The 72,089-nt window shown below is 50.5% G+C and overlaps 1 protein-coding gene across 1 annotated transcript; it reads left to right on the forward strand.

Moving 5' to 3' along the window:
* The first annotated feature begins 12,065 nt into the window (after positions 1 to 12,065).
* Positions 12,066 to 39,273, forward strand: C1QL2 (complement C1q like 2). Its single transcript, XM_082261411.1, has 2 exons — positions 12,066 to 12,651; positions 38,783 to 39,273. The coding sequence occupies exons 1-2, from the start codon at positions 12,112 to 12,114 to the stop codon at positions 38,960 to 38,962; spliced, it is 720 nt and encodes a 239-aa protein (XP_082117537.1). The 5' UTR covers positions 12,066 to 12,111; the 3' UTR covers positions 38,963 to 39,273.
* Positions 39,274 to 72,089: the final 32,816 nt, after the last annotated feature.

Here is a 72,089-nt window from a genome sequence, read left to right on the forward strand (position 1 = left end):
GTTGGGAATAGGGTGAGGTGTGAGTGCAGGAGGTGGCAGTTGTTAGGAATAGGGTGAGGTGTGAGTGCAGGAGGTGGCAGTTGTTGGGAATACGGTGGGGTGTGAGTGAAGGAGGAGGCAGTTGTTGGGAATGGGGTGGGGTGTGAGTGCAGGAGGTGGCAGTTGTTGGGAATACGGTGGGGTGTGAGTGCAGGAGGTGGCAGTTGTTGGGAAACGGGTGGGATGTGAGTGCAGGAGGTGGCAGTAGTTTGAATAGGGTGGGGTGTGAGTGCAGGAGGTGGCAGTTGTTAGGAATAGGGTGAGGTGTGAGTCAGTGTAGGAGGTGGCAATTGTTGGGAATGGGGTGGAATGTAAGTGCAGGAGGTGGCAGTTGTTGGGAATAGGGTGGGGTGTAAGTGCAGGAGGTGGCAGTTGTTGGGAATGGGGTGAGGTGTGAGTGCAGGAGGTGGCAGTTGTTGGGAATGGGGTGTTAGTGAAGAAGGTGGCAGTTGTTGGGAATGGGGTGGGTGTGAGTGCAGGAGGTGGCAGTTGTTGGGAATGGGGTGGGGTGGGAGTGCAGGAGGAGGCAGTTGTTGGGAATGGGGTGGGGTGTGAGTGCAGGAGGTGGCAGTTGTTAGGAATAGGGTGGGTGTGAGTGCAGGAGGTGGCAGTTGTTGGGAATGGGGTGTGAGTGAAGGAGGTGGCAGTTGTTGGTAATGGGGTGGGATGTGAGTGCAGGAGGTGGCAGTTGTTAGGAAAAGGGTGAGGTGTGAGTGCAGGAGGTAGCAGTTGTTGGGAATACGGTGGGGTGTTAGTGCAGGAGGTGGCAGTTGTTTGGAATGGGGTGGGGTGTGAGTGCAGGAGGTGGCAGTTGTTGGGAAATGGGTGGGGTGTGAGTGAAGGAGGTGGCAGTAGTTTGAATAGGGTGGGGTGTGAGTGCAGGAGGTGGCAGTTGTTAGGAATAGGGTGAGGTGTGAGTGTAGGAGGTGGCAGTTGTTGGGAATGGGGTGGGGTGTGAGTGCCAGAGGTGGCAGTTGTTGGGAAGGGGGTGGGGTGTGAGTGCAGGAGGTGGCAGTTGTTGGGAAGGGGGTGGGGTGTGAGTGCAGGAGGTGGCAGTTGTTGGGAATGGGAAGGGATGTGAGTGAAGGAGGAGGCAGTTGTTGGGAATGGGGTGAGGTTTGAGTGCAGGAGGTGGCAGTTGTTGGGAATAGGGTGAGGTGTGAGTGCAGGAGGTGGCAGTTGTTGGGAATGGGGTGGGATGTGAGTGAAGGAGGAGGCAGTTGTTGGGAATGGGGTGGGGTGTGAGTGCAGGAGGTGGCAGTTGTTGGGAATAGGGTGAGGTGTGAGTGCAGGAGGTGGCAGTTGTTGGGAATGGGGTGGGATGTGAGTGAAGGAGGAGGCAGTTGTTGGGAATGGGGTGAGGTGTGAGTGCAGGAGGTGGCAGTTGTTGGGAATGGGATGGGGTGTGAGTGCAGGAGGTGGCAGTTGTTAGGAATAGGGTGAGGTGTGAGTGCAGGAGGTGGCAGTTGTTGGGAATGGGGTGAGGTGTGAGTGCAGGAGGTGGCAGTTGTTAGGAATAGGGTGAGGTGTGAGTGCAGGAGGTGGCAGTTGTTGGGAATATGGTGGGGTGTGAGTGCAGGAGGTGGCATTTGTTGGGAATGGGGTGAGGTGTGAGTGCAGGAGGTGGCAGTTTTTGGGAATACAGTGGGGTGTGAGTGCAGGAGGTAGCAGTTGTTGGGAAGGGGGTGGGGTGTGAGTGCAGGAGGTGGCAGTTGTTAGGAATAGGGTGAGGTGTGAGTGCAGGAGGTGGCAGTTGTTGGGAATAGGGTGAGGTGTGAGTGCAGGAGGTGGCAGTTGTTAGGAATAGGGTGAGGTGTGAGTGCAGGAGGTGGCAGTTGTTGGGAATACGGTGGGGTGTGAGTGAAGGAGGAGGCAGTTGTTGGGAATGGGGTGGGGTGTGAGTGCAGGAGGTGGCAGTTGTTGGGAATACGGTGGGGTGTAAGTGCAGGAGGTGGCAGTTGTTGGGAATGGGGTGAGGTGTGAGTGCAGGAGGTGGCAGTTGTTGGGAATGGGGTGTTAGTGAAGAAGGTGGCAGTTGTTGGGAATGGGGTGGGTGTGAGTGCAGGAGGTGGCAGTTGTTGGGAATGGGGTGGGGTGGGAGTGCAGGAGGAGGCAGTTGTTGGGAATGGGGTGGGGTGTGAGTGCAGGAGGTGGCAGTTGTTAGGAATAGGGTGGGTGTGAGTGCAGGAGGTGGCAGTTGTTGGGAATGGGGTGTGAGTGAAGGAGGTGGCAGTTGTTGGTAATGGGGTGGGATGTGAGTGCAGGAGGTGGCAGTTGTTAGGAATAGGGTGAGGTGTGAGTGCAGGAGGTAGCAGTTGTTGGGAATACGGTGGGGTGTTAGTGCAGGAGGTGGCAGTTGTTTGGAATGGGGTGGGGTGTGAGTGCAGGAGGTGGCAGTTGTTGGGAAATGGGTGGGGTGTGAGTGCAGGAGGTGGCAGTAGTTTGAATAGGGTGGGGTGTGAGTGCAGGAGGTGGCAGTTGTTAGGAATAGGGTGAGGTGTGAGTGTAGGAGGTGGCAGTTGTTGGGAATGGGGTGGGGTGTGAGTGCCAGAGGTGGCAGTTGTTGGGAAGGGGGTGGGGTGTGAGTGCAGGAGGTGGCAGTTGTTGGGAAGGGGGTGGGGTGTGAGTGCAGGAGGTGGCAGTTGTTGGGAATGGGAAGGGATGTGAGTGAAGGAGGAGGCAGTTGTTGGGAATGGGGTGAGGTGTGAGTGCAGGAGGTGGCAGTTGTTGGGAATAGGGTGAGGTGTGAGTGCAGGAGGTGGCAGTTGTTGGGAATGGGGTGGGATGTGAGTGAAGGAGGAGGCAGTTGTTGGGAATGGGGTGGGGTGTGAGTGCAGGAGGTGGCAGTTGTTGGGAATAGGGTGAGGTGTGAGTGCAGGAGGTGGCAGTTGTTGGGAATGGGGTGGGATGTGAGTGAAGGAGGAGGCAGTTGTTGGGAATGGGGTGAGGTGTGAGTGCAGGAGGTGGCAGTTGTTGGGAATGGGATGGGGTGTGAGTGCAGGAGGTGGCAGTTGTTAGGAATAGGGTGAGGTGTGAGTGCAGGAGGTGGCAGTTGTTGGGAATGGGGTGAGGTGTGAGTGCAGGAGGTGGCAGTTGTTAGGAATAGGGTGAGGTGTGAGTGCAGGAGGTGGCAGTTGTTGGGAATATGGTGGGGTGTGAGTGCAGGAGGTGGCATTTGTTGGGAATGGGGTGAGGTGTGAGTGCAGGAGGTGGCAGTTGTTGGGAATACAGTGGGGTGTGAGTGCAGGAGGTAGCAGTTGTTGGGAAGGGGGTGGGGTGTGAGTGCAGGAGGTGGCAGTTGTTAGGAATAGGGTGAGGTGTGAGTGCAGGAGGTGGCAGTTGTTGGGAATAGGGTGAGGTGTGAGTGCAGGAGGTGGCAGTTGTTAGGAATAGGGTGAGGTGTGAGTGCAGGAGGTGGCAGTTGTTGGGAATGGGGTGGGATGTGAGTGAAGGAGGAGGCAGTTGTTGGGAATGGGGTGGGGTGTGAGTGCAGGAGGTGGCAGTTGTTGGGAATACGGTGGGGTGTGAGTGCAGGAGGTGGCAGTTGTTGGGAAACGGGTGGGATGTGAGTGCAGGAGGTGGCAGTAGTTTGAATAGGGTGGGGTGTGAGTGCAGGAGGTGGCAGTTGTTAGGAATAGGGTGAGGTGTGAGTCAGTGTAGGAGGTGGCAATTGTTGGGAATGGGGTGGAATGTAAGTGCAGGAGGTGGCAGTTGTTGGGAATAGGGTGGGGTGTAAGTGCAGGAGGTGGCAGTTGTTGGGAATGGGGTGAGGTGTGAGTGCAGGAGATGGCAGTTGTTGGGAATGGGGTGTTAGTGAAGAAGGTGGCAGTTGTTGGGAATGGGGTGGGTGTGAGTGCAGGAGGTGGCAGTTGTTGGGAATGGGGTGGGGTGGGAGTGCAGGAGGAGGCAGTTGTTGGGAATGGGGTGGGATGTGAGTGCAGGAGGTGGCAGTTGTTAGGAATAGGGTGGGTGTGAGTGCAGGAGGTGGCAGTTGTTGGGAATGGGGTGTGAGTGAAGGAGGTGGCAGTTGTTGGTAATGGGGTGGGATGTGAGTGCAGGAGGTGGCAGTTGTTAGGAATAGGGTGAGGTGTGAGTGCAGGAGGTAGCAGTTGTTGGGAATACGGTGGGGTGTTAGTGCAGGAGGTGGCAGTTGTTTGGAATGGGGTGGGGTGTGAGTGCAGGAGGTGGCAGTTGTTGGGAAATGGGTGGGGTGTGAGTGCAGGAGGTGGCAGTAGTTTGAATAGGGTGGGGTGTGAGTGCAGGAGGTGGCAGTTGTTAGGAATAGGGTGAGGTGTGAGTGTAGGAGGTGGCAGTTGTTGGCAATAGGGTGAGGTGTGAGTCAGTGTAGGAGGTGGCAATTGTTGGGAATGGGGTGGGGTGTGAGTGAAGGAGGTGGCAGTTGTTGGGAATGGGGTGGGGTGGGAGTGCAGGAGGAGGCAGTTGTTGGGAATGGGATGGGGTGTGAGTGAAGGAGGTGGCAGATGTTGGGAATGGGGTGGGGTGTGAGTGAAGGAGGTAGCAGTTGTTGGGAATGGGGTGGGGTGGGAGTGCAGGAGGTTGCAGTTGTTAGGAATAGGGTGAGGTGTGAGTGAAGGAGGTGGCAGATGTTGGGAATGGGGTGGGGTGTGAGTGCAGGAGGTGGCAGTTGTTGGGAATGGGGTGAGGTGTGAGTGCAGGAGGTGGCAGTTGTTGGGAATGGGATGAGGTTTGAGTGCAGGAGGTGGCAGTTGCTGGGAATGATGTGGGGTGTGAATGCAGGAGGTGGTAGTTGTGGGGTCATTATTTGGGGGTGGCAGAAAGGAAACTATTTTTCAGAGGGGTTGCAGTTGTTGGGAAGTGTTGTATATGGGGTGGCAGTTGTAGGGATGCATTACACAAGGGTGGCAGTTGGAGATGTAGAGAAGTGTTATATAGAGGGATGGCAGTTATTAGTAGGCATAGGGAGGGGGTGAGAGGGGGCTGGCAGCTGTGGAGAAGTGTTATATAGAGGGGTGGCAGTTGTCCACAAGTATTATATTAGGGGGTGGCAGTTGTTAGGCATGGAGGGGGGGGGGGTGTTCCAGTTGTGGGAGAGTGATATCTAGAGGAGTGGCAGTTGTAAGGCATGGGGTGGAAGAGGGGTGGGGGGGGGGGTGTGAGGGGGACTGGCAGTTGTGGGAAAGTGTTATATAGAGGGGTGGCATTTGTTAGGCATGGGTGGGGGGGGGGGTCTGAAGGTATGGAATTTCAGCTGTGGGGAGAGGATATATAGAGGGATGGTGGTTGTAGAGAGGTATTATATTAGGGAGTGGCAGTTGGTAGGCATGTGACCAGAGTGAGGGCAAGTGTGGCAGTTTTGGGGTCGCCATGCTAGAGCTGGGGTGTTTTTTATGGTAAAGGGATCACATGGGGGGGTGGTAGTTGGGGACATATTTTACAGAGGGGTGACAATTGACAGGAGGGGTAATGCAGAGGTGGCAGTTGTGGAGGGGTATTATATTAGGGGGTGGTAGTTGTAGAGGGGGTATTATTTTAGGGGGTGGCAGTTGTAGAGGGGTATTATATTAGGGGTGACAGTCGTAGAGTGGTATTATATTAAGGGATGACAGTTGTAGGGTGGTATTATATTAGGGGTGACATTTGTGGAGGGGGTATTATAATAGGGGGTGGAAGTTGTAAAGGGGGTATCATATTAGGGGGTGGCAGATGTAGAGAGGTATCTTATTAGAGGGTGGCAGTTTTAGAGGGGGTATTATATTAGGGGGTGGCAGTTGTAGAGGGGGTATTATTTTAGGTGGTGACAGTTGTAGAGAGGTATTATATTAGGGGGTGACAGTTCTAGAGGGGGTATTATTTTAGGTGGTGACAGTTGTAGAGGGGGTATTATATTAGGGGGTGACAGTTGTAGAGGGATATTATATAAGGGGGTGGCAGTTGTAGAGACGTATTATTTTAGGGGGTGGCAGTTGTAGAGGGGTATTATATTAGGGGGTGGCAGTTGTAGAGGGGTATTATAATAGGGGGTGACAGTCTTAGAGGGGGTATAATTTTAGGGGGCGGCAGCTGTAGAGTGGTATTATATTAGGGGGTGACAGTTGTAGAGGGGGTAATATATTAGGGGGTGACAGTTGTAGAGGGGTATTATATTAGGGGGTGGCAGTTGTAGAGGGGTATTATATTAGGGGGTGACAGTTGTAGAGGGGGTATTATATTAGGGGGTGACAGTTGTAGAGGGGTATTATATTAGGGGGTGACAGTTGTAGAGGGGGTATTATATTAGGGGGTGAAAGTTGTAGAGGGGTATTATATTAGGGGGTGGCAGTTGTAGAGGGGGTGTTATATTAGGGGGTGACAGTTGTAGAGGGGTATTTTATTAGGGGGTGACAGTTGTAGAGGGGGTATTATATTAGGGGGTGAAAGGTGTAGAAGGGGTGTTATATTAGGGGGTGACAGTTGTAGAGGGGTATTATATTAGGGGGTGGCAATTGTAGAGGGGTATTATAATAGGGGGTGACAGTTGTAGAGGGGGTATAATATTAGGGGGTGACAGTTGTAGAGGGGAATTATATTAGGGGGTGGCAGTTGTAGAGGGGGGTATTATTTAAGGGCGTGACAGTTGTAGAGGGGGTATTATATTAGGGGGTGACAGTTGTAGATAGGTATTATATTAGGGGGTGGCAGTTGTAGAGGGGTATTATATTAGGGTGTGACAGTTTTAGAGGGGGTATTATATTAGGGGGTGACAGTTGTAGAGTGGGTATTATATTAGGGGGTGACCGTTGTAGAAGGGTATTATATTAGGGGGTGACAGTTGTAGAGAGGTATTATAATAGGAGGTGACAGTTGTAGAGGGGGTATTATAATAGGGGGTGACAGTTGTAGAGGAGGTGTTATATTAGGGGGTGACAGTTGTAGAGGGGTATTATATTAGGGGGTGGCAGTTGTAGAGGGGTATTATATTAGGGGTTGACAGTTGTAGAGGGGCATTATATTAGGGGGTGGCAGTTGTAGAGGGGGTATTATAATTGGGGATGACAGTTGTAGAGGGGTATTATATTAGGGGTTTACAGTTGTAGAGGGGGGTGACAGTTGTAGAGGGGGTATTATATTAGGGGGTGACAGTTTTAAAGAGGTATTATATTAGGGGGTGACAGTTGTAGAGGGGGTATTATATTAGGGGGTGACAGTTGTAGAGGTGTATTATATTAGGGGGTGACAGTTGTAGAGAGGTATTATATTAGGGGGGTGACAGTTGTAGAGGGTTATTATATTAGGGGGTGACAGTTGTTGAGAGGTATTATATTAGGGGGTGACAGTTGTAGTGGGGGTATTATATTAGGGGGTGACAGTTGTAGAGGGGGTAATATATTAGGGGGTGGCAGTTGTAGAGAGGTATTATTTTAGGTGGTGACAGTTGAAGAGAGGTATTCTATTAGGGGGTGGCAGTTGTGGAGGGGGTATTATTTTAGGGGGTGACAGTTGTAGTAGGGTATTATATTAGGGGGAGACAGTTGTAGAGGGGGTATTATTTTAGGGGGTGACAGTTGTAGAGGGGTATTATATTAGGGGGTGACAGTTGTAGAGGGGGTATTATATTAGGGGGTGACAATTGTAGAGGGGTATTATATTAGGGGGTGGAAGTTTGAAGGGGGTATTATATTAGGGGGTGGCAGTTGTAGAGGGGGTATTATATTAGGGGGTGGCAGTTGTAGAGGGGTATTATATTAGGGGGTGGCAGTTTGAAGGGGGTATTATATAAGGGGGTGGCAGTTGCAGAGTGGGTATTATATTAGGGGGTGGCAGTTTGAAGGGGGTATTATATTAGGGGGTGACAGTTGTAGAGGGGGTATTATATTAGGGGTGACAGGTGTAGAGGGGGTATTATATTAGGGGGTGACAGTTTGAAGGGGGTATTATATTAGGGGGTGATAGTTGTAGAGGGGGTATTACATTAGGGGGTGACAGTTGTAGAAGGGTATTATATTAGGTATTATATTAGGTGGTGACAGTTGTAGAGGGGTACTATATTAGGGGTGACAGTCATAGAGGGGGTATTATTTTAGGGGGTAAAAGTTGTAGAGGGGTATTATATTAGGGGGTGACAGTTGTAGAGGGGGTATTATATAAGGGGGTGACAGGTGTAGAGGGGGTATTATATTAGGGGGTGACAGTTGTAGAGGGGGTATTATATTAGGGGGTTACAATTGTAGAGGGGTATTATATTAAGGGGTGATAGTTGTAGAGGGGTATTATATTAGGGGGTGACAGTTGTAGAGGGGGTATTAAATTAGGGGGTGACAGTTGTAGACGGGGTATTATATTAGGGGTGACAGTTGTAGAGGGGTATTATATTAGGGGGTGATAGTTGTAGAGGGGTATTATATTAGGGGGTGACAGTTGTAGAGGGGGTATTATATTAGGGGGTGACAGTTGTAGACGGGGTATTATATTAGGGGGTGGCAGTTGTAGAGGGGGTATTATATTAGAGGTGCCAGTTGTAGAGGGGTATTATATTAGGGGGTGGCAGTTGTAGAGGGGGTATTATAGTAGGGGTGACAGTTGTAGAGGGGTATTATATTAGGGGGTGGCAGTTGTAGAGGGGGTATTATATTAGGGGTGACAGTTGTAGAGGGGTATTATATTAGGGGTGACAGTCATAGAGGGGGTATTATTTTAGGGGGTGAGAGTTGTAGAGGGGTATTATATTAGGGGGTGACAGTTGTAGAGGGGTATTATATTAGGGGGTGACAGTTGTAGAGGGGGTATTATATTAGGGGGTGACAGTTGTAGAGGGGTATTATATTAAGGGGTGACAGTTGTAGAGGGGGTATTATATTAGGGGGTGACAGTTGTAGAAGGGGTATTATATTAGGGGGTGACAGTTGTAGAGGGGGTATTATATTAGGGGGTGACAGTTGTAGAGGGGGTATTATATTAGGGGGTGACAGTTGTAGAGGGGGTATTATATTAGGGGTGACAGTTGTAGAGGGGTATTATATTAGGGGGTGACAGTTGTAGAGGGGTTTTATATTAGGGGGTGACAGTTGTAGAGGGGGTATTATATTAGGGGGTGACAGTTGTAGAAGGGGTATTATATTAGGGGGTGACAGTTGTAGAGGGGGTATTATATTAGGGGGTGACAGTTGTAGAGGGGTATTATATTAAGGGGTGACAGTTGTATAGGGGGTATTATATTAGGGGGTGACAGTTGTAGAAGGGGTATTATATTAGGGGGTGACAGTTGTAGAGGTGGTATTATATAAGGGGGTGACAGGTGTAGTGGTGGTATTATATTAGGGGGTGACAGTTGTAGAGGGGGTATTATATTAGGGGGGTGACAGTTGTAGAGGGGTATTATATTAGGGGGTGGCAGTTGTAGAGGGGTATTATATTAGGGGGTGACAGTTGTAGAGAGGGTATTATATTAGGGGGTGACAGTTGTAGAGGGGTATTATATTAGGGGGTGACAGTTGTAGAGGGGGTATTATATTAGGGGGTGACAGTTGTAGAGGGGGTATTATATTAGGGGGTGATAGTTGTAGAGGGGTATTATATTAGGGGTTGACAGTTGTAGAGGGGTATTATATTAGGGGGTGACAGTTGTAGAGGGGGTATTATATTAGGGGGTGACAGTTGTAGAGGGGTATTATATTAGGGGGTGACAGTTGTAGAGGGGGTATTATATTAGGGGGTGACAGTTGTAGAGGGGTATTATATTAGGGGGTGACAGTTGTAGAGGGGGTATTATATTAGGGGGTGACAGTTGTAGAGGGGGTATTATATTAGGGGTGACAGTTGTAGAGGGGTATTATATTAGGGGGTGACAGTTGTAGAGGGGTATTATATTAGGGGGTGACAGTTGTAGAGGGGGTATTATATTAGGGGGTGACAGTTGTAGAGGGGGTATTATATTAGGGGGTGACAGTTGTAGAGGAGTATTATATTAGGGGTGACAGTTGTAGAGGGGGTATTATATTAGGGGTGACAGTTGTAGAGGGGGTATTATATTAGGGGGTGACAATTGTAGAGGGGGTATTATATTAGGGGTGACAGTTGTAGAGGGGGTATTATATTAGGGGTGACAGTTGCAGAGGGGGTATTATATTAGGGCGGACAGTTGTAGAGGGGTATTATATTAGGGGTGACAGTTGTAGAGGGGGTATTATATTAGGGGGTGACAGTTGTAGAGGGGGTATTATAATAGGAGGTGACAGTTGTAGAGGGGGTATTATATTAGGGGGTGACAGTTGTAGAGGGGGTATTATATTAGGGGGTGGCAGTTGTAGAGGGGGTATTATAATAGGAGGTGACAGGTGTAGAGGGGGTATTATATTAGGGGGTGACAGTTGTAGAGGGGGAATTATATTAGGGGGTGGCAGTTGTAGAAGGGGTATTATATTAGGGGTGACAGTCGTAGAGGGGGTATTATATTAGGGGGTGACAGTTGTAGAAGGGGTATTATATTAGGGGTGACAGTTGTAGAGGGGGTATTATATTAGGGGGTGACAGTTGTAGAGGGGTATTATATTAGGGCGTGACAGTTGTAGAGGGGTATTATATTAGGGGTGACAGTTGTAGAGGGGGTATTATATTATGGGGTGACAGTTGTAGAGGGGGAATTATATTAGGGGGTGGCAGTTGTAGAGGGGGAATTATATTAGGGGTGACAGTTGTAGAGGGGGTATTATATTAGGGGGTGACAGTTGTAGAGGGGGTATTATATTAGGGGGTGGCAGTTGTAGAGGGGGTATTATATTAGGGGGTGACAGTTGTAGAGGGGGTATTATATTAGGGGGTGACAGTTGTAGAGGGGTATTATATTAGGGGGTGACAGTTGTAGAGGGGGTATTATATTAGGGGTGACAGTTGTAGAGGGGGTATTATATTAATGGGTGACAGGTGTAGAGGGGTATTATATTAGGGGGTGACAGTTGTAGAGGGGTATTATATTAGGGGGTGACAGGTGTAGAGGGGGTATTATAATAGGAGGTGACAGGTGTAGAGGGGGTATTATATTAGGGGGTGACAGTTGTAGAGGGGTATTATATTAGGGGGTGGCAGTTGTAGAGGGGGTATTATAATAGGAGGTGACAGTTGTAGAGGGGGTATTATATTAGGGGGTGGCAGTTGTAGAGGGGGTATTATAATAGGAGGTGACAGTTGTAGAGGGGAATTATATTAGGGGGTGACAGTTGTAGAGGGGGAATTATAATAGGAGGTGACAGTTGTAGAGGGGGTATTATAATAGGAGGGACAGGTGTAGAGGGGGTATTATATTAGGGGGTGGCAGTTGTAGAGGGGTATTATATTAGGGGGTGGCAGTTGTAGAGGGGTATTATATTAGGGGGTGACAGTTGTAGAGGGGTATTATATTAGGGGGTGGCAGTTGTAGAGGGGGTATTATATTAGGGGGTGGCAGTTGTAGAGGGGTATTATATTAGGGGGTGGCAGTTGTAGAGGGGGTATTATAATAGGAGGTGACAGGTGTAGAGGGGGTATTATATTAGGGGGTGGCAGTTGTAGAGGGGTATTATATTAGGGGGTGACAGTTGTAGAGGGGTATTATATTAGGGGGTGACAGTTGTAGAGGGGGTATTATATTAGGGGGTGACAGTTGTAGAGGGGGTATTATATTAGGGGTGACAGTTGTAGAGGGGGTATTATATTAGGGGGTGGCAGTTGTAGAAGGGGTATTATATTAGGGGGTGACAGTTGTAGAGGGGGTATTATATTAGGGGTGACAGTTGTAGAGGGGGTATTATATTAGGGGGTGGCAGTTGTAGAGGGGGAATTATATTAGGGGGTGACAGTTGTAGAGGGGGTATTATAATAGGAGGTGACAGTTGTAGAGGGGGTATTATATTAGGGGGTGACAGTTGTTAGGCTTAGGGGTGTGTGAACGTAGGGGGCGTGTACTTCACCTGTCCCCCCCGCCCCCTCGCTCCTCCCCACCTTCTCCCGCCCCCTCGCTGGCTCTCAGTGTCTCTCCGGTCGGCGGAGGGATCGGTTCGGTGTCTCCGGTCGGTGTCGGTTGGTCGGTTGGTCACCCTGGTGCCCCGCAGGCGGCTCTTATTGGTGGCCCTGGGGGTGGCCATGCTGCTTCTTCTGGTGATTGTTATCCCCCTTCTTGCCCTCCTCCCCTCCCCCGCGGAGGGGCATTATGAGATGTTGGGCACTTGTCGGATGATTTGTGACCCGTATACCGGACACCCCCCGAGCCCCGCCGGGGAGGCTCTGCAGGATCTGAGCGGGGCCCCTCCTCCGCCCTTCATCCAGGGGCCCCGCGGGGAGCCGGGACGGCCAGGGAAGCCGGGAGCGCGGGGCCCCCCAGGAGAGCCGGGGCCCCCAGGAGCCAGGGGCCCCGCGGGGGAGAAGGGGGAGCCGGGAAGAGTGGGGGGATCGGCACCCCTCCAGGCTCCCCGCATCGCCTTCTATGTCGGTCTGAAGAGCCCCCATGAGGGCTACGAACTCCTGAAATTCGATGATGTTGTCACCAACCTGGGGAATCACTACGACCCCCAGAGCGGCAAATTCACCTGCCAGGTGCCCGGCATCTACTACTTCACCTATCATATCCTAATGAGGGGCGGGGACGGCACCAGCATGTGGGCGGACCTCTGCAAGAACGGACAGGTGAGGGGCAACAATGGGGGGGCAACTAGACTGTGCCAGCATGTGTGAGGACCTCTGCATGAAAGGACAGGTGAGGGGGTAACAATGGGGGGTAACTTGAGGGGGGCAGCAAGACTGCACCAGCATGTGGGAGGACCTCTCTAAGAACGAACAGGTGAGGGGGTAACTGGGGGGGGGGGCAACAATGGGGGGGTAACTGGAGGGCAACTAGACTGCACCAGCATGTGGGCGGACCTCTGCAAGAACAGACAGGTGAGGGGGTAACTGGAGGGGGGCAACAATGGGGGGTAACTGGAGGGCAACTAGACTGCACCAGCATGTGGGCAGACCTCGGCAAGAACGGACAGGTGAAGGGGTGACTGGGGGGGGGGGGCAGTAATGGGGGGCAACAATGGGGGGGTGACAACCAGACTGTACCTGCATGTGGGCGGACCTCTGCAAGAACTGACAGGTGAGGGGGTAACTGGAGGGCAACTAGACTGTGCCAGCATGTGGGCAGACCTCTGCAAGAACAGACAGGTGAAGGGGTAACTGGGGGGGGGGGGGGTAACTGCTGGGCAACTAGACTGCACCAGCATGTGGGCAGACCTCGGCAAGAACGGACAGGTGAAGGGGTGACTGGGGGGGCAGTAATGGGGGGCAACAATGGGGGGGTGACAACCAGACTGTACCTGCATGTGGGCGGACCTCTGCAAGAACTGACAGGTGAGGGGGTAACTGGGGGGCAACTAGACTGTGCCAGCATGTGGGAAGACCTCTGCAAGAACGGACAGGTGAGGGGGTAACTGGGGGGGCAGTAATGGGGGGCAACAATGGGGGGGGGGTTGGCAACTAGACTGTGCCAGCATGTGGGAAGACCTCTGCAAGAACGGACAGGTGAGGGGGTAACTGGGGGGGGCAGTAATGGGGGGCAACAATGGGGGGGTGGCAACTAGACTGTGCCAGCATGTGGGCGGACCTCTGCAAGAACAGACAGGTGAGGGGGTAACTGGGGGGCAACTAGACTGTACCAGCATGTGGGCAGACCTCTGCATAAACGGACAGGTGAGGGGGTAACTGGGGGGGGGGGGGTAACTGGGGGGCAACTAGACTGTACCAGCATGTGGGCAGACCTCTGCATGACAGTCAAAGGGGTAACTGGGGGGGCAGTAATGGGGGGTAACTGGGGGGGGAACAACTAGACTGCACCAGCATGTGGGAAGACCTCTGCAAGAACGGACAGGTGAGAGGCAACTGGGGGGGGCAAGAATAAGGGAGTAACTGGGGGGGGGGGGGGCAACTAGACTGTACCAGCATGTGTGAGGACCTCTGCATGAAAGGACAGGTGAGGGGGCAACAGTGGGGGGTAACTTGAGGGGGGCAGCTAGACTTCACCAGCATGTGGGAGGACCTCTCTAAGAAGGAACAGGTGAGGGGGTAACTGGGGGGGGGGCAACTAGACTGCACCAGCATGTGGGCAAACCTCTGCAGGAACGGACAGGTGAGGGGCGACAATGGGGGGGCAACTGAGGGGTGGGGGCAATTAGATTGCAACAGCTTGTGGGCAGACCTCTTCAGGAACAGACAAGTGAGGGGACAAATGGGGGTCAACAATGGGGGGGTAACTGGAGGGGGGCAACTAGACTGCACCAGCATGTAGGCGGACCTCTGTAAGAACGGACAGGGGAGGGGGCAACAAGTGTGTGTGTGTATGTGTGTATTGGGGGGCAACTAGAGAGGACTAGCATGGATATAGTAAGAATAAACCATAAAAGTAATTAGCAGGGTATCCGGGGTAAGGAGTTATTGGCAGGGTATCCAGGGTGAGGAATAATTGGTGGGGTATCCGGGGTAAGGAGTTATTGGCAGGGTATCCAGGGTGAGGAATAATTGGTGGGGTATCCGGGGTAAGGAGTTATTGGCGGGGTATCCAGGGTGAGGAATAATTGGTGGGGTATCCGGGGTAAGGAGTTATTGGCGGGGTATCCAGGGTGAGGAGTATTTAGTGGGGTATCCAGGGTGAGGAGTAATTGGTGGGGTATCTGGGGTGAGGAGTAATTAGTTGGGTATCCGGGGTGAGGAGTAATTGGTGGTGTATCCGGGGTGAGGAGTAATTGGTGGGGTATCTGGGGTGAGGAGTAATTAGTTGGGTATCCAGGGTGAGGAGTAATTGGTGGGTTATCTGGTGTGAGGGGTAATAAACAGGGTATCTGGGGTGAGGAGTAATAAGCGGGGTATCTGGGGTGAGGGGGAATTAGCAAATAATCCAGGGTGAGGGGTCCGAAGTGAACAGCAATTGGCAGGGTGAGGGGTAATTGGCGGGATATCCAGGTGAGGGGTAATTTGCAGGGTATCCGGGGTGAGGGGTAATTAGCTGGGTAACCAGGGTGAGGAGTAATTGGTGGGGTATCTGGGGTGAGGAGTAATTGGTGGGGTATCTGGGGTGAGGAGTAATTGGTGGGGTATCTGAGGTGAGGAGTAATTGGTGGGGTATCCGGGGTGAGGAGTAATTAGCCGGGTAACCAGGGTGAGGAGTAATTGGTGGGGTATCTGGGGTGAGGAGTAATTAGTGGGGTATCTGGGGTGAGGAGTAATTGGTGGGGTAGCCGGGGTGAGGAGTAATTGGTGGGGTGTCCTGGATGAGGGGTAATTGGTAGGGTATCCAGGGTGAGGGGTTATTGGTGTGATATCTGGGGTGAGGGGTAATTAGCGGGAAATTCGGGGTGAACAGTAATTGGCAGGTTATTATTATTATTATACAGGATTTATATAGCGCCAACAGTTTGCGCAGCGCTTAGGTTGAGGAATAATTAGTGGGGTATCCAGGGTGAGGGGTAATTGGTGGGTTATCCGGTGTGAGGGGGAATTAGCAGATAATCCAGGGTGAGGGGTAATTAGCGGGGAATCCGAAGTGAACAGTAATTGGCAGGGTGAGGGGTAATTGGCGGGATATCCAGCGTGAGGGGTAATTATCAGGGTATTTGGTTTGAGGAGTAATAAGTGGGGTATCTGGGGTGAGGGGGAAAAAGCGGGGTTTCCGAGGTGATGGGCAAATTGCGGTGTATCCAGGGTGAGGGGTAATTAGCAGTGTATCTGGGGTGAGGAGTAATTAGCCAGGTAACCAGGCTGAGGTAGGAATTAGCATTGTTTCCGAGGTTAGGGGTAATTGGCAGGGTATCCGGGTGAGGGGTAATTGGCCGGGTATCTGGGGTGAGGGGGAAATTAGAAAGGTTTCCGGGGTGAGGGGTAATTGGCGGGGTATCTAGGATGAGGGGGAATTACTGGGGTTTCCAAGGTGAGGGGTAATTGGCAGGGTATCCAGTGTGGGGGGTAATTGGTGGGGTATCCAGGGTGAGGGGTAATTGGTGGGGTATCCAGGGTGAGCGGGAATTAGCTTGGTTTTTGAGGTGAGGGGTAATTGGCAGGGTAAGCGGATGAGAGGTAATTGGTGGGATATCTGGGGTGGGGAGTAATTGGCGGGGTATCTGGGGTGAGGGTTAATTAGCGGGGTATCCAGGTGAGAGGTAATTGGTAGGGTATCCGGGATAAGGGGGAATCAGCAGGGTTTCCGAGGGGAGGGGTAATTGGTGGGTTATCTGGGTGAGGTGTAATTGGCGGGGTATCCAGGGTGAGGGGCAATTGGCGGGGTATCTGGGTGAGGTGTAAATGGTGGGGTATCCGGGGTGAGTAGTAATTGGCAGGGTACCTGGGGTGAGGGGTAATTAGCAGGGTATGCAGGGTGAGGGGGAATTAGCGGGATATCCAAGGTGAGGGTTAATTAGCGGGGTATCCAGGTGAGAGGTAATTGGTAGGGTAGCCAGGATAAGGTTGAATCAGCAGGGTTTCCGAGGGGAGGGGTAATTGGTGGGTTATCTGGGTGAGGAGTAATTAGCGAGTATCCGGATGAGGGGTAATTAGCGAGTATCCGGATGAGGGGAAATTGGTGTGGTCTACTGGGTGAGAAGTAATTGGCGGTGTATCCAGGTGAGGGATAATTGGCGGGGTTTCTGGGATGAGGGGTAATTGGTGGGGTATTCGGGTGAGGAGTAATAGGCCGGGTATCCGGGTGAGGAGTAATTGGTGGGGTATCCGGGTGAGGAGTAAATGGCGGGGTATCCGGGTGAGGGCTTATTGGCAGGGCATCCGGGTGAGGGTTAATTGGTGAGAAATCCATGTGAGGGGTATTTGGCAGGGTATCTGGGAGAGAAGTAAATGGCGGGGGGTCCAAGTGAGTAGTAATTGGCGGGGTCTCCGGTTGAGGGGTAATTGGCGGGGTATCTGGGTGAGGAGTAATTGGTGGGGTATCCGGGTGAGGAGTAAATAGTGGGGTATCCGGGTGAGGGGGTAATTGGCGGGGTATCTGTGTGAGGGGTATTTGGTGGGGTATCCGGGTGAGGGGTAATTGGCAGGGTATCCGGGTGAGGAGTAATTGGCTGAGTATCCAGGTGAGGGGTAATTAGTGGAGTATTGGGGTGAGGGGTAATTAGTGGAGTATTGGGGTGAGGGGTAATTTAATTAGTGGGGTATCGGGGTGAGGGATAATTGAAGGGGTATCCAGGTGAGGTTCAATTGATGGGGTATCCAGGTGAGGGGTAATTAGTGGGGTATTGGGGTAAAGGGTAACGAGTGGGGTATCCGGGTGAGGGGTAATTAGTGGGGTATCGGGGTGAGGGGTAGTTAGTGGGGTATCGGGGATGAGGGGTAATTGAGGGGGTATCCGGGTGAGGGATAATTAGTGGGGTGAGGGGTATGTGGTGGGGTGAGGGGTAATTGGTGGGGTGAGGGGTAATTGGTGGGGTGAGGGGTAATTAGTGGGGTGAGGGGTATGTGGTGGGGTGAGGGGTAATCGGTGGGGTGAGGGGTAATTGGTGGGGTATCTGAGTGAGGGGTAATTGGTGGGGTGAGGGGTAATTAGTGGGGTGAGGGGTAATCGGTGGAGTGAGGGGTAATTGGTGGTGTATCGGGGTGAGGGGTAATTAGTGGGGTGGGGGGTAATAGGTGGGGTGAGGGGTAATTGGTGGGGTATCGGGGTGAGCGGTAATTGGTGGGGTGAGGGGTAATTAGTGGGGTGAGGGGTAATTGGTGGGGTATCGGGGTGAGGGGTAATTGGTGGGGTGAGGGGTAATTAGTGGGGTGAGGGGTAATCGGTGGAGTGAGGGGTAATTGGTGGGGTGAGGGGTAATTAGTGGAGTGAGGGGTAATTGGTGGTGTATCGGGGTGAGGGGTAATTGGTGGGGTGAGGGGTAATTAGTGGGGTGGGGGGTAATTAGTGGGGTGGGGGGGCCTGTAGTTGGTAGTAATTTTTGGGTGATTGGGGGGAGGGGGGTAGTAAGATTCGGGTCCCCTGGGAGTGGGGGGCGGGGAATTGGAGGTATGAGGGGGTGGGATCTCCGTTGTCGGTGAAGCTCGGGGGTGGGACTTACGCACAGCCAATCTGCAGTAAGTGCGATAAATAGCGGGACCTCCCCCATCCTCTGGGGGTCTCAGATATCGGGTAATCTGTGTGGGGGGAAGGGGAAGGACCATCATCCCGATCCCCGGATTCCCGTCCAATCATAGGATGAGCAGTCCGGCTTTCACTGGGCACATGCTTGTTGCTGGTTAGTGACTGTCCATGGAGTAAAGCCGTGGATGATGATGGTGGAAATGCCGACCTCCCTGGCTGTCATGCTTCTCCTCTACCGGATCCCAACCTCCGCAATCTCTGATCTGTAGAAATGAAGCCAGAAAATCAGCATTCCCAGAATCCCCCGTCTTCCAGGTAGAGCAGTGGAGGAGGGGTGAAACTCATTTCTGTCCTGATAGGTTCCCTTTAAGTAGGAGGGGCCACTTCCTCCTTCCCTGTACACAGGATCAGACATACATGTACATTCCATGTGCGTACTCCGCTTCCTCCTCCTCTGTACACAGGATCAGACATACATGTACATTCCATGTGCGGGCTCCGCTTCCTCCTTCCCTGTACACAGGATCAGACATACATGTACATTCCATGTGCGTACTCCGCTTCCTCCTCCTCTGTACACAGGATCAGACATACATGTACATTCCATGTGCGGGCTCCGCTTCCTCCTTCCCTGTACACAGGATCAGACATACATGTACATTCCATGTGCGAGCTCCGCTTCCTCCTTCTCTGTACACAGGATCAGACATACATGTACATTCCATGTGCGGGCTCCGCTTCCTCCTCCTCTGTACACAGGATCAGACATACATGTACATTCCATGTGCGGACTCCGCTTCCTCCTCCTCTGTACAAAGGATCAGACATACATGTACATTCCATGTGCGGGCTCCACTTCCTCCTTCCCTGTACACAGGATGAGACATACATCTACATTCCATGTGCGGGCTCCGCTTCCTCCTTCCCTGTACACAGGATCAGACATAGATGTACATTCCATGTGCGGGCTCTGCTTCCTCCTTCTCTATACACAGGATCAGACATACATGTACATTCCATGTGCGGGCTCCGCTTCTTCCTCCTCCTCTGTACACAGGATCAGACATACATGTACATTCCATGTGCGGGCTCCGCTTCCTCCTTCTCTGTATACAGGATCAGACATACATGTACATTCCATGTGCGAACTCCACTTCCTCCTTCTCTGTACACAGGATCAGACATACATGTACATTCCATGTGCGGGCTCCGCTTCCTCCTCTGTACACAGGATCAGACATACATGTACATTCCATGTGCGGGCTCTGCTTCCTCCTTCTCTATACACAGGATCAGACATACATGTTAATTCCATGTGCGGGCTCCGCTTCCTCCTCTGTACACAGGATCAGACATACATGTACATTCCATGTGCGAGCTCCGCTTCCTCCTTCTCTGTACACAGGATCAGACATACATGTACATTCCATGTGCGGGCTCCGCTTCCTCCTTCCCTGTACACAGGATCAGACATACATGTACATTCCATGTGCGGGCTCCGCTTCTTCCTCCTCCTCTGTACACAGGATCAGACATAAATGTACATTCAATGTGCGGGCTCCGCTTCCTCCTTCTTTGTACACAGGATCAGACATACATGTACATTCCATGTGCGGGCTCTGCTTCCTCCTTCTCTATACACAGGATCAGACATACATGTACATTCCATGTGCGGGCTCCGCTTCCTCCTCTTCTGTACACAGGATCAGACATACATGTACATTCCATGTGCGGGCTCCGCTTCCTCCTTCTCTGTACACAGGATCAGACATACATGTACATTCCATGTGCGGGCTCCGCTTCCTCCTTCTCTGTACACAGGATCAGACATACATGTACATTCCATGTGCGGGCTCCGCTTCCTCCTCCTCTGTACACAGGATCAGACATACATGTACATTCCATGTGCGGGCTCCGCTTCCTCCTTCCCTGTACACAGGATCAGACATACATGTACATTCCATGTGCGGGCTCCGCTTCCTCCTCCTCTGTACACAGGATCAGACATACATGTACATTCCATGTGCGGGCTCTGCTTCCTCCTTCTCTGTACACAGGATCAGACATACATGTACATTCCATGTGCGGGCTCCGCTTCCTCCTCTTCTGTACACAGGATCAGACATACATGTACATTCCATGTGCGGGCTCCGCTTCCTCCTTCTCTGTACACAGGATCAGACATACATGTACATTCCATGTGCGGGCTCCGCTTCCTCCTTCCCTGTACACAGGATCAGACATACATGTACATTCCATGTGCGGGCTCCGCTTCCTCCTCCTCTGTACACAGGATCAGACATACATGTACATTCCATGTGCGGACTCCGCTTCCTCCTTCCCTGTACACAGGATCAGACATACATGTACATTCCATGTGCGGGCTCCGCTTCCTCCTTCTCTGTACACAGGATCAGACATACATGTACATTCCATGTGCGGGCTCCGCTTCCTCCTTCTCTGTACACAGGATCAGACATACATGTACATTCCATGTGCAGGCTCCGCTTCCTCCTCTGTACACAGGATCAGACATACATGTACATTCCATGTGCGAGCTCCTCTTCCTCCTTCTCTGTACACAGGATCAGACATACCTGTACATTCCATGTGCGGGCTCCGCTTCCTCCTTCCCTATACACAGGATCAGACATACATGTACATTCCATGTGCGGGCTCCGCTTCCTCCTTTCCTGTACACAGGATCAGACATACATGTACATTCCATGTGCGGGCTCCGCTTCCTCCTCCTCTGTACTCAGGATCAGACATACATGTACATTCCATGTGCAGACTCCGCTTCCTCCTTCTCTGTACACAGGATCAGACATACATGTACATTCCAGGTGCGGGCTCCGCTTCCTCCTTCCCTGTACACAGGATCAGACATACATGTACATTCCATGTGCGGGCTCCGCTTCCTCCTTCTCTGTACACAGGATCAGACATACATGTACATTCCATGTGCGGACTCCGCTTCCTCCTTCTCTGTACACAGGATCAGACATACATGTACATTCCATGTGCGGGCTCCGCTTCCTCCTTCTCTGTACACAGGATCAGACATACATGTACATTCCATGTGCGGGCTCCGCTTCCTCCTTCTCTGTATACAGGATCAGACATACATGTACATTCCATCTGCGGACTCCGCTTCCTCCTTCTCTGTACACAGGATCAGACATACATGTACATTCCATGTGCGGGCTCCGCTTCCTCCTTCTCTGTACACAGGATCAGACATACATGTACATTCCATGTGCGAGCTCCGCTTCCTCCTTCCCTGTACACAGGATCAGACATACATGTACATTCCATGTGCGGGCTCCGCTTCCTCCTCTGTACACAGGATCAGACATACATGTACATTCCATGTGCAGACTCCGCTTCCTCCTTCTCTGTACACAGGATCAGACATACATGTACATTCCATGTGCGGGCTCCGCTTCCTCCTTCTCTGTACACAGGATCAGACATACATGTACATTCCATGTGCAGACTCCGCTTCCTCCTTCTCTGTAAACAGGATCAGACATACATGTACATTCCATGTGCGGGCTCCGCTTCCTCCTCCTCTGTACACAGGATCAGACATACATGTACATTCCATGTGCAGACTCCGCTTCCTCCTTCTCTGTACACAGGATCAGACATACATGTACATTCCATGTGCGGGCTCCGCTTCCTCCTTCTCTGTACACAGGATCAGACATACATGTACATTCCATGTGCAGACTCCGCTTCCTCCTTCTCTGTACACAGGATCAGACATACATGTACATTCCATGTGCGAGCTCCGCTTCCTCCTTCTCTGTACAAAGGATCAGACATACATGTACATTCCATGTGCGGGCTCCGCTTCCTCCTTCTCTGTACACAGGATCAGACATACATGTACATTCCATGTGCGAGCTCCGCTTCCTCCTTCCCTGTACACAGGATCAGACATACATGTACATTCCATGTGCGGGCTCCGCTTCCTCCTCTGTACACAGGATCAGACATACATGTACATTCCATGTGCGGGCTCCGCTTCCTCCTTCTCTGTACACAGGATCAGACATACATGTACATTCCATGTGCGGACTCCGCTTCCTCCTTCTCTGTACACAGGATCAGACATACATGTACATTCCATGTGCTGGCTCCGCTTCCTCCTCCTCTGTAAACAGGATCAGACATACATGTACATTCCATGTGCGGGCTCCGCTTCCTCCTCCTCTGTACACAGGATCAGACATACATGTACATTCCATGTGCGGGCTCCGCTTCCTCCTTCCCTATACACAGGATCAGACACACATGTACATTCCATGTGCGGGCTCTGCTTCCTCCTTCTCTGTACACAGGATCAGACATACATGTACATTCCGTGTGCGGGCTCCGCTTACTCCTTCCCTGTACACAGGATCAGACATACATGTACATTCCATGTGTGGGCTCCTCTTCCTCCTTCCCTGTACACAGGATCAGACATACATGTACATTCCATGTGAGGGCTCCGCTTCCTCCTTCCCTATACACAGGATCAGACATACATGTACATTCCATGTGCGGGCTCCGCTTCCTCCTTCTCTGTACACAGGATCAGACATACATGTACATTCCATGTGCGGGCTCTGCTTCCTCCTCTGTACACAGGATCAGACATACATGTACATTCCATGTGCGGGCTCCGCTTCCTCCTTCTCTGTACACAGGATCAGACATACATGTACATTCCATGTGCGGGCTCCGCTTCCTCCTTCTCTGTACACAGGATCAGACATACATGTACATTCCATGTGCGGGCTCCCCTTCCTCCTCCTCTGTATACAGGATCAGACATACATGTACATTCCATGTGCGGGCTCCGCTTCCTCCTTCCCTGTACACAGGATCAGACATACATGTACATTCCATGTGCGGGCTCCGCTTCCTCCTCCTCTGTACACAGGATCACACATACATGTACATTCCATGTGCGGGCTCTGCTTCCTCCTTCTCTGTACACAGGATCAGACATACATGTACATTCCATGTGCGGGCTCCGCTTCCTCCTCTTCTGTACACAGGATCAGACATACATGTACATTCCATGTGCGGGCTCCGCTTCCTCCTTCTCTGTACACAGGATCAGACATACATGTACATTCCATGTGCGGGCTCCGCTTCCTCCTTCCCTGTACACAGGATCAGACATACATGTTCATTCCATGTGCGGGCTCCGCTTCCTCCTCCTCTGTACACAGGATCAGACATACATGTACATTCCATGTGCGGACTCCGCTTCCTCCTTCCCTGTACACAGGATCAGACATACATGTACATTCCATGTGCGGGCTCCGCTTCCTCCTTCTCTGTACACAGGATCAGACATACATGTACATTCCATGTGCAGGCTCCGCTTCCTCCTCTGTACACAGGATCAGACATACATGTACATTCCATGTGCAGACTCCGCTTCCTCCTTCTCTGTACACAGGATCAGACATACATGTACATTCCATGTGCGGGCTCCGCTTCCTCCTTCCCTGTATACAGGATCAGACATACATGTACATTCCATCTCTGGACTCCACTTCCTCCTTCTCTGTACACAGGATCAGACATACATGTACATTCCATGTGCGGGCTCCGCTTCCTCCTTCTCTGTACACAGGATCAGACATACATGTACATTCCATGTGCGAGCTCTGCTTCCTCCTTCCCTGTACACAGGATCAGACATACATGTACATTCCATGTGCGGGCTCCGCTTCCTCCTCTGTACACAGGATCAGACATACATGTACATTCCATGTGCAGACTCCGCTTCCTCCTTCTCTGTACACAGGATCAGACATACATGTACATTCCATGTGCGCACTCCGCTTCCTCCTTCTCTGTACACAGGATCAGACATACATGTACATTCCATGTGCGGGCTCCGCTTCCTCCTTCTCTGTACACAGGATCAGACATACATGTACATTCCATGTGCAGACTCCGCTTCCTCCTTCTCTGTACACAGGATCAGACATACATGTACATTCCATGTGCGAGCTCCGCTTCCTCCTTCTCTGTACACAGGATCAGACATACATGTACATTCCATGTGCGGTCTCCGCTTCCTCCTTCTCTGTACACAGGATCAGACATACATGTACATTCCATGTGCTGGCTCCGCTTCCTCCTCCTCTGTACACAGGATCAGACATACATGTACATTCCATGTGCGGGCTCCGCTTCCTCCTCCTCTGTACACAGGATCAGACATACATGTACATTCCATGTGCGGGCTCCGCTTCCTCCTTCCCTATACACAGGATCAGACATACATGTACATTCCATGTGCGGGCTCTGCTTCCTCCTTCTCTGTACACAGGATCAGACATACATGTACATTCCGTGTGCGGGCTCCGCTTCCTCCTTCTCTGTACACAGGATCAGACATACATGTACATTCCATGTGCGGGCTCTGCTTCCTCCTTCTCTGTACACAGGATCAGACATACATGTACATTCCATGTGCGGACTCTGCTTCCTCCTCTGTACACAGGATCAGACATACATGTACATTCCATGTGCGGGCTCCGCTTCCTACTTCCCTGTACACAGGATCAGACATACATGTACATTCCATGTGCGGGCTCCGCCTCCTCCTCTGTACACAGGATCAGACATACATGTACATTCCATGTGCGGACTCCGCTTCCTCCTTCTCTGTACACAGGATCAGACATACATGTACGTTCCATGTGCGGGCTCCGCTTCCTCCTTCCCTGTACACAGGGTCAGACATACATGTACATTCCATGTGTGGGCTCCGCTTCCTCCTTCTCTGTACACAGGATCAGACATACATGTACATTCCATGTGCGGGCTCCACTTCATCCTTCTCTGTACACAGGATCAGACATACATGTACATTCCATGTGCGGACTCCGCTTCCTCCCTATCTGTACACAGGATCAGACATACATGTACATTCCATGTGCGGGCTCCACTTCCTCCTTCCCTATACACAGGATCAGACATACATGTACATTCCATGTGCGGGCTCCGCTTCCTCCTTCTCTGTACACAGGATCAGACATACATGTACATTCCATGTGCGGGCTCCGCTTCCTCCTTCTCTGTACACAGGATCAGACATACATGTACATTCCATGTGCAGACTCCGCTTCCTCCTTCTCTGTACACAGGATCAGACATAGATGTACATTCCATGTGCGAGCTCCGCTTCCTCCTTCTCTGTACACAGGATCAGACATACATGTACATTCCATGTGCGGGCTCCGCTTCCTCCTTCTCTGTACACAGGATCAGACATACATGTACATTCCATGTGCGGGCTCCGCTTCCTCCTTCTCTGTACACAGGATCAGACATACATGTACATTCCATGTGCGGACTCCGCTTCCTCCTTCTCTGTACACAGGATCAGACATACATGTACATTCCATGTGCTAGCTCCGCTTCCTCCTCCTCTGTACACAGGATCAGACATACATGTACATTCCATGTGCGGGCTCCGCTTCCTCCTCCTCTGTACACAGGATCAGACATACATGTACATTCCATGTGCGGGCTCCGCTTCCTCCTTCCCTATACACAGGATCAGACATACATGTACATTCCGTGTGCGGGCTCCGCTTACTCCTTCCTTGTACACAGGATCAGACATACATGTACATTCCATGTGCGGGCTCCGCTTCCTCCTCCTCTGTACACAGGATCAGACATACATGTACATTCCATGTGCGGGCTCCGCTTCCTCCTTCCCTATACACAGGATCAGACATACATGTACATTCCGTGTGCGGGCTCCGCTTACTCCTTCTCTGTACACAGGATCAGACATACATGTACATTCCATGTGCGGGCTCCGCTTCCTCCTCCTCTGTACTCAGGATCAGACATACATGTACATTCCATGTGCGGGCTCTGCTTCCTCCTTCCCTATACACAGGATCAGACATACATGTACATTCCGTGTGCGGGCTCCGCTTACTCCTTTCCTTGTACACAGGATCAGACATACATGTACATTCCATGTGCGGGCTCCGCTTCCTCCTTCCCTATCCACAGGATCAGACATACATGTACATTCCGTGTGCGGACTCCGCTTCCTCCTTCTCTGTACACAGGATCAGACATACATGTACATTCCATGTGCGGGCTCCGCTTCCTCCTTCTCTGTACACAGGATCAGACATACATGTACATTCCATGTGCAGACTCCGCTTCCTCCTTCTCTGTACACAGGATCAGACATACATGTACATTCCATGTGCGAGCTCCGCTTCCTCCTTCTCTGTACACAGGATCAGACATACATGTACATTCCATGTGCGGTCTCCGCTTCCTCCTTCTCTGTACACAGGATCAGACATACATGTACATTCCATGTGCAGACTCCGCTTCCTCCTTCTCTGTACACAGGATCAGACATACATGTACATTCCATGTGCGGGCTCCGCTTCCTCCTTCTCTGTACACAGGATCAGACATACATGTACATTCCATGTGCGGACTCCGCTTCCTCCTTCTCTGTACACAGGATCAGACATACATGTACATTCCATGTGCTGGCTCCGCTTCCTCCTCCTCTGTACACAGGATCAGACATACATGTACATTCCATGTGCGGGCTCCGCTTCCTCCTCCTCTGTACACAGGATCAGACATACATGTACATTCCATGTGCGGGCTCCGCTTCCTCCTTCCCTATACACAGGATCAGACATACATGTACATTCCATGTGCGGGCTCTGCTTCCTCCTTCTCTGTACACAGGATCAGACATACATGTACATTCCGTGTGCGGGCTCCGCTTCCTCCTTCTCTGTACACAGGATCAGACATACATGTACATTCCATGTGCGGGCTCTGCTTCCTCCTTCTCTGTACACAGGATCAGACATACATGTACATTCCATGTGCGGGCTCTGCTTCCTCCTCTGTACACAGGATCAGACATACATGTACATTCCATGTGTGGGCTCCGCTTCCTACTTCCCTGTACACAGGATCAGACATACATGTAAATTCCATGTGCGGGCTCCGCCTCCTCCTCTGTACACAGGATCAGACATACATGTACATTCCATGTGCGGACTCCGCTTCCTCCTTCTCTGTACACAGGATCAGACATACATGTACGTTCCATGTGCGGGCTCCGCTTCCTCCTTCTCTGTACACAGGATCAGACATACAAGTACATTCCATGTGCGGGCTCCACTTCATCCTTCTCTGTACACAGGATCAGACATACATGTACATTCCATGTGCGGACTCCGCTTCCTCCCTATCTGTACACAGGATCAGACATACATGTACATTCCATGTGCGGGCTCCGCTTCCTCCTTCCCTATACACAGGATCAGACATACATGTACATTCCATGTGCGGGCTCCGCTTCCTCCTTCCCTATACACAGGATCAGACATACATGTACATTCCATCTGCGGGCTCCGCTTCCTCCTTCTCTGTACACAGGATCAGACATACATGTACATTCCATGTGCAGACTCCGCTTCCTCCTTCTCTGTACACAGGATCAGACATAGATGTACATTCCATGTGCGAGCTCCGCTTCCTCCTTCTCTGTACACAGGATCAGACATACATGTACATTCCATGTGCGGACTCCGCTTCCTCCTTCTCTGTACACAGGATCAGACATACATGTACATTCCATGTGCTAGCTCCGCTTCCTCCTCCTCTGTACACAGGATCAGACATACATGTACATTCCATGTGCGGGCTCCGCTTCCTCCTCCTCTGTACACAGGATCAGACATACATGTACATTCCATGTGCCGGCTCCGCTTCCTCCTTCCCTATACACAGGATCAGACATACATGTACATTCCGTGTGCGGGCTCCGCTTACTCCTTCCTTGTACACAGGATCAGACATACATGTACATTCCATGTGCGGGCTCCGCTTCCTCCTCCTCTGTACACAGGATCAGACATACATGTACATTCCATGTGCGGGCTCCGCTTCCTCCTTCCCTATACACAGGATCAGACATACATGTACATTCCGTGTGCGGGCTCCGCTTACTCCTTCTCTGTACACAGGATCAGACATACATGTACATTCCATGTGCGGGCTCCGCTTCCTCCTCCTCTGTACTCAGGATCAGACATACATGTACATTCCATGTGCGGGCTCTGCTTCCTCCTTCCCTATACACAGGATCAGACATACATGTACATTCCGTGTGCGGGCTCCGCTTACTCCTTTCCTTGTACACAGGATCAGACATACATGTACATTCCATGTGCGGGCTCCGCTTCCTCCTTCCCTATCCACAGGATCAGACATACATGTACATTCCATGTGCGGGCTCTGCTTCTTCCTTCTCTGTACACACGATAAGACATACATGTACATTGCATGTGCGGGCTCCGCTTCCCCCTCTGTACACAGGATCAGACATACATGTACATTCCATGTGCGGGCTCCGCTTCCTCCTCCTCTGTACACAGGATCAGACATACATGTACATTCCATGTGCGGGCTCCGCTTACTCCTTCCCTGTACACAGGATCAGACATACATGTACATTCCATGTGCGGGCCCCGCTTCCTCCTTCTCTGTACACAGGATCAGACATACATGTACATTCCATGTGTGGGCTCCGCTTCCTCCTCTTCTGTACACAGGATCAGACATACATGTACATTCCATGTGCGGACTCCGCTTCCTCCTTCTCTGTACACAGGATCAGACATACATGTACATTCCATGTGTGGGCTCCGCTTCCTCCTCCTCTGTACACAGGATCAGACATACATGTACATTCCATGTGCGGGCTCCGCTTCCTCCTCCTCTGTACTCAGGATCAGACATACATTCCATGTGCGGGCTCCGCTTCCTCCTTCCCTATACACAGGATCAGACATACATGTACATTCCGTGTGCGGGCTCCGCTTACTCCTTCCCTGTACACAGGATCAGACATACATGTACATTCCATGTGCGGGCTCCGCTTCCTCCTTCCCTATACACAGGATCAGACATACATGTACATTCCATGTGCGGGCTCCGCTTCCTCCTTCTCTGTACACAGGATCAGACATACATGTACATTCCATGTGCGGGCTCCGCTTCCTCCTCTGTACACAGGATCAGACATACATGTACATTCCATGTGCGGGCTCCGCTTCCTCCTTCCCTGTACACAGGAACAGACATACATGTACATTCCATGTGCGGGCTCCGCTTCCTCCTCTGTACACAGGATCAGACATACATGTACATTCCATGTGCGGACTCCGCTTCCTCCTTCTCTGTACACAGGATCAGACATACATGTACATTCCATGTGTGGGCTCCGCTTCCTCCTTCCTTGTACACAGGGTCAGACATACATGTACATTCCATGTGCGGGCTCCGCTTCCTCCTTCTCTGTACACAGGATCAGACATACATGTACATTCCATGTGCGGGCTCCACTTCATCCTTCTCTGTACACAGGATCAGACATACATGTACATTCCATGTGCAGACTCTGCTTCCTCCTTCTCTGTACACAGGATCAGACATACATGTACATTCCATGTGCGGACTCTGCTTCCTCCTTCCCTATACACAGGATCAGGCATACATGTACATTCCGTGTGCGGGCTCCGCTTACTCCTTCCCTGTACACAGGATCAGACATACATGTACATTCCATGTGCGGGCTCCGCTTCCTCCTTCCCTATACACAGGATCAGACATACATGTACATTCCATGTGCGGGCTCCGCTTCCTCCTTCTCTGTACACAGGATCAGACATACATGTACATTCCATGTGCGGGCTCCGCTTCCTCCTCTGTACACAGGATCAGACATACATGTACATTCCATGTGCGGGCTCCGCTTCCTCCTCCTCTGTACACAGGATCAGACATACATGTACATTCCATGTGCGGGCTCCGCTTCCTCCTTCCCTGTACACAGGGTCAGACATACATGTACATTCCATGTGCGGGCTCCGCTTCCTCCTTCTCTGTACACAGGATCAGACATACATGTACATTCCATGTGCGGACTCTGCTTCCTCCTTCTCTGTACACAGGATCAGACATACATGTACATTCCGTGTGCAGGCTCCGCTTACTCCTTCCCTGTACACAGGATCAGACATACATGTACATTCCATGTGCGGGCTCCGCTTCCTCCTTCCCTATACACAGGATCAGACATACATGTACATTCCATGTGCGGGCTCCGCTTCCTCCTTCTCTGTACACAGGATCAGACATACATGTACATTCCATGTGCGGGCTCCGCTTCCTCCTCTGTACACAGGATCAGACATACATGTACATTCCATGTGCGGGCTCCGCTTCTTCCTCCTCCTCTGTACACAGGATCAGACATACATGTACATTCCATGTGCGGGCTCCGCTTACTCCTTCCCTGTACACAGGATCAGACATACATGTACATTCCATGTGCGGGCTCCGCTTCCTCCTTCTCTGTACACAGGATCAGACATACATGTACATTCCATGTGTGTGTTCCGCTTCCTCCTCTTCTGTACACAGTATCAGACATACATGTACATTCCATGTGTGGGCTCCGCTTCCTCCTCCTCTGTACACAGGATCAGACATACATGTACATTCCATGTGCGGGCTCCGCTTCCTCCTCCTCTGTACTCAGGATCAGACATACATGTACATTCCATGTGCGGCCTCCGCTTCCTCCTTCCCTATGCACAGGATCAGACATACATGTACATTCCGTGTGCGGGCTCCGCTTACTCCTTCCCTGTACACAGGATCAGACATACATGTACATTCCATGTGCGGGCTCCACTTCCTCCTTCCCTATACACAGGATCAGACATACATGTACATTACATGTGCGGGCTCCGCTTCCTCCTTCTCTGTACACAGGATCAGACATACATGTACATTCCATGTGCGGGCTCCGCTTCCTCCTCTGTACACAGGATCAGACATACATGTACATTCCATGTGCGGGCTCCACTTCCTCCTTCCCTGTACACAGGATCAGACATACATGTACATTCCATGTGGGGGCTCCGCTTCCTCCTCTGTAAACAGGATCAGACATACATGTACATTCCATGTGCGGACTCCGCTTCCTCCTTCTCTGTACACAGGATCAGACATACATGTACGTTCCATGTGCGGGCTCCGCTTCCTCCTTCCCTGTACACAGGGTCAGACATACATGTACATTCCATGTGCGGGCTCCGCTTCCTCCTTCTCTGTACACAGGATCAGACATACATGTACATTCCATGTGCGGGCTCCACTTCATCCTTCTCTGTACACAGGATCAGACATACATGTACATTCCATGTGCGGGCTCCGCTTCCTCCTTCCCTGTACACAGGGTCAGACATACATGTACATTCCATGTGCGGGCTCTGCTTCCTCCTTCTCTGTACACAGGATCAGACATCCATGTACATTCCATGTGCGGACTCCGCTTCCTCCTTCCCTGTACACAGGATCAGACATACATGTACATTCCATGTGCGGACTCTGCTTCCTCCTTCCCTGTACACAGGATCAGACATACATGTACATTCCATGTGCGGGCTCCGCTTCCTCCTCCTCTGTACACAGGATCAGACATACATGTACATTCCATGTGCGGGCTCCGCTTCCTCCTCCTCTGTACACAGGATCAGACATATATGTACATTCCATGTGCGGGCTCCGCTTCCTCCTTCTCTGTACACAGGATCAGACATACATGTACATTCCATGTGCGGGCTCCGCTTCCTCCTTCTCTGTACACAGGATCAGACATACATGTACATTCCATGTGCGGGCTCCGCTTCCTCCTCTGTACACAGGATCAGACATACATGTACATTCCATGTGCGGGCTCCGCTTCCTCCTCCTCTGTACACAGGATCAGACATACATGTACATTCCATGTGCGGGCTCCGCTTCCTCCTTCCCTGTACACAGGGTCAGACATACATGTACATTCCATGTGCGGGCTCCGCTTCCTCCTTCTCTGTACACAGGATCAGACATACATGTACATTCCATGTGCGGACTCTGCTTCCTCCTTCTCTGTACACAGGATCAGACATACATGTACATTCCGTGTGCAGGCTCCGCTTACTCCTTCCCTGTACACAGGATCAGACATACATGTACATTCCATGTGCGGGCTCCGCTTCCTCCTTCCCTATACACAGGATCAGACATACATGTACATTCCATGTGCGGGCTCCGCTTCCTCCTTCTCTGTACACAGGATCAGACATACATGTACATTCCATGTGCGGGCTCCGCTTCCTCCTCTGTACACAGGATCAGACATACATGTACATTCCATGTGCGGGCTCCGCTTCTTCCTCCTCCTCTGTACACAGGATCAGACATACATGTACATTCCATGTGCGGGCTCCGCTTACTCCTTCCCTGTACACAGGATCAGACATACATGTACATTCCATGTGCGGGCTCCGCTTCCTCCTTCTCTGTACACAGGATCAGACATACATGTACATTCCATGTGTGGGCTCCGCTTCCTCCTCTTCTGTACACAGGATCAGACATACATGTACATTCCATGTGTGGGCTCCGCTTCCTCCTCCTCTGTACACAGGATCAGACATACATGTACATTCCATGTGCGGGCTCCGCTTCCTCCTCCTCTGTACTCAGGATCAGACATACATGTACATTCCATGTGCGGCCTCCGCTTCCTCCTTCCCTATGCACAGGATCAGACATACATGTACATTCCGTGTGCGGGCTCCGCTTACTCCTTCCCTGTACACAGGATCAGACATACATGTACATTCCATGTGCGGGCTCCACTTCCTCCTTCCCTATACACAGGATCAGACATACATGTACATTACATGTGCGGGCTCCGCTTCCTCCTTCTCTGTACACAGGATCAGACATACATGTACATTCCATGTGCGGGCTCCGCTTCCTCCTCTGTACACAGGATCAGACATACATGTACATTCCATGTGCGGGCTCCGCTTCCTCCTTCCCTGTACACAGGATCAGACATACATGTACATTCCATGTGGGGGCTCCGCTTCCTCCTCTGTACACAGGATCAGACATACATGTACATTCCATGTGCGGACTCCGCTTCCTCCTTCTCTGTACACAGGATCAGACATACATGTACGTTCCATGTGCGGGCTCCGCTTCCTCCTTCCCTGTACACAGGGTCAGACATACATGTACATTCCATGTGCGGGCTCCGCTTCCTCCTTCTCTGTACACAGGATCAGACATACATGTACATTCCATGTGCGGGCTCCACTTCATCCTTCTCTGTACACAGGATCAGACATACATGTACATTCCATGTGCGGGCTCCGCTTCCTCCTTCCCTGTACACAGGGTCAGACATACATGTACATTCCATGTGCGGGCTCTGCTTCCTCCTTCTCTGTACACAGGATCAGACATCCATGTACATTCCATGTGCGGACTCCGCTTCCTCCTTCCCTGTACACAGGATCAGACATACATGTACATTCCATGTGCGGACTCTGCTTCCTCCTTCCCTGTACACAGGATCAGACATACATGTACATTCCATGTGCGGGCTCCGCTTCCTCCTCCTCTGTACACAGGATCAGACATACATGTACATTCCATGTGCGGGCTCCGCTTCCTCCTCCTCTGTACACAGGATCAGACATATATGTACATTCCATGTGCGGGCTCCGCTTCCTCCTTCTCTGTACACAGGATCAGACATACATGTACATTCCATGTGCGGGCTCCGCTTCCTCCTTCCCTATACACAGGATCAGACATACATGTACATTACATGTGCGGGCTCCGCTTCCTCCTTCTCTGTACACAGGATCAGACATACATGTACATTCCATGTGCGGGCTCCGCTTCCTCCTCTGTACACAGGATCAGACATACATGTACATTCCATGTGCGGGCTCCGCTTCCTCCTTCCCTGTACACAGGATCAGACATACATGTACATTCCATGTGCGGGCTCCGCTTCCTCCTCTGTACACAGGATCAGACATACATGTACATTCCATGTGCGGACTCCGCTTCCTCCTTCTCTGTACACAGGATCAGACATACATGTACGTTCCATGTGCAGGCTCCGCTTCCTCCTTCCCTGTACACAGGGTCAGACATACATGTACATTCCATGTGCGGGCTCTGCTTCCTCCTTCTCTGTACACAGGATCAGACATACATGTACATTCCATGTGCGGGCTCCACTTCATCCTTCTCTGTACACAGGATCAGACATACATGTACATTCCATGTGCGGGCTCCGCTTCCTCCTTCCCTGTACACAGGGTCAGACATACATGTACATTCCATGTGCGGGCTCTGCTTCCTCCTTCTCTGTACACAGGATCAGACATACATGTACATTCCATGTGCGGACTCCGCTTCCTCCTTCCCTGTACACAGGATCAGACATACATGTACATTCCATGTGCGGACTCTGCTTCCTCCTTCCCTGTACACAGGATCAGACATACATGTACATTCCATGTGCGGGCTCCGCTTCCTCCTCCTCTGTACACAGGATCAGACATACATGTACATTCCATGTGCGGGCTCCGCTTCCTCCTTCTCTGTACACAGGATCAGACATACATGTACATTCCATGTGCGGGCTCCGCTTCCTCCTTCCCTGTACACAGGATCAGACATACATGTACATTCCATGTGCGGACTCCGCTTCCTCCTTCCCTGTACACAGGATCAGACATACATGTACATTCCATGTGCGGGCTCCGCTTCCTCCTCTGTACACAGGATCAGACATACATGTACATTCCATGTGCGGACTCCGCTTCCTCCTTCCCTGTACACAGGATCAGACATACATGTACATTCCATGTGCGGGCTCCGCTTCCTCCTCTGTACACAGGATCAGACATACATGTACAAAGATTTATGTCATTTTTATTAATTATTTTTTTACTAGTAATGGCGGTGATCTGCGATTTTTAGCGGGACTGCGACATTGCGGCGGACAGATCGGACCGCTAACTGATATTTTTGACACTTTTGGGGACCAGTGACATTACTGCAGTAATCAGTGCTATAAATATGCACTGTCACTGTAATAATGACACTGGCAGGGAAGGGGTTAACCTTGTGGGTGATCAAGGGGTTAAATGTGAGCCTAGGGGAGTGATTCTAACTGTGGGGGGGCGTGGCTTGTGAAATGATCATAGAGACCTGTGATCCTATATAGAAGGCGCTCTGTGATCATTCAAGGGAGAAGAACGGTCAGCTGTGATTACAACATCCGACCGTCCTTCTCTCTCAGCGGGGAACGATCGCGGGTGGCTGGCGGTAATCGGAGCCGCATTGCCCCGTACATCATTGTCCCCGCTGCCAATTGGGGGCGGGAGCGACTTAGGTCTTCGCCAGTTTATGCAGGAGGGCCGCATTGCCGCAGTTAATCGGCGGCGGGTGGTCGGGAACCGGTTAAGTGGTTAGGGGGAACCCTATGACAGATTTTGAAAAAAAAAATGGCGTGGTCCCCCCCTTCAAAATCTATTCCAGACCCTTACCCGAGCATACAGCCTGGCAGGTCAGGAAGGGGGGGGCGAGTAGCCCCCCTCGGATCTATACCAGTCCGCTCAGCACAGACCAGGGTGCTTTAGGGTGCCATGTTGATGGGGACAAGGGCCTCTTTCCAACAACCCTGGGCTGTGTTGGGGGGGTCTGCGGGTGGGGGGCTTATTGGAATCTGGCTCAAGGGGGCCCCCAGATACCGCCCCCCCCCCAATGATGTGAATGGGTATTAGGTACCCATTCACCATAACAGTTTTAAAAAGTAAAAAGCCACAGTTTTTGAAAAGTTCTTTATTAGAAATAATAAAATAGTGTCCCTCGATGTGAGTCCATCGTCCAATCACGGCGTCCGCCACACCCGAAAAATAGAAAATAATGAGAAAACGCTTCCTGCCATATTCCCGATCTTCGATTGTGACCGTTTTTTTTTTGTAGCCAAGGGGTGGAGTCACCCGGCCACATCACTCGGAGGCCCCGTCCACTTTTGGCGTCATCTGTTGTCAGAAGGGGGTGGTGCCACCGGGTGACATTGTCAGGTGGCTCTGCCCCTTGCCTATAAAAGAACTGTCTAAGCTGAGGATCGGGCAGATGGCGGGGAGCCAAGCGTTTGGTAGGGTCTGGTATGAATTTTGGGGGGGACCCCACACTGTTTTTTATTTTTTTATCTGTATTGAGGGGAGAATACATTACAGCCGCGAGCAAGTTTAAATGACGTTTTTTTCCTTTAGAAATTGCTGCAGCAGGCTCCATACATCGTACAGATGCCCCACTTTACAGGAACATTAGGGGACCCCCCAGGCACGATATTTAAAGGGATTTTTCATTTTTATTGTTTCACTTTAAGCCTCATTAAAATCAGTAAATCACTGCTCCTATAAAAATCGATCGTTTAAAAAAAATGTTTTTTTGCATTGATACATGTCCCCCCAGGTCAGTACCCGGACTCCCCCCCCCAAGTCAGTACCCAGACCCCCCCCCAGGTCAGTACCCGGACCCCCCCAGGTCAGTACCCGGACCCCCCAGGGCAGTACCCGGACCCCCCCCCAGGTCAGTACCCGGACCCTCATACACTTTTTATGGCAATAACTTCCATATAAGGCTTTAAAATGAGGACTTTTGATTTTTCATGTTCAAGTCCCATAGACTTTAATGGAGATCGATTGTTTGCAGAACTTTTCCCTGTTCCAGATGTTTTGGTGCAAACCCAACCGGCGGTGTTCAGCCAATAACTAATGTACAGTCCCGCCAATGAACATCAACTCAACTCGCCGTGTTTGGAGGAAGAAAAATGCTGACTATGACTCTAAGAACACCATCCATACAGACGCCATTCCTACAGTCACCATCCCTACAGTCAGCATCCCTACAGTCACCTTCCCTACAGACACCATCCCTACAGTCCCCTTTCCTACAGTCACCATCCCTACAGTCAGCGTCCCTACAGTCACCTTCCCTACAGACACCATCCCTACAGTCCCCTTTCCTACAGTCACCATCCCTACAGTCAGCGTCCCTACAGTCACCTTCCCTATAGTCACCTTCCCTACAGTCACCTTCCCTATAGTCACCTTTCCTACAGTCCCCTACCCTACAGTCACCTTTCCTACAGTCGCCATCCCTACAGTCGCCATCCCTACAGTCGCCATCCCTACAGTCGCCATCCCTACAGTCACCTTCCCTACAGTCACCTTCCCTACAGTCACCTTCCCTATAGTCACCTTTCCTACAGTCCCCTACCCTACAGTCACCTTTCCTACAGTCGCCATCCCTACAGTCGCCATCCCTACAGTCACCTTCCCTACAGTCCCCTACCCTACAGTCGCCATCCCTACAGTCGCCATCCCTACAGTCACCTTCCCTACAGTCAGCATCCCTATAGTCACCTTCCCTACAGACACCTTCCCTACAGTCCCCTACCCTACAGTGACCTTTCCTACAGTCGCCATCCCTACAGTCGCCATCCCTACAGTCACCTTCCCTACAGTCACCTTCCCTACAGTCAGCGTCCCTACAGTCACCTTCCCTACAGTCTCCATCCCTACAGTCACTTTACCTACAGTCATCTTCCCTACAGTCACCTTCCCTACAGTCACCGTCCCTACAGTCACCGTCCCTACAGTCAGCGTCCCTACAGTCAGCGTCCCTACAGTCACCTTCCCTACAGTCACCATCCCTACAGTCACCTTTCCTACAGTCACCGTCACTACAGTCAGCGTCCCTACAGTCACCATTCCTACAGTTACCTTCCCTACAGTCACCGTCCCTACAGTCACCTTCCCATACGAGTGCCCTCCTCCCCTCCCATACAACGAGCACCCTCCTCCCCTCCCATACAACGAGCGCCCTCCTCCCCTCCCATACAACGAGCGCCCTCCTCCCCTCCCATACAACAGGCGCCCTCCTTTCCTCCCATACAACGCGCGCCCTCCTCCACTCCCACACAACGGGCGCTCTCCTAACCTCCCATACAACGGGCGCCCTCCTCACCTCCCATATAACGAGCACCCTCCTCCCCTCCCATACAACGAGCGCCCTCCTCCCCTCCCATACAATGAGCACCCTCCTCCCCTCCCATACAAATAGCGCCCTCCTCACCTCCCATACAACGAGCACCCTCCTCCCCTTCCATACAACGAGCACCCTCCTCCCCTCCCATACAACGAGCGCCCTCCTCCCCTCCCATACAACGAGCGCCCTCCCATACAACAAACGCCCTCCTCCCCTTTCATACAATAAGCGCCCTGCTCTCCTCCCATACAACGAGCACACTTCTCCCCTCCCATACAACGAGCGCCCTCCTCCCATACAACCAGTGCCCTCCTGCCCTCCCATACAACGAGCACCCTCCTCCCCTCCCATACAACAAACGCCCTCCTCCCCTCTCCTTCCATACAACAAGCGCCCCCCTCCCCTCCCATACAACGAGCGCCCTCCTGTTGCAGATCTGCACAGGGCAATGTCGGGGTCATTCTGGGGGCTTAGATTGTGGAGGGTAATAAATGGGGCCCATTCACAGGCATGTTCTGTAGAACGCACAATCATTGTGATTATCTGTCGCCCCTGAGGAAGGCGCAGTGTGATTCTGCAGCGTGTTGGATGTAAATGATTCTGCAGTAACTGATTCAGTAAATTTGTGTGTCCATACAGCGACCAATCAGCACTCACCTTCTTCCTTGTCTCCTGTCCTCCACCCTGCAGGTGCGGGCGAGCGCCATTGCTCAGGACGCCGATCAGAACTACGACTACGCCAGCAACAGCGTGGTGCTTCACCTGGACTCCGGGGACGAGATTTACGTCAAGCTGGATGGGGGGAAGGCTCATGGGGGGAACAACAACAAGTACAGCACGTTCTCTGGATTTATCTTATACCCGGACTAGAGTGGCGGGCTCCGCCCACTGCGCCACACGGGACAAGGACACCTTAGTAGGAATGGACTGTACTCTGCCCGCGGACACGGCTGGAGCTGCTGGTGACTTTCATTCTATCTCTGCCAGTGTTCCCCGATTCCCAGAATCCACCCCACGGAGTCCGCGCTTAAAGGGGTCCTCCTCCTTAAAGCCATTTTATAGGGTCCTGCCTAGGAGCGAACACCTCCAGGTACGCGCTCTTCCCTCTGCCAGCCAGAAAAGACTCGTGTGTGCCCCTCTGATAATAGTTTCCTGTTCATTATCCCAGCCTTGTAGCAATTTCCCCTATTTATTTCTCATTATTTATAATGCAGAAGTACGATCGTCCTTTTTTTTTTTAACACTATTGTCCTGCAGATTTTTATTATTTGTTATGCAATCTACAGAAAGTAAATCAGCAGAGCCAATAAAACCGCCACCTGCAGTGGGAGCACCTACCTGTGTGAGAGCTCCTACCTGAGTGATAGCACCTACCTGGGTGAGAGCTCCTACCTGGGTGAGAGCACCTACCTGGGTGAGAGCACCTACCTGGGTGAGAGCTCCCACCTGAGTAAGGACACCTACCTGTGTGAGAGCTCCTACCTGGGTGAGAGCTCCTACCTGGGTGAGAGCTCCTACCTGTGTGAGAGCACCTACCTGTGTGAGAGCACCTACCTGGGTGAGAGCTCCTACCTGGGTGAGAGCTCCTACCTGGGTGAGAGCTCCTACCTGGGTGAGAGCTCCTACCTGAGTGAGAGCTCCTACCTGGGTGAGAGCTCCTACCTGAGTGAGAGCACCTACCTGAGTGAGAGCTCCCACCTGAGTAAGGACACCTACCTGTGTGAGAGCTCCTACCTGGGTGAGAGCTCCTACCTGAGTGAGAGCTCCTACCTGAGTGAGAGCACCTACCTGAGTGAGAGCACCTAGCTCAGTGGGAGCTCCTACCTGAATGATAGCACCTACCTGAGTGAGAGCTCCTACCTGAGTGAGAGCTCCTACCTGGGTGAGAGCTCCTACCTGAGTGAGAGCACCTACCAGGGTGAGAGCTCCTACCTGAGTGAGAGATCCTACCTGAGTGAGAGCACCTACCTGAGTGAGAGCTCCTACCTGAGTGAGAGCACCTACCTGAGTGAGAGCACCTAGCTCAGTGGGAGCTCCTACCTGAATGATAGCACCTACCTGAGTGAGAGCTCCTACCAGGGTGAGAGCTCCTACCTGAGTGAGAGCTCCTACCTGAGTGAGAGCTCCTACCAGGGTGAGAGCTCCTACCTGAGTGAGAGCTCCTACCTGAGTGAGAGCTTCTACCTGGGTGAGAGCTCCTACCTGAGTGAGAGATCCTACCTGAGCAAGAACACCTACCTGGGTGAGAGCTCCTACCTGAGTGAGAGCTTCTACCTGAGTGAGAGCTCCTACCTGAGTGATAGCTTCTACCTGAATGAGAGCACCTACCTGAGTGATAGCTTCTACCTGAGTGAGAGCACCTACCTGAGTGAGAGCACCTACCTGGGTGAGAGCTCCTACCCGAGTGAGAGCTTCTAACTGAGTGAGAGCACCTACCTGATTGAGAGCTCCTACCTGAGTGAGAGCACCTACCTGAGTGAGAGCACCTACCTGAGTGAGAGCACCTACCTGGGTGAGAGCTCCTACCCGAGTGAGAGCTTCTAACTGAGTGAGAGCACCTACCTGAGTGAGAGCACCTACCTGAGTGAGAGCACCTACCTGGGTGAGAGCTCCTACCCGAGTGAGAGCTTCTAACTGAGTGAGAGCACCTACCTGAGTGAGAGCACCTACCTGAGTGAGAGCACCTACCTGAGTGAGAGCACCTACCTGAGTGGGAGAACCTACCTGAGTGAGAGCACCTACCTGAGTGAGAGCACCTACCTGAGTGAGAGCTCCTACCTGAGTGAGAGCTCCTACCTGAGTGAGAGCTCCTACCTGAGTAAGGACACCTACCTGTGTGAGAGCTCCTACCTGAGTGAGAGCTCCTACCTGGGTGAGAGCTCCTACCTGAGTGAGAGCACCTACCAGGGTGAGAGCTCCTACCTGAGTGAGAGATCCTACCTGAGCAAGAACACCTACCTGGGTGAGAGCTCCTACCTGAGTAAGAACACCTACCTGAGTGAGAGCTTCTACCTGAGTGATAGCTTCTACCTGAATGAGAGCACCTACCTGAGTGAGAGTACCTACCTGAGTGAGAGCACCTACCTGGGTGAGAGCTCCTACCCGAGTGAGAGCTTCTAACTAAGTGAGAGCACCTACCTGATTGAGAGCTGCTACCTGAGTGAGAGCACCTACCTGAGTGGGAGAACCTACCTGAGTGAGAGCTCCTACCTGAGTGAGAGCACCTACCTGAGTGAGAGCACCTACCTGAGTGGGAGAACCTACCTGAGTGAGAGCTCCTACCTGAGTGAGAGCACCTACCTGAGTGAGAGCACCTACCTGAGTGGGAGCTCCTACCTGTGTGAGAGCTCCTACCTGAGTGAGAGCACCTACCTGAGTGAGAGCTCCTACCTGAGTGAGAGCTCCTACCTGAGTGGGAGAACCTACCTGAGTGAGAGCACCTACCTGAGTGAGAGCACCTACCTGGGTGAGAGCTCCTACCCGAGTGAGAGCTTCTAACTGAGTGAGAGCACCTACCTGAGTGAGAGCTCCTACCTGAGTGAGAGCTCCTACCTGTGTAGGTGCTCTCACTCTATGACGATTGTGGATCTATGAATGTGCTGGGGGTTCATTACTTGTTTCTGGAAATCATCGGGAAAAGACACAAGTCCATCCAGTGCAACCAACATAGAAACCCCGCCCCCCATTCCCCACCCATCATACATATACACGATAGATACATTGTTATTTCCTGTCACATCATTGCTAGAAGTGTTACATTGTTCTCTTTTCTTTATTTCCTTCTATCAGAAGAGAGCGCAGCCGCTGAGCAGAGGAGCTTTCACATTCTATCCGCGTGACGAGCGCCGGAGACTTACCTTTATTTATTTATTTGTTTGTTTGTTTATTTATTTATTTATTTATTCAATTTTTAGGCAAAAAGACACAAATAGATGTGAAAAGAATGCGATTTTTTCTAGTCTGACCGCTGTTAGCTCCAGAACATCGAGTCTTATTGTAGATAAAGAAACGATCCGTTTATAATGACACTGAATGAGGAAGCATGGCAGAGATATTCACCAATAAAATTACGGCTTTTTTGAAGACTTTTGTGTATTTGTTTTATTCAGTGCAACGCTAGAAAAATAATAAATTATTAAACTTACAAAAAGAATTACCGATGGAGAGTAAAATACAGAAAATCCTTGGATTCAGAGTAACTTGGTCTGAGAGCGTTTTCCAAGGCAAGCAAACTTCTTTTATAAAATTTGTTTTGATATAGAAGTAGCGTATAAAAGAGAAGAGGACGCCTCTAAGTGTGGCATTATGGGTACATTTAACCTCTTGCCAACCACCTGCCGCAGAAATACTGCAACAAAGTGGCTCGGCTGCATGAGCATGGGGGTGCATGCACATGTGCGGCGATTTGCGAGGGGGGAAGCTGATCTGCGGGACGGGCATCCACAATCACTCCCCAGGGAGAAAGAACGGGCCGTCTGCCTTTTTAAAAACACGGCAGACCGCTGTTCTGTCAGCAATCAACACAGAGCTCCTCCTATTTAGGAACACAAGTCCCTGTGTTGATTCCATAAGCCCATCCCCCTCACAGTTAGAAAGCACCCCCTAGGCACACATTTAACCCTTTGATCACCCCTGGTTGTAACCCCTTACATATTTTTGTTAAACAAAATCCCAATAAGTGTATATTGAATGGTTTGTGCAAAAGTTAACGTGTCTACGAACTAGGGGAAAGATTTATGTCATTTTTATTTATTTTTTTACTAGTAATGGCGGTGATCTGCGATTTTTAGCGGGACTGCGACATTGCGGGGGACAGATCGGACCCCTAACTGACATTTTTGACACTTTTGGGGGTACCAGTGACATTACTACAGTAATCAGTGCTAAAAATATGCACTGTCACTGTACGAATGACACTGGCAGGGAAGGGGTTAACCTAGTGGGTGATCAAAGGGTTAAATGTGAGCCTAGGGGAGTGATTACTAACTGTATGGGGGCGTGGCTTGTGAAATGACCATAGAGACCTGTGATCCTATATAGAAGGCGCTCTGTGATCATTCCAGGGAGAAGAACGATCAGCTGTGTTTACAACATCCGACCGTCCTTCTCTCTCAGCGGGGAACGATCGCGGGTGTCAGGCGGTAATCGGTGCCGCTGGTCCAGTGCATCGGAGTCCCCGCTGCCTAGTGGGGGCAGGAGCGTGCTCGCCCCCCCCCCCCCCCAGCACCACGTGCACGACCGAAATAGGGCTACTTTGGTTCGCGCAGGAGAGGCCGTCTGTTGCAGTAAATCTGCGGTGGGCGGTCCTAATGTGGTTAATAAATGGTTGTGGAAGGAATCATCTGAGTTTCCATTACTTCTTATGGGGAATTTTCTTTGATATAAGAGTGCTTTGGATTACAAGCAAGTTCCCGGGACGAATTATACTCCAATCCAAGGTTTTACTCTACAATAATAAATGACTAAAGTGAAAAGGTGAAGAAGTCAGGGATGATTAAAGTGGTTATAAAGCCGAAATATTTTTTATCCTAAAGGAGTTGTAAAGTCAAACAGTGCATTCTATGAAAAAGCCTTCTGTGTGTAGCAGCCCCCCTAATACTTACCTGAGCCTCATTTCGGTCCAGCAATGTCCAAGAGTCCCTAGGCCATTCAGGACTCTCCCTCCTGATTGGCTGAGTCACAGCAGTGGCTTCTGTGTGCTCATAGGCTGGAGGAGCTACAAGTCCCAGCATGTTAAAGGGGCCAGAAGTGTCCAGCCACACACAAGTTCCCTTGTCTACAGAGGTCACACCTTGTACTATGACTGTCTTCATCTTTAGAAGGTTGAAGTTCGTTGTTGACCATCTACACACAGATCTGACACAAAGTCGCCACCATCCAGCCACAGATCACAATGTCATTTCTGAGGGACCTTCCAGACCCTGAGGCCATTATGGATTCTTATATAAAATGTATTTCATTCCAGTACTGCCTGAGCCACAGGAAGATCATCCTGGCTCCATCTCCACTGGCTATTCTTGGTACCAGCATGCTTGTACAGTATATGAAGACTCCATACCTGGTCTCATGGTGCCTGTATGTAGATCCTTGGACTGAGCACTATGGACATGCATGCAGACCTCTGCCATGGCATCACAGGCCTTGTATGTAGACCTCTGATCTGATTTTGTAGGCCTTGTCTATAGACATCCAACCTGGCACCATGGGATTTGTATTTATAACCCCAACCTGGCTTCGTATGGTCTGTTTTTCCTCCTGGTTTGGCACTAGAGGGCTGGTATGTAGACCCTTGACCTGGCACCACAGGACTAGTATGTAGATCTCTGACCTGGCAACGTGGGACTTGTATGTGAAATCCTGAACTGACACTATGGGGCTGGTATGTAGACATCTGAACTGACACCATGAGGTTTTTAAGTAGAGATCTGACTTGACCCCATGGAGTTTATAAGCAGAAACCCAGTCTGGAACCACAAGATTTGTATGGATACCCCTGACCTGGCACTATGGGGTTAGTATGTAGACATCTAAACTGACACCTTTGGGTTAGTATGTAGAGATATGACTTGACCCCAGGTGGTTTGTATGTAGGTCCCTGACCTGACACTATAGGCAAGGATTGTTGGGTGGGGTGCTCTGGTCATGGCTGTCCTCTTAGAGGGTTCCCATCTCATTGCAAATGTGGGTGGAGGGGTCATGGTGTTCCTCATAGAGGATGTCCATCTCATCACACACGTTGGAGGGCCATAGCTGCCTTCATGGAGGATGTCCGTCTGATATATATCACACATGTTGTTTGGGTCATGGTGTTCCTCATGGGGGATGTCCATCTGACGACACATGTTAGAGGGGAATCATGGCTGTCCTCATAGAGGATGTCCCTCTGATCACACATGTGGGTGGTTATGGTGGTCCTCCTAGTCAGAGTATGTTCATCTGAAGTTGAACACACATGTTGGGGGGCCATGGCTGCTTTCATAGAGGATGTCCATCTGACCACACATGTTTGGGGGGATCCATCGTGTGCCTCACATAGGATGTAACTCTGATCACACATGTGGGGTGTCATCGAGGTCCCCATAGTCCAGAGGATGTCCCTCTGATCACACGTTGGGGGGGGAGTCATAGTGTTCCTCATAGAGGATGTTCCTCTGATCAAAAATGTGGGGTTTTGGTGGTCCTCATAGAGGATGTCCATCTGACCACACATGCCGGGGGGCCATGGCTGCCCTCATAGAGGATATTCCTCAAAGAGGATGTTCATCTGATCACACATGTTGGGTGGGGGGGGGAGGTCATGGTGTTCCTCATAGAGGATGTCCCTCTGATTACACATGTGGGGGGTTGTAGTGGTCCTCATAGAGGATGTCCATCTGATATACAGTATCTCACAAAAGTGAGTACACCCCTCACATTTTTGTAAATATTTTATTCTATCTTTTCATGTGACAACACTGAAGAAATGAGACTTTGCTACAATGTAAAGTAGTGAGTGTACAGCTTGTATAACAGTGTAAATTTACTGTCCCCTCAAAATAACTCAACACACAGCCATTAATGTCTAAACCACTGGCAACAAAAGTCAGTACACCCCTAAGTGACAATCTCCAAATTGGGCCCAAAGTGTCAATATTTTGTGTGGCCACCATTATTTTCCAGCACTGCCTTAACCCTCTTGGGCATGGAGTTCACCAGAGCTTCACAGGTTGTCACTGGAGTCCTCTTCCCCTCCTCCATGATGACATCACAGAGCTGGTGGATGTTAGAGACCTTGCGCTCCTCCACCTTCTGTTTGAGGATGCCCCACAGATGCTCAATAGGGTTTAGATCTGGAGACATGCTTGGCCAGTCCATCACCTTTACCCTCAGCTTCTTTAGCAAGGCAGTGGTCATCTTGGAGGTGTTTGGGGTCGTTATGTTGGAATATTGCCCTGCCCCCCAGTCTCTGAAGGGAGGGGATCATGCTCTGCTTCAGTATGTCACAGTACATGTTGGCATTCATGGTTCCCTCAATGATCTGTGGCTCCCCAGTGCCGGCAGCACTCATGCAGCCCCAGACCATGACACTCCCACCACCATGCTTGACTGTAGGAAGACACACTTGTCTTTGTACTCCTCACCTGGTTGCCGCCACACACGCCTGACACCATCTGACACCAAATACATTTATCTTGGTCTCATCAGAGCACAGGAGATGGTTCCAGTAATCCATGTCCTTAGTCTGCTTGTCTTCAGTAAACTGTTTGCTGGCTTTCTTGTCCATCATCTTTAGAAGAGGCTTCCTTCTGGGATGACAGCCATGCAGACCAATTTGATGCAGTGTGCGGCGTATGGTCTGAGCACTGACAGGCTGACCCCTCCCCCACCCCTTCAACCTCTGCAGCAATGCTGGCAGCACTCATACATCTATTTCCCAAAGACAACCTCTGGATGCACGCTGAGCACGGCACTCAACTTCTCTGATCGACCATGGCGAGACCTGTTCTGAGTGGAATCTGTCCTGTTACACCGTTGTATGGTCTTGGCCACCGTGCTGCAGCTCAGTTTCAGGGTCTTGGCAATCTTCTTATAGCCTAGGCCATCTTTATGTAGAGCAACAATTCTTTTTTCTGATCCTCAGAGAGTTCTTTGCCATGAGGTGCCATGTTGAACTTCCAGTGACCAGTATGAGAGAGTGAGAGCGATAACACCAAATTTAACACACCTGCTGCCCATTCACACCTGAGACCTTGTAACACTAACGAGTCACATGACACTGAGGAGGGAAAATGGCTAATTGGGCCCAATTTGGACATTGTCACTTAGGGGTGTACTCACTTTTGTTGCCAGTGGTTTAGACATTAATGGCTGTGTGTTGAGTTATTTTGAGGGGACAGTAAATTTACACTGTTATACAAGCTGTACACTCACTACTTTACATTGTAGCAAAGTCTCATTTCTTCAGTGTTGTCACATGAAAAGATAGAATAAAATATTTACAGAAATGTGAGGGGTGTACTTACTTTTGTGAGATACTGTATATCTCACATGTTGGGGGGAGGGTCATGGTGTTCCTCATAGAGGATGTCCCTCTGATCACCAGTGGCGGCCCCCCCCCCAAAGGAAGCAGAAAAAAAAAAGATTAAATAAAAAAAAAAAGTCACGTTTTCACCCACTAGGGGCGCCGGACTGTGTGCTGGGTATGGGTGGGGTGGGGTTTTTTACCCCACCCTTGCCCGGCAGAGGCGCCGATTGGCGCTCTTATGGTGTGTGTCGGGGCGCAGAGCAATGCGCCCCAACACACCCCACTTTAACGATGTCTGGGCTGTGATTGGTCCAGAGTCCAGCCTGGACCAATCACAGGAGGACATCAGACCTGGTGACGTGACGCCTGGGGGGCGGTGCACATTTCACCTTCAGTTCCCGTCCGCCGGAGAAGAGGAGACGAGGAGAAGAGGAGACAGGAGAGCCGCCGCCGCGCGTGAGGAAGAAGAAGATCGTGTCACCGCATCCCGCCGCCGCCCCGGGCCGACTCAGAGCAGCACGCCGTCCATGACTAGTGAGGTAAGTGTCTGCTTTGAAGGGGGCACTCACGCTGATCTCTGCATTGGGGACATCGCATGTACGCTGGTCACTGGCTGCATTAGAAGCACGCACGCTGATCTCTGCATTGGGGACATGTACACTGGTCACCAGCTGCATTGGAGGCACGCACGCTGATCTCTGCATTGGGGATATGTACACTGGTCACTGGCTGCATTGGAGGCACGCACGCTGATCTCTGCATTGGGGACATGTACACTGGTCACTGCATTGGAGGCACGCACGCTGATCTCTGCATTGGGGACATGTACACTGGTCACTGGCTGCATTGGAGGTACGCACGCTGATCTCTGCATTGGGGACATGTACACTGGTCACTGGCTGCATTGGAGGCACGCACGCTGATCTCTGCATTGGGGACATGTACACTGGTCACTGCATTGGAAGCACGCACGCTGATCTCTGCATTGGGGACATGTACACTGGTCACTGCATTGGGGAAATGTACGGTGGTCACTGGCTGCATTAGAAGCACGCACGCTGATCTCTGCATTGGGGACATGTACACTGGTCACTGGCTGCATTGGAGGCACGCACGCTGATCTCTGCATTGAGGACATGTACACTGGTCACTGGCTGCATTGGAGGCACGCACCCTGATCTCTGCATTGGGGACATGTACACTGGTCACTGGCTGCATTGGAAGCACGCACGCTGATCTCTGCATTGGGGACATGTACACTGGTCACTGGCTGCATTGGAGGCACGCACGCTGATCTCTGCATTGGGGACATGTACACTGGTCACTGCATTGGAGGCACGCACGCTGATCTCTGCATTGGGGACATGTACACTGGTCACTGGCTGCATTGGAGGTACGCACGCTGATCTCTGCATTGGGGACATGTACACTGGTCACTGGCTGCATTGGAGGCACGCACGCTGATCTCTGCATTGGGGACATGTACACTGGTCACTGCATTGGAAGCACGCACGCTGATCTCTGCATTGGGGACATGTACACTGGTCACTGCATTGGGGACATGTACGCTGGTCACTGGCTGCATTAGAAGCACGCACGCTGATCTCTGCATTGGGGACATGTACACTGGTCACTGGCTGCATTGGAGGCACGCACGCTGATCTCTGCATTGGGGACATGTACACTGGTCACTGGCTGCATTGGAGGCACGCACCCTGATCTCTGCATTGGGGACATGTACACTGGTCACTGGCTGCATTGGAAGCACGCACGCTGATCTCTGCATTGGGGACATGTACACTGGTCACTGGCTGCATTGGAGGTACGCACGCTGATCTCTGCATTGGGGACATGTACACTGGTCACTGGCTGCATTGGAGGCACGCACACTGATCTCTGCATTGGGGACATGTACACTGGTCACTGGCTGCATTGGAAGCACACACGCTGATCTCTGCATTGGGGACATGTACACTGGTCACTGGCTGCATTGGAGGTACGCACGCTGATCTCTGCATTGGGGACATGTACACTGGTCACTGGCTGCATTGGAGGCACGCACGCTGATCTCTGCATTGGGGACATGTACACTGGTCACTGGCTGCATTGGAGGCACGCACGCTGATCTCTGCATTGGGGACATGTACACTGGTCACTGCATTGGAAGCACGCACGCTGATCTCTGCATTGGGGACATGTACGCTGGTCACTGCATTGGAGGTACGCACGCTGATCTCTGCATTGGGGACATGTACACTGGTGGTCACTGCATTGGAAGCACGCACGCTGATCTCTGCATTGGAGACATGTACACTGGTCACTGCATTGGAAGCACGCACTCTGATCTCTGCATTGGGGACATGTACGCTGGTCACCAGCAATGTTCCCTCTAATTTTTTACTGTGCTGAGCAAATAAAAACATTTCTGAGCGCAAACCTTTAGATTGAGCAATGGGGGGGTGGGGGGGAACGTCAATGCAGAGTGACCAGCTTGCCCTAATCAACTGCAGAGTGCCACAGCATTGCCCCCAATAAACTGCAGAGTGCCACAGCAATGCCCCCAATAAATTGCAGAGTGTCACAGCAATGCCCCCAATAAACTGCAGAGTGCCACAGCATTGCCCCCAATAAACTGCAGAGTGCCACAGCAATGCCCCCAATAAACTGCAGAGTGCCACAGCAATGCCCCCAATAAACTGCAGAGTGCCACAGCATTGCCCCCAATAAACTGCAGAGTGCCACAGCAATGCCCCCAATAAACTGCAGAGTGTCACAGCAATGCCCCCAATAAACTGCAGAGTGCCACAGCATTGCCCCCAATAAACTGCAGAGTGCCACAGCAATGCCCCCAATAAACTGCAGAGTGCCACAGCATTGCCCCCAATAAACTGCAGAGTGCCACAGCAATGCCCCCAATAAACTGCAGAGTGCCACAGCATTGCCCCCAATAAACTGCAGAGTGCCACAGCAATGCCCCCAATAAATTGCAGAGTGTCACAGCAATGCCCCCAATAAACTGCAGAGTGCCACAGCATTGCCCCCAATAAACTGCAGAGTGCCACAGCATTGCCCCCAATAAACTGCAGAGTGCCACAGCAATGCCCCCAATAAAATGCAGAGTGCCACAGCAATGCCCCCAATAAACTGCAGAGTGCCACAGCAATGCCCCCAATAAAATGCAGAGTGCCACAGCAATGCCCCCAATAAACTGCAGAGTGCCACAGCAATGCCCCCAATAAACTGCAGAGTGCCACAGCAATGCCCCCAATAAATTGCAGAGTGTCACAGCAATGCCCCCAATAAACTGCAGAGTGCCACAGCAATGCCCCCAATACATTGCAGAGTGCCACAGCAATGCCCCCAATAAACTGCAGAGTGCCACAGCAATGCCCCTAATAAACTGCAGAGTGCCACAGCAATGCCCCCAATCAACTGCAGAGTGCCACAGCAATGCCCCCAATAAATTGCAGAGTGCCACAGCATTGCCCCCAATAAACTGCAGAGTGCCACAGCAATGCCCCCAATAAACTGCAGAGTGCCAGAGCATTGCCCCCAATAAACTGCAGAGTGCCACAGCAATGCCCCCAATAAACTGCAGAGTGCCACAGCATTGCCCCCAATAAACTGCAGAGTGCCACAGCATTGCCCCCAATAAACTGCAGAGTGCCACAGCAATGCCCCCAATAAACTGCAGAGTGCCACAGCATTGCCCCCAATAAACTGCAGAGTGCCACAGCATTGCCCCCAATAAACTGCAGAGTGCCACAGCATTGCCCCCAATAAACTGCAGAGTGCCACAGCAATGCCCCCAATAAACTGCAGAGTGCCACAGCATTGCCCCCAATAAACTGCAGAGTGCCACAGCATTGCCCCCAATAAACTGCAGAGTGCCACAGCAATGCCCCCAATACATTGCAGAGTGCCACAGCAATGCCCCCAATACATTGCAGAGTGCCACAGCAATGCCCCCAATAAACTGCAGAGTGCCACAGCAATGCCCCCAATAAATTGCAGAGTGCCCACAGCATTGCCCCCAATAAATTGCAGAGTGACACAGCAATGCCCCCAATAAACTGCAGAGTGCCACAGCAATGCCCCCAATAAAATGCAGAGTGCCACAGCAATGCCCCCAATAAACTGCAGAGTGCCACAGCAATGCCCCCAATAAATTGCAGAGTGTCACAGCAATGCCCCCAATAAACTGCAGAGTGCCACAGCATTGCCCCCAATAAACTGCAGAGTGCCACAGCAATGCCCCCAATAAACTGCAGAGTGCCACAGCAATGCCCCCAATAAACTGCAGAGTGCCACAGCAATGCCCCCAATAAACTGCAGAGTGCCACAGCATTGCCCCCAATAAACTGCAGAGTGCCACAGCAATGCCCCCAATAAACTGCAGAGTGTCACAGCAATGCCCCCAATAAACTGCAGAGTGCCACAGCATTGCCCCCAATAAACTGCAGAGTGCCACAGCAATGCCCCCAATAAACTGCAGAGTGCCACAGCATTGCCCCCAATAAACTGCAGAGTGCCACAGCAATGCCCCCAATAAACTGCAGAGTGCCACAGCATTGCCCCCAATAAACTGCAGAGTGCCACAGCAATGCCCCCAATAAATTGCAGAGTGTCACAGCAATGCCCCCAATAAACTGCAGAGTGCCACAGCATTGCCCCCAATAAACTGCAGAGTGCCACAGCAATGCCCCCAATAAAATGCAGAGTGCCACAGCAATGCCCCCAATAAACTGCAGAGTGCCACAGCAATGCCCCCAATAAAATGCAGAGTGCCACAGCAATGCCCCCAATAAACTGCAGAGTGCCACAGCAATGCCCCCAATAAACTGCAGAGTGCCACAGCAATGCCCCCAATAAATTGCAGAGTGTCACAGCAATGCCCCCAATAAACTGCAGAGTGCCACAGCAATGCCCCCAATACATTGCAGAGTGCCACAGCAATGCCCCCAATAAACTGCAGAGTGCCACAGCAATGCCCCTAATAAACTGCAGAGTGCCACAGCAATGCCCCCAATCAACTGCAGAGTGCCACAGCAATGCCCCCAATAAATTGCAGAGTGCCACAGCATTGCCCCCAATAAACTGCAGAGTGCCACAGCAATGCCCCCAATAAACTGCAGAGTGCCAGAGCATTGCCCCCAATAAACTGCAGAGTGCCACAGCAATGCCCCCAATAAACTGCAGAGTGCCACAGCATTGCCCCCAATAAACTGCAGAGTGCCACAGCATTGCCCCCAATAAACTGCAGAGTGCCACAGCAATGCCCCCAATAAACTGCAGAGTGCCACAGCATTGCCCCCAATAAACTGCAGAGTGCCACAGCATTGCCCCCAATAAACTGCAGAGTGCCACAGCATTGCCCCCAATAAACTGCAGAGTGCCACAGCAATGCCCCCAATAAACTGCAGAGTGCCACAGCATTGCCCCCAATAAACTGCAGAGTGCCACAGCATTGCCCCCAATAAACTGCAGAGTGCCACAGCAATGCCCCCAATACATTGCAGAGTGCCACAGCAATGCCCCCAATACATTGCAGAGTGCCACAGCAATGCCCCCAATAAACTGCAGAGTGCCACAGCAATGCCCCCAATAAATTGCAGAGTGCCCACAGCATTGCCCCCAATAAATTGCAGAGTGACACAGCAATGCCCCCAATAAACTGCAGAGTGCCACAGCAATGCCCCCAATCAACTGCAGAGTGCCACAGCAATGCCCCCAATAAATTGCAGAGTGCCACAGCATTGCCCCCAATAAACTGCAGAGTGCCACAGCAATGCCCCCAATAAACTGCAGAGTGCCAGAGCATTGCCCCCAATAAACTGCAGAGTGCCACAGCAATGCCCCCAATAAACTGCAGAGTGCCACAGCATTGCCCCCAATAAACTGCAGAGTGCCACAGCATTGCCCCCAATAAACTGCAGAGTGCCACAGCAATGCCCCCAATAAACTGCAGAGTGCCACAGCATTGCCCCCAATAAACTGCAGAGTGCCACAGCATTGCCCCCAATAAACTGCAGAGTGCCACAGCATTGCCCCCAATAAACTGCAGAGTGCCACAGCAATGCCCCCAATAAACTGCAGAGTGCCACAGCATTGCCCCCAATAAACTGCAGAGTGCCACAGCATTGCCCCCAATAAACTGCAGAGTGCCACAGCAATGCCCCCAATACATTGCAGAGTGCCACAGCAATGCCCCCAATACATTGCAGAGTGCCACAGCAATGCCCCCAATAAACTGCAGAGTGCCACAGCAATGCCCCCAATAAATTGCAGAGTGCCCACAGCATTGCCCCCAATAAATTGCAGAGTGACACAGCAATGCCCCCAATAAACTGCAGAGTGCCACAGCAATGCCCCCAATAAAATGCAGAGTGCCACAGCAATGCCCCCAATAAACTGCAGAGTGCCACAGCAATGCCCCCAATAAACTGCAGAGTGCCGCAGCAATGCCCCCAATAAATTGCAGAGTGCCACAGCAATGCCCCCAATAAACTGCAGAGTGCCACAGCAATGCCCCCAATAAATGCAGAGATGCCAGCTTCTCTCCTGCGTTAACATGCTGGTGGAGCAGGAAGTCGGCATTGCGGCCCGGGTAAGGGATGTGCTGCATTCTGAGCAAATGAACAGCTTCTGACCTCCTGAGTAGTGATGTCGCGAACCTAAAATTCGCGGTTCGCGAACGCGAACATCGGCAAATGTTCGCGAACCGGCGAACTGGGCGAACCGCCATAGACTTCAATAGGCAGGCGAATTTTAAAACACACAGGGACTCTTTCTGGCCACAATAGTGATGGAAAAGTTGTTTCAAGGGGACTAACACCTGGACTGTGGCATGCCGGAGGGGGATCACGCAAAAAAAAGTTCTTAAAAATTATAATTTTTTGATAGAGAGCCAATTATTGGAAAAATTAAAAAAAAATAAAAATAAAAAATTTCTTTGGATTTAGCATCTGGGGGGTCTAAAAAGTGTACCTGTGAAGTTTCAGCTCTGTAGCATGTCCAGAACCCCTAAAAAACAGCATTTTTCTTATATTTTCAGGAATATGGCTTCTCTGCGGCTGGCTTTTTCTCTTGCAGGCATTTATCGGGCATTTTTTTAGGCAGGCATGTCATTTTTTGTATTTAGTGTCTGGGGGGTCACAAAAGTGTACCTGTCAAGTTTCAGCTCTGTAGCATGTCCAGAACCCCTAAAAAACAGCATTTTTCTTATATTTTCAGGAATACGGCTTCTCTGCGGCTGGCTTTTTCTCTTGCAGGCATTTATCGGGCATTTTTTTAGGCAGGCATGTCATTTTTTGTATTTAGTGTCTGGGGGGTCACAAAAGTGTACCTGTCAAGTTTCAGCTCTGTAGCATGTCCAGAACCCCTAAAAAACAGCATTTTTCTTATATTTTCAGGAATACGGCTTCTCTGCGGCTGGCTTTTTCTCTTGCAGGCATTTATCGGGCATTTTTATAGGCAGGCATGTCATTTTTTGTATTTAGTGTCTGGGGGGTCACAAAAGTGTACCTGTCAAGTTTCAGCTCTGTAGCATGTCCAGAACCCCTAAAAAACAGCATTTTTCTTATATTTTCAGGAATACGGCTTCTCTGCGGCTGTCTTTTTCCCTTGCAGGCATTTATCGGGCATTTTTTTAGGCAGGCATGTAATTTTTTGTATTTAGTGTCTGGGGGGTCTAAAAAGTGTACCTGTCAAGTTTCAGCTCTGTAGTATGTCCACAACCCAAAAAAAACAGCATTTTTCTTATGATTTTTAGTAGAAAACTAATGCAGTGTCTTTCCAGCTGTCTTTTTTTCTTTCTGGCAAGCTGAAATATGATATGCCAAGGCAAACATGCCTATCAGTTGAGCTATGACACAGACAACACTGCACACATGGGGAAATATGTAAAACAAAAAACAGGAAAAGGAAATTAGGTGACGGTAACAAAACATGATATTGTGATTGGCCAAATAAAAAGTCACCTCGCGATGAGGTCGCGCCAAAGTCGCGCTAAGTCGCGCCAAAGTCGCACTGGAAGCGACGCTACTTTAGTGGTAGCGGCAGTGTAAACCAGCACTAAAACATCCAGTGTGTGAATACGATCAGGTATGATGTTTTATCGGTCAAGTAGTGTAAGGGTTACGCCCGTTGCCCGCTTCACAGTGACAGACCAAACTCTGACAGACCAAACTCCCCGTTTAACAGTCAGTCAGTCCATTTGCACAACCGCAAACTCCCAATTTGCACAAGGTTGGATACCAAGCTAGCCATGTCCCGTTCCTTGTCCTCACTGACATCATTGAAGGTCTCTTCCTCCACCCAGCCACATACAACACCAAGGGTCCCCGAAAGGTGAGAACAAGCCCCCTGGGACGCCTGCTGTGGCTGGTATTCCACCTCCTCAAAGCCACCTTCCTCCTCTGACTTCTCTTCTTCAGACTCCTCTCTCTCTGCGTTGCCACAGGTCCAGCAATTGACAACGACAAGGCTGCTTCTGGTGGTGATGAGGACCACAACTCTTCCTCTTCATGCTCATCTACAGCCTGATCCAGTACTCTTCGCAGGGCACGCTCCAGAAAAAACGCATATGGGATGAGGTCGATGATGTTGCCTTGGGTTCGACTGACCACCAGGGTTGTCATCTCCGCAAAAGGACGCATGAGCCTACAGCCATTGTTCATGAGCATTCAGTAACGCGGCCAAAAAATACCCAGCTCCGCAGAAAGAATGAAAGAAAATGAATGTTTTTTTTTATGAAAAATTATCCTGCGGATCGCTTTTGGTCTGTACACAATGAAGCAACGACCTTATCATCTGGGGTGTGCCAACACAATCCTAGAGGTGATCGCTTCATTGTGATACGCAAGCCCCTTCACCACGACAAGGTAACGATCACGAAGGGGAATTGACACATGTATGTGCCTTTTTTTTTGTTTTTTGTTTTTTTGCAGCCACAGTGTAGCACCAGAGGCCAGAAAAATTAGGCATGTACACATGCATGAAAAAGTAGGTATTGTTGCAGCCGCTGCTGTAGCAGCGGCCTGAAAAATTGAGGTTTTAAGGCAGAAAGTGCACTAAAACATTGTGGCTTGAACCATAGTTGGTGGCGGAGACGTCACGTAAGTCATCCGGCATGCAGAGAATGATTATATACAGCAGCGTGTGGACCATTTTTAGGCCAAGGCATCTCAGTCATCACCAGGCCTTTTTTAGTCAAATGCATCCCCCACTGTCAGTCCCTTCGGGATCCATGCCTCATTCATCTTAATAAACGTGAGGTAATCAAGACTTTTTTGACCTAGGCGACTTCTCTTCTCAGTGACAATACCTCCTGCTGCGCTGAAGGTCCTTTCTGACAGCACACTTGAAGCGGGGCAGGCCAGAAGTTCAATGGCAAACTGGGATAGCTCAGGCCACAGGTCAAGCCTGCACACCCAGTAGTCAAGGGGTTCATCGCTCCTCAGAGTGTCGATATCTGCAGTTAAGGCAAGGTAGTCTGCTACCTGTCGGTCGAGTCGTTCTCTGAGGGTGGACCCCGAAGGGCTGTGGCGATGCATAGGACTAAAAAAGCTCCGCATGTCCTCCATCAACAAGACGTCTGTAAAGCGTCCTGTCCTTGCCGGCGTGGTTGTGGTGGTAGGAGGAGGATTACTTTCACCTCTTCCCCTGTTGGATTCCCGTTGTGCTGTGACATCACCCTTATACGCTGTGTAGAGCATAGTTTTTAACTTATTTTGTAGCTGCTGCATCCTTTGCGACTGCCGGTAATTGGGTAACATGTCACAGACTTTCTGCTTATACCGGGGGTCTAGTAGCGTGGCCACCCAGTACAGGTCGTTCTCCTTCAGCCTTTTTATACGAGGGTCTCTCAACAGGCATGACAGCATGAAAGACCCCATTTGGACAAGGTTGGATGCCGAGCTACTCATGTCCAATTCCTCGTCCTCACTGATGTCATTGAAGGTGTGTTCTTCCCCCCAGCCACGTACAACACCACGGGTACCAGATAGGTGACAACGAGCACCCTGGGATGCCTGCTGTGGTTGGTGTTCCTCCTCCTCAAAGCCACATTCCTCCTCTGACTCCTCTTCCTCACACTCCTCTTCCAGTGTTGCCGCAGGTCCAGCAATCGATGGTAAGGCTGTTTCTGGTGGTGGTGATGGTGACCACAACTCTTCCTCTTCCTCTTCACGCTCATCTACGGCCTGATCCAGCACTCTTCGCAGGGCATGCTCCAGGAAAAAAACATATGGGATGATGTCTCTGATGGTGCCTTCAGTGCGACTCACTAGGTTTGTCACCTCCTCAAAAGGACGCATGAGCCTACAGGCATTGCGCATGAGCGTCCAGTAGCGTGGCAAAAAAATACCCAGCTCCGCAGAGGCTGTCCTAGCACCCCGGTCATACAAATACTCGTTGACCGCTTTTTCTTGTTGGAGCAGGCGGTCGAACATTAGCAGTGTTGAATTCCAACGTGTCGGGCTGTCGCAAATCAAGCGCCTCACTGGCATGTTGTTTCGCCGCTGAATATCTGCAAAGTGCGCCATGGCCGTGTAGGAACGCCTGAAATGGCCACACACCTTCCTGGCCTGCTTGAGGACGTCCTGTAAGCCTGGGTACTTCTGCACAAAACGTTGCACAATCAGATTCAACACATGTGCCATGCACGGCACATGTGTCAACTTGCCCAAATTCAATGCCGCCAACAAATTGCTCCCGTTGTCACACACCACTTTGCCGATCTCCAGTTGGTGCGGGGTCAGCCACTGATCCACCTGTGCATTCAGGGCGGACAGTAGTGCTGGTCCGGTGTGACTCTCTGCTTTCAGGCAAGTCAACCCCAAGACAGCGTGACACTGTCGTATCCGGCATGTGGAATAGCCCCTGGGGAGCTGGGGGGGTGCAGTTGGTGTGGAGCAAGACGCAACAGCAGAAGAGGACTCAGCCGAGGAGGTTAGCAAAGAGGATGGAGTAGGAGGAGTAGAGGAGGTGGCAGCAGGCCTGCCTGCAAGTCGTGGCGGTGTCACCAACTCCTCTGCAGCAGAGCCACGCATTCCATGCTTGGCAGCCGCCAGCAGGTTTACCCAATGCGCAGTGTACGTTATATACCTGCCCTGACCGTGCTTTGCAGACCAGCTATCAGTGGTCAGATGGACCCTTGCCCCAACACTGTGTGCCAGACGTGACATGATTTCCTTTTCCACAATAGAGTACAGGTTGGGGATTGCCTTTTGTGAAAAATAATTTCGGCCGGGTACCTTCCACTGCGGTGTCCCAATAGCGACAAATTTTTTGAAGGCCTCAGACTCCACCAGCTTGTATGGTAAAAGCTGGCGGGCTAAGAGTTCCGACAAGCCAGCTGTCAGACGCCGGGCAAGGGGGTGACTCTGCGAGATTGGCTTTTTGCGCTCAAACATTTCCTTCACAGACACCTGACTGTGGGCAGGTGACGAGCAGGAACTGCTGAAGGTGAGAGGCGGAGGGGCGGGTTGTTGATAGGGGGCATGGAGGACAGCAGTGGTTGATGTGGCTGAAGATGCTGGACCAGGAGGAGGATGGTGGCTTTCAGTTTGTGTGCTGCTTTTACTCATGTGTTGATCCCATAGGCGTTTGTGATGTGAGATCATGTGCCTTCGCAAAGCAGTTGTACCTAGGTGGGTGTTGGACTTCCCACGACTCAGTTTCTTTTGGCACAGGTTACAAATGGCATCGCTGATATCAGAGGCAGACACACAAAAAAAATGCCACACTGCTGAGCTTTGCAAGGACGGCATTCTGGTGGTGGCAACAGCTTGCGTTGATTGGCGTGCTGTCTGGCTGACCCCGGGTGCCGAATCTACATGCTGTCTGACTGCGCCACTAGCTCCTTGCGATGACCTCCTCCCCCTGCTTCCAACTCGTCTCCTCCTCCTCTCTGTCTCCCCATCTGAACTTTCCCCCTCTTCTTCTGCTCTTCGAGCAGGCACCCAGGTGACATCCACAGACACATCGTCATCATCAGCCGCTTCACTTGACAACTCAGCAAAGGCAGCAGCAGCAGGTACAACATCATCATCATCACAATGTACGTCCATGTGTATAATGCTGCCTGACTGAGACATATCCCCGTTATCTACATCCTCTGGCACTAATAGTTGCGCATCACTTATTTCTTCCAACTGATGTGAAAATAACTCCTCTGACGGATCAAGTGAAGCGGCTGTGGTGCTAGTGTTGGTGGTGGTGCCGGCGGGCTGGCGAGTGGTAAATTGAGAGGTGCCCGAAGCTGAGCTGGAGGAGGATGGTGCATTAAGGTTCCGAGCGGAAGCTGTAGACGATTGGGTGTCCTGTGTAAGCCAGTCAACTATGGCCTCAGAATTTTTTGAGTTCAGGGTCTGTGGTGGCCTCTGAACACTGGGCATTATTCTAGAGCCTAAGGAAATCACAGCACCACGACCACGACGGCCCTTGCGGGGTGGCTTGCCTCTGCCTGTCATTTTTTTTTTAATGTGTTGTTACTGTTGTACTATGAGTGCAAGCTGCTGTGCCACCTTATATATCAGTGGTGGGTGGGCAGTGGCACAGTACACTCTCTGTGGACCTGACAGCAGTCACTGGCACCCAGGCAACTGCAATTTAAAAAAATATATATATATTTTTTACTTTGCAAGCTGCTGTGCCACCTTATATATCAGTGGTGGGTGGGTGGGCAGTGGCACAGTACACTCTCTGTGGACCTGACAGCAGTCACTGGCACCCAGGCAACTGCAATTTAAAAAAATATATATTTTTTTTTTACTTTGCAAGCTGCTGTGCCACCTTATATATCAGTGGTGGGTGGGCACACAGTGGCACTGCAGTGGGCACAGTACACTCTGTGGACCTGACAGTCACTGGCAGCCCAGGCAACTGCAATAATAAAAAATATTTTTTTTTTCAATTTATTGCAACAAGAAGCTGTGCCAACGTATATATATCAGTGGTGGGCAGTGCACTGCAGTGGGTACAGTGCACTCTGTGGACCTGACACAGCACTCACTGCAATTATGACAGAGAAAAAAAAAATATTTTTTAAAATGCCAGGTACTGTGCCTGTGCCACCCGAAATGAGTGTGGTGTGCACACAGTACAGTCTGTGGTAGGTCTGTGGCCTCTCACACACAGCGGGCAGGCAACTGCAGTGTACAATAGATATATATAGATATATATATAAAGGAAAAAATCTATTACCTTACCAGCCCTTGAAAGGGCTTTTGGGGACACTATATATATATATATATATGTATATATATAAAAATAAAAAAATCCTCAATTACCAGCCCTTAAAAGGGCTTTTGGGGACGCTAGGTATATATATATATATATATATATATAAAAAAAAAAAAAACCACAAATACCAGCCCTTAGAAGGGCTTTTTGGGGTGCTGATATTACAGCAGTAGTGGACCAAGAACACTGCAAGACCAGGAACACTGACTAACTGTCCCTAGCTTAACAGCAGCAGCAGCAGCAGCAGCTCTCTCCCTACTCTCACTACACACACTGCTTCAGAATGATCTAAGATGGATGCTGCCCTTGCTTATTTATAGGAGGTGGGAGGGTGTGGGAGGGAGGTACGCTGATTGGCTGGAAATGTGTCTGCTGACTGTAAAGTTCAGGGTCAAAGTTTGCCTCAATGATGTCTTATGGGGGGCGGACCGAACATCGCATATGTTCGCCGGCAGCGGCGAACGCGAACATGCTAAGTTCGCCGGGAACTGTTCGCCGGCGAACAGTTCTATACATCTCTACTCCTGAGTGGATCTTCTGGTGTTTGACCAGCCGTGGCATGGCCCCCCCGCGACCCCGTGCACTTACCTCACGGACGGTCACGGTACTCTGTCTTCAGTCCCCGGCTTCCAGCTTCCCGCGTCTCCATCCTCCCGAGTCCCGGCGCCTCCTCCTCGGCCAATGGCATGAAGTTGGCCTTTCGGCCAATCAGGAAGCGGGAGGACCCTCTCCCTGATTGGCCAGGAGGAGGATCCGTATGACAATAGCGAATTTTCATTCGCTATTGTCACACGATGGGCGTGCTCTCGGGGCGAACGCTCTGCTCCCTGGCCGCCCTGTCTGCGGCTGCGCCGTCTAACTAGGTGCTTGCGCGGGACGTAATTTCCACTGCGCGTCCGCGCACGCGCGCACCTTAAAGGGAACACTGGTCACCAGCTGCATTGGAGGCACGCACGCTGATCTCTGCATTGGGGACATGTACACTGGTCACTGCATTGGAGGCACGCACGCTGATCTCTGCATTGGGGACATGTACACTGGTCACTGCATTGGAAGCACGCACGCTGATCTCTGCATTGGGGACATGTACGCTGGTCACTGCATTGGAGGTACGCACGCTGATCTCTGCATTGGGGACATGTACACTGGTCACTGGCTGCATTGGAGGCACGCACGCTGATCTCTGCATTGGGGACATGTACACTGGTCACTGCATTGGAAGCATGCACGCTGATCTCTGCATTGGGGACATGTACACTGGTCACTGCATTGGAAGCACGCACTCTGATCTCTGCATTGGGGACATGTACACTGGTCACCAGCTGCATTGGAGGCACGCACGCTGATCTCTGCATTGGGGACATGTACACTGGTCACTGCATTGGAAGCACGCACACTGATCTCTGCATTGGGGACATGTACACTGGTCACTGCATTGGAAGCACGCACGCTGATCTCTGCATTGGGGACATGTATGCTGGTCACGGCATTGGGGACATGTATGCTGGTCACTGCATTGAAAGGGGGCATATATACTGGTCACTACATTGAAGGGGGCATGTACTGTGGTGTTTGTGCTAGGGGGTCTGTATTCTGGGATTAGTGCTAGGGGGTCTGTACTGTGGGGTTTGTGCTAGGAGGTCTGTACTGTGGGGTTTGTGCTTGAGGGGTTTGTGCTGGGGGGGTCTCTACTGTGGGGTTTGTGCTGGGGGGGGTCTGTACTGTGGGGTTTGTGCTGGGGGGGGTCTGTACTGTGGGGTTTGTGCTGGGGGGTCTCTACTGTGGGGTTTGTGCTGGGGGGGGTCTGTACTGTGGGGTTTGTGCTGGGGGGGTCTGTACTGTGGGGTTTGTGCTGGGGGGGTCTGTACTGTGGGGTTTGTGCCACTCTCAGTCAGTGTATCCCACAATAGGGTGTCTATCACAGTATATCCCATAATAGGGCCTCTGCTCCCTATTATGGGATATACTAGTACTGATGGACCCCTTAATATGTGATATATTGGGAGAATTTGTTCACGCAAGCAAAATACAGGGGACAAAATGGGTGGAGTCTATAAGGGGTGGGGCTTCTGAGAAATGGGAGGGGTAAAAATGGAAGAGCGGGGTCTTGCGCCCCCCCATCTTAAAACCTCACCAGCCGCCACTGCTGATCACACATGTTGGGGGGAGGGTCATGGTGTTCCTCATATAGGATGTCCCTCCGATCACACATGTGGGGGGCTGTGGTGCTCCTCATAGAGGATGTCCATCTGATATATATTACACATGTTGGGGAAGAGGGGGAATTGTGATGACCCCCATAGTCAGAGGATGTCCTGCTGATCCCATGTTTTGGGGGGAAGGGGGGGGGTGATGATCCCCATAGTCATAGGATGTCCTGCTGATCCCATGTTTTGGGGGGAAGGGGGGGGGGTGATGATCCCCATAGTCATAGGATGTCCTGCTGATCCCATGTTTTGGGGGGAGGGGGGGGTGATGATCCCCATAGTCAGAGGATGTCCTGCTGATCCCATGTTTTGGGGGGAGGGGGGGGTGATGATCCCCATAGTCAGAGGATGTCCTGCTGATCCCATGTTTTGGGGGGGGGGGGGGGGGTTGATGATCTCCATAGTCAGAGGATGTCCTGCTGATCCCATGTTTTTGGGGGGGGGGTGATGATCCCCATAGTCATAGCATGTCCTGCTGATCCCATGTTTTGGGGGGAAGGGGGGAAATTGTGATGATCCCCATAGTCAGAGGATGTCCTGCTGATCCCATGTTTGGGGAGGGGGGGGGGTGATGATCCCCATAGTCATAGGATGTCCTGCTGATCCCATGTTTTGGGGGGAAGGGGGGAAATTGTGATGATCCCCATAGTCAGAGGATGTCCTGCTGATCCCATGTTTTGGGGGGAGGGGGGGTGATGATCCCCATAGTCAGAGGATGTCCTGCTGATCCCATGTTTTGGGGGGAAGGGGGGGGGGGTGATGATCCCCATAGTCATAGGATGTCCTGCTGATCCCATGTTTTGGGGGGAGGGGGGGGGGGTGATGATCCCCATAGTCAGAGGATGTCCTGCTGATCCCATGTTTTGGGGGGGGGGGGGGGGGTTGATGATCTCCATAGTCATAGGATGTCCTGCTGATCCCATGTTTGGGGAGGGGGGGGGGGGGGGTGATGATCCCCATAGTCATAGGATGTCCTGCTGATCCCATGTTTTGGGGGGAAGGGGGGAAATTGTGATGATCCCCATAGTCAGAGGATGTCCTGCTGATCCCATGTTTTGGGGGGAGGGGGGGTGATGATCCCCATAGTCAGAGGATGTCCTGCTGATCCCATGTTTTGGGGGGAAGGGGGGGGTGATGATCCCCATAGTCACAGGATGTCCTGCTGATCCCATGTTTTGGGGGGAGGGGGGGGGTGATGATCCCCATAGTCAGAGGATGTCCTGCTGATCCCATGTTTTGGGGGGGGGGGTGATGATCCCTATAGTCAGAGGATGTCCTGCTGATCCCATGTTTTGGGGGGAAGGGGGGGGGTGATGATCCCCATAGTCACAGGATGTCCTGCTGATCCCATGTTTTGGGGGGAGGGGGGGGGGTGATGATCCCCATAGTCAGAGGATGTCCTGCTGATCCCATGTTTTGGGGGGGGGGGGGGTGATGATCCCTATAGTCAGAGGATGTCCTGCTGATCCCATGTTTGGGGAGGGGGGGGGGGGTGATGATCCCCATAGTCAGAGGATGTCCTGCTGATCCCATGTTTTGGGGGGGGAGGGGGGTGATGATCCCCATAGTCAGAGGATGTCCTGCTGATCCCATGTTTTTGGGGGGAGTGGGGGGGGGGTGATGATCCCCATAGTCAGAGGATGTCCTGCTGATCCCATGTTTTTGGGGGGAGTGGGGGGGGGGGGGGTGATGATCCTCATAGTCAGAGGATGTCCTGCTGATCCCATGTTTTTGGGGGGAGTGGGGGGGGGGTGATGATCCCCATAGTCAGAGGATGTCCTGCTGATCCCATGTTTGGGGGGGGGAGGGGGGTGATGATCCCCATAGTCAGAGGATGTCCTGCTGATCCCATGTTTTTGGGGGGAGTGGGGGGGGGGGTGATGATCCTCATAGTCAGAGGATGTCCTGCTGATCCCATGTTTGGGGAGGGGGGGGGGTGATGATCCCCATAGTCAGAGGATGTCCCTGCTGATCCCATGTTTGGGGGGTCATGGCAGATAAAGCCAGTTAATTCCGGCACACGTAGCGCAGATTGGCGCCGGGGCCCCAAGCTCCCTGGCTATGTGTAAGTAATCAGCAGCCTAATCCTCCCCGTGGTGTCATTTACAATCTCGTTAAGTCTCCATCGGAGGTTTGCATGGAGAAATCGGCTTTTCCCGCAGCCTAATCCTTGATGACTTCTCCCCGTCCTCCGCCGATTACAGACAAAGCCGTCACTTCAGATGCAGGAATGGAAATTGACGCCTGGCAGAGTGGAGCAGCGGCAGCGTGCTGTGCAGCCGGCGGTTCTCTCATCCCGCGCATTAACTGCCAATTTGTACTTCTCTCCGCCGCAGCACAGCGAAGGGCCAGCGCTGGGAATTGTGTCACATCTCCAGACTCTGCAGCCCATTGTCATGCAGCCCTCGCCCCGAGCGTCTGCCCTGTCAGGAGAATGAATTGTTGGGGGAGGGGGGGAATGAGATGAGATGGGAAACCTTTTCTTATCCGGATGATTGGAAAGGCGTTGGGGCCGATTCACTAAAGGAGTGGAGAAGGTTCACTGAGTTTAGTAAATAAGGTGAAGCTGCAGTCACTGGGAACAGCCAATCATGTGTGAGGGGGGTGAAAAATAACAGGATTTTTGCTGCTTCTGATTGGATGAGTCGGTTCCTCTTCGCTAAGTGAACGCGCGGTATCGCTTTGGGGACCCATTCACATCTTCATGTTGGGGTAATAATTGGTGATTTATATGTCACCCAACCCCCCCTCTTAAAGCAGCGGGTGACCCTCCAGCATGCGCACCCCGATAAAACAAAAAGAGCCCCATCCGTTTTTAGTGCGTTACAATAAATGTGAACCCCAAATGAGTGACGTCCAGTGCGCTGCCTTTACATGAAATAAAAATAATGTACAATTTTCACCATTGTTCCTCCATAGTGCCATCTCAGTACTGCGGATCTCCTGCACCCTCTTTGCAGCCACTTCCTGTCTCCATACACCCCAGTGATGGCGTTTCTCAGGGCGGGGTTCCTGATGGTGACACCAGAGCGCGGAGTCTGTGTCATGTGTGCTAAAACAGCCACTTGTGGTCTGCAACAAAAGCCAGGTGACAACGCAGGAGAACAACTGGGAGTCAGGAGGAGAGCGTTGTCACCATATTACAGGAAGTGCCTTAAGAAGAACCTCCATGGCGGGATCACCAGGGGAGGGGTAAATTAACTAGTTCAGCTCTCATCCCTTTACACTTCCTATGGATCAGAGCAGTTTCTACATTTCTGCTGTTGGCCTTTGTGCATTCAGGGTCAAAGGTCACATTGGGAGGAGCGGGAATGGAATCTCTCCATCTCCTGTCTGATCAATGTTTATAAACAATGTTACTTTGTATCTCTCTATCTCCTGTCTGATCAATGTTTATAAACAATGTTACTTTGTATCTCTCTATCTCCTGTCTGATCAATGTTTATAAACAATGTTACTTTGTATCTATCTATAAACATTGATCAGACGGGAGAGAGAGAGATACAAAGTAACATTGTTTATAAACATTGATCAGAGAGGAGACAGAGAGACACAAAGTAACATTGTTTATAAACATTGATCAGACAGGAGATAGAGCGATACAAAGTAACATTGTTTATAAACATTGATCAGAGAGGAGTTAGAGCGATACAAAGTAACATTGTTTATAAACACTGATCAGATGGGAGATAGAGAGATACAAAGTAACATTGTTTATAAACATTGATCAGACGGGAGATGGAGAGATACAAAGTAACATTGTTTATAAACATTGATCAGATGGAAAGATAGAGAGATACTAAGTAACATTGTTTATAAACATTGATCAGACAGGAGATAGAGAGATACAAAGTAACATTTTTTATCTCCCGTCTGAGCAATGTTTATAAACAATGTTACTTTGTATCTCTCTATCTCCTGTCTGATCAATGTTTATAAACAATGTTACTTTGTATCTCTCCATCTCCTGTCTGATCAATGTTTATAAACAATGTTACTTTGTATCTCTCCATCTCCTGTCTGATCAATGTTTATAAACAATGTTACTTTGTATCTCTCCATCTCCTGTCTGATCAATGTTTATAAACAATGTTACTTTGTATCTCTCTATCTCCCATCTGATCAATGTTTATAAACAATGTTACTTTGTATCTCTCCATCTCCCGTCTGATCAATGTTTATAAACAATGTTACTTTGTATCTCTCTATCTCCCGTCTGATCAATGTTTATAAACAATGTTACTTTGTATCTCTCTATCTCCTGTCTGATCAATGTTTATAAACAATGTTACTTTGTATCTCTCTATCTCCTGTCTGATCAATGTTTATAAACAATGTTACTTTGTATCTCTCTATCTCCTGTCTGATCAATGTTTATAAACAATGTTACTTTGTATCTCTCTATCTCCTGTCTGATCAATGTTTATAAACAATGTTACTTTGTATCTATCTATAAACATTGATCAGACGGGAGAGAGAGAGATACAAAGTAACATTGTTTATAAACATTGATCAGAGAGGAGATAGAGAGACACAAAGTAACATTGTTTATAAACATTGATCAGACAGGAGATAGAGCGATACAAAGTAACATTGTTTATAAACATTGATCAGAGAGGAGTTAGAGCGATACAAAGTAACATTGTTTATAAACACTGATCAGATGGGAGATAGAGAGATACAAAGTAACATTGTTTATAAACATTGATCAGACGGGAGATAGAGAGATACAAAGTAACATTGTTTATAAACATTGATCAGACGGAAAGATAGAGAGATACTAATTAACATTGTTTATAAACATTGATCAGACAGGAGATAGAGAGATACAAAGTAACATTTTTTATCTCCCGTCTGAGCAATGTTTATAAACAATGTTACTTTGTATCTCTCTATCTCCTGTCTGATCAATGTTTATAAACAATGTTACTTTGTATCTCTCCATCTCCTGTCTGATCAATGTTTATAAACAATGTTACTTTGTATCTCTCCATCTCCTGTCTGATCAATGTTTATAAACAATGTTACTTTGTATCTCTCCATCTCCCGTCTGGAATCCATCCATTGGATGATTATTGATCTGCAATCATCTCTGAGTTTTGTATCAGTTTGGCATTAAAGGGGTCCTCCGCTCCCCTGCCATGGTGGTAGTGCTCCATCCCCCACTCCCTATCGGTATGCTGTGGCACTGAGTGTGTGGATCTTATAGTTGGTGACGACGTCTGTTGGATCGTTGTCTCATTCCCTGTCAGACCAGAACAGATGAGCCGCCATCGCCGTCCTTGGATGGGGGGGGAGGGGGGGACTTTGTAGCGCTCATGTCTTCATCATCATTATCAGACAATAAATGACACCAATGGTCACCACAAAGGATTCGGCGTGCGTTCATATTTCACTGGTCGGAGAGCGGTGTGGTAGGGGATGGGGGGGGGGGGTAATATATGAAGTGACATCTGTGAGACGTTAGGCCGGAACATTGCGTCCCCAAATCCCTCTGACACCATGGAGGTAAACATGATACGTGGTGTGCCCCCCCCCTCCCCCGGGCTGCGCTCATTCTGTAGCAAGTATTTCTGCTGCTGGATAAACCTTCTATCTGTGTACGGAGGGGCCAAACTATATACCCCCCCCCCCATATTTTCAGACAATGCGTCTATACGTCAGAATGCCGCAACGCGCAGCCCGGAGGATCGCATTAAAATTTTTGTGGCTCGTCCGATTTTTGGGACACTTTGGTGCATTGGCAGCCCATTGATTTTCTGTGTCCTCCTAATGCAACGCACCGCGCCGGGTCACACTGCAGTGTTGTAGGAACTCGCATATCAATGTTACAGGGCCTTGCAAAAGTATTCACACCCCCCCCCCCCCCCTGAAATTTAGCCCATTTTGTAATTTTTTTGCACCCCACCGCATTAATGTGCATTATGCTGCATGTGATGGTTAAGGCGGCTCGTTTATGAACACTGCCCAGCAACGCATGTGCAACAGCAAGGTGCGCCGGGGTGCGATTCATTCTCAATGGCTCCACATCACACAAACGCAGGAAACATTCTGCCTCACTCAGATACAGAGCCTTGTAAAAGTATTCACACCCCTGAATTTTACCCCATTTTCTCATGTTACACGCAGAAATGTAAATGTATTTTATTGGGATTTTATGTGATAGACCGACACAAAGTGGCCATAATTGTGAAGTGGAAGGAAAATGATAAATTATACAAATAAATCTGTGAAAAGTGTGGCTGCATTTGTATTCACCCCCCGGAGTCAATACTTTGTAGCTCCGCCTTTCCCTCCAATTACAGCTGCAAGTCTTTTTGGGGATGTCTCTACCAGCTTTGCACATCTAGAGAGGACATTTCTGCCCATTCTTCTTTGCAGAATATCTCATCTCTGTCAGATTGGATGGAGAGCGTCTGAACAGCAATTTTCAAGTCTTGCCACAGATTCTCAATGTGATTTAGGTCTGGACTGTGACTGGGCCATTCTAACACATGAAACCATTCCATTGTAGCTCTGGCTGGATGTTTCGGGTCGTTGTCCTGCTGGAAGGTGAACCTCCCCCCCAGTCTCAAGTCTTTTCTTCTAAGATTGTCCTGTATTTGTCTCCATCCATCTTCCCATCAACTCTGACCAGCTTCCCTGTCCCTGCTGAAGAAAAGCATCCCCACACCATGATGCTGCCACCACCATTTTTCACAGTGGGGATGGAGTGTTCAGGGTGATGTGCAGTGTTAGTTTCCCCCCACACATAAAGTTTTGGTTGAGTTTTGGTCTCCTCTGAGCAGAGCTCCTCCCCCCACATGTTTGCTCCTCCCCCACATGGCTTCTCCCAAACTGCAATCAGGACTTCTTATGGCTTTCTTCCACCAATGGCTTTCTTCTTCTCACTCTTCCATAATGGGCAGATTTGTGGAGCGCACGACTAATAGTTGTCCTGTGGACAGATTCTCCCACCTGAGCTGTGGATCTCTGCAGCTCCTCCAGAGTTCCCATGAGCCTCTTGGCTGCTTCTCTGATGAATCCTTGCCCGGCCGGTCAGTTTAGGTGGGCGGCCATGTCTTGGTAGGGGCCCGGCTGGTCAGTTTCGGTGGATGGCCATGTCTTGGTAGGGGCCCGGCTGGTCAGTTTCGGTGGATGGCCATGTCTTGGTAGGGGCCCGGCTGGTCAGTTTAGGTGGATGGCCATGTCTTGGTAGGGTTGCAGTTGTGCGATTTACATTGAAGGACACTATATATATATATATATATATTTATTTTTAGGATTTGTCAAAAACTGTTTCTTGTGGAAACCCTGGGGTTATTTTGCAATTCCCCCCCCCCCCCCCCACGAAATTGTAGTTACCCTTCAAGTCACACATATGTAAACAATGTTTGCACCAAACATGTGAGGTATCGCCACAATCGTTAGAGCGAGAGCAATAATCCCATCCCCCGACCTCCTCTGTAACTCTAAACTGGTAACCTGTAAACATTTTAAAGCATCGCCTATGGAGATTGTTAAGTAATGTAGCATGTTTAGTATTAATTTACTCAGCCTAACATCATTGTTTATATTTTCCTCAAAAATTGGTTATCTATTGTTTTTTTGTTTGCATCAAGATTCAATAAAGTGTATTTTTTTTTTTAATTGTGTTTATAAAACCACTGCACTAATAAAGTGTGACAAAAATACTGCAATGACTGGCATTTTATTTTCTAGCGTTTCTGCTAAAAAAAAAAAAAAAAATATATATATATATACTGTATATAATATTTGGGGGTTCTAAGTAATCTTAAAAAGGAAGGTCATATGTCTAAAACAAAGTTCTTCCTCCTTGTGTGGAAGCTTTATGAATTGAGCTCATTATCATTTCATAGCTCAGCTAGACTCTGGGGGGGTCACATGGTATGGATATGGGTGTGTCCCTCATTTATATGAGCGGGAAATCAATAGGTGCATCTCATAAAATTAGAATATCATTATAAAGTGAATTTATTTCAGTTATTCAATTAATAAAAGTAATCTCCTATATTTTATATCGATGTTACACACAGAGTGAGAGATTTCACACATTTGATGATTATGGATTCCAGCGAGTGACACCCCAAAATTCAGGATCTCCGAAAATTAGAATATTACATAAACCAATATAAAAAAAGGATTTATAATAGAGAAATGTCTTAGTGAAAAGTCTGTCCATGTACAGTATAGGATGCACTCAATACTTGGTCGGGGCTCCTTTGCCACGCCTCCATGCCACGCCTCCATGCCACGCCTCCATGCCACGCCGCATTGATGCAGTAATTCATGCAAAAGGAGCCCCGACCAAGTATTGAGTGCATCCTATACTGTACATGGACAGACTTCTCCCCCTATACTGTACATGAACAGACTTCTCCTATACTGTACATGGACAGACTTCTCATCCTATACTGTACATGGACAGACTTCTCATCCTATACTGTACATGGACAGACTTCTCCTATACTGTACATGGACAGACTTCTCCTCCTATACTGTACATGGACAGACTTCTCCCCCTATACTGTACATGAACAGACTTCTCCTATACTGTACATGGACAGACTTCTCATCCTATACTGTACATGGACAGACTTCTCCTATACTGTACATGGACAGACTTCTCCTATACTGTACATGGACAGACTTCTCCCCCCTATACTGTACATGGACAGACTTCTCCTCCTATACTGTACATGGACAGACTTCTCCTCCTATACTGTACATGGACAGACTTCTCCTATACTGTACATGGACAGACTTCTCCTCCTATACTGTACATGGACAGACTTCTCATCCTATACTGTACATGGACAGACTTCTCCTATACTGTACATGGACAGAGTTCTCCTCCTATACTGTACATGGACAGACTTCTCCCCCTATACTGTACATGGACAGACTTCCCATCCTATACTGTACATGGACAGACTTCTCCCCCTATACTGTACATGGACAGACTTCTCCTCCTATACTGTACATGGACAGACTTCCCATCCTATACTGTACATGGACAGACTTCTCCTCCTATACTGTACATGGACAGACTTCTCCTATACTGTACATGGACAGACTTCTCCTATACTGTACATGGACAGACTTCTCCTCCTATACTGTACATGGACAGACTTCTCCTCCTATACTGTACATGGACAGACTTCTCCCCCTATACTGTACATGGACAGACTTCTCCCCCTATACTGTACATGGACAGAGTTCTCCTCCTATACTGTACATGGACAGACTTCTCCCCCTATACTGTACATGGACAGACTTCTCCTCCTATACTGTACATGGACAGACTTCCCATCCTATACTGTACATGGACAGACTTCTCCTCCTATACTGTACATGGACAGACTTCTCCTATACTGTACATGGACAGACTTCTCCTCCTATACTGTACATGGACAGACTTCTCCCCCTATACTGTACATGGACAGACTCCTCCTCCTATACTGTACATGGACAGACTTCTCCCCCTATACTGTACATGGACAGACTTCTCCTCCTATACTGTACATGGACAGACTTCTCC

This window comes from Pelophylax lessonae (assembly GCF_965119305.1).
Source record: "Pelophylax lessonae genome assembly, chromosome: 6".
NCBI classification, from domain to species: domain Eukaryota; kingdom Metazoa; phylum Chordata; class Amphibia; order Anura; family Ranidae; genus Pelophylax; species Pelophylax lessonae.

Bases quoted from the DNA above. Each gene is read 5' to 3' on its own strand.
- C1QL2 (XM_082261411.1), top strand. From the start codon at position 12,112: ATGCTGCTTCTTCTGGTGATTGTTATCCCCCTTCTTGCCCTCCTCCCC. The intron at 12,652-38,782 runs GTGAGGGGCAAC...TCCACCCTGCAG, and splicing joins ACCTCTGCAAGAACGGACAG to GTGCGGGCGAGCGCCATTGC.